The sequence below is a fragment of the Rhinichthys klamathensis genome, unplaced genomic scaffold, assembly GCF_029890125.1.
Source record: "Rhinichthys klamathensis goyatoka isolate OS25496 unplaced genomic scaffold, OSU_Roscu_1.1 h1tg000189l_1, whole genome shotgun sequence".
Lineage (NCBI taxonomy): Eukaryota > Metazoa > Chordata > Actinopteri > Cypriniformes > Leuciscidae > Rhinichthys > Rhinichthys klamathensis.
The window spans coordinates 723,863-785,000 of NW_026606716.1; the positions used below are offsets into that span (position 1 = coordinate 723,863).

The 61,138-nt window shown below is 40.5% G+C and overlaps 1 protein-coding gene across 2 annotated transcripts; it reads right to left on the reverse strand.

Annotated features, from left to right (window-relative positions):
* Window positions 1–15,555: 15,555 nt before the first annotated feature.
* usp36 (ubiquitin specific peptidase 36) lies at window positions 15,556–60,110 on the reverse strand. 2 transcript variants are annotated; one of them, XM_056261937.1, is made up of 21 exons: window positions 59,975–60,110; window positions 40,974–41,235; window positions 39,349–39,570; window positions 36,774–36,884; window positions 36,433–36,535; window positions 36,284–36,351; window positions 35,671–35,741; window positions 35,474–35,556; window positions 35,243–35,354; window positions 35,023–35,163; window positions 33,011–33,111; window positions 32,787–32,922; window positions 29,668–30,000; window positions 28,334–28,540; window positions 27,786–27,892; window positions 25,642–26,286; window positions 24,001–24,209; window positions 23,301–23,486; window positions 22,821–22,936; window positions 22,454–22,588; window positions 15,556–16,197 (listed from the first exon to the last, which is right to left on the reverse strand). In XM_056261937.1, the coding sequence occupies exons 2-20, from the start codon at window positions 41,224–41,226 to the stop codon at window positions 22,457–22,459; spliced, it is 3,336 nt and encodes a 1,111-aa protein (XP_056117912.1). In that variant the 5' UTR covers window positions 41,227–41,235; window positions 59,975–60,110; the 3' UTR covers window positions 15,556–16,197; window positions 22,454–22,456. The 2 variants fall into 2 exon arrangements, with proteins under 2 accessions (XP_056117912.1, XP_056117913.1); XM_056261938.1 differs by lacking the exons at window positions 15,556–16,197; window positions 22,454–22,588 and having other exon boundaries at window positions 22,817–22,936; window positions 23,231–23,486.
* Window positions 60,111–61,138: the final 1,028 nt, after the last annotated feature.

The following is a 61,138-nucleotide window of genomic DNA, read 5'->3' on the forward strand; positions in this document are numbered from 1 at the left end:
CCATAGACTTCCCACTGAGGTGCCTTGATACAGAACTCTGGGAACAGCCTATTTGTTCAGAAATTTCTTTCTGTCTTACCCTCTTGCTTGAGGGTGTCAATGATGGCCTTCTGGACAGCAGTCAGGTCGGCAGTCTTACCCATGATTGCGGTTTTGAGTAATGAAACAGGCTGGGAGTTTTTAAAAGCCTCAGGAATCTTTTGCAGGTGTTTAGAGTTAATTAGTTGATTCAGATGATTAGGTTAATAGCTTGTTTAGAGACCCTTTTCATGATATGCTAATTTTTTGAGACAGGAATTTGGGGTTTTCATGAGCTGTATGCCAAAATCATCAGTATTAAAACAATAAAAGACCTAAAATATTTCAGTTGGTGTGCAATGAATCTATGGAGGATGGAGCAGGCTTCACTCAATAATTACACTTAAATTTATTTTAAGAGTGCTGGCCTAATAAGTAGAGTTTATATATAGAAAAAAGAGGCCGCACTTTGCATAGACAGTTTATTTTACACAAACGCGTTTCGGCGTGTGCCTTCTTCAGTGTGCAAAGAATCATACTTTACCCAATCTTATATACCCACACCAGTTGACACCTATAATCACATCAACCAATAATTTTAAAATGATGCACATGTTACCAATGTTTCAATGAGTCCATTAATGAAAGACAAAGACACATATTTGATACAGCATAATACTCGTAATATGTTTACAGGAAACAGCTTAAAGACAGGTCCTCATTCATTCCATTGGGGATACATGTGTTTAAATTAAAAATGTACCAAGCCTCCATTTGAAGGAGGCGGTTCTCACGGTCTCCCCCTCTTGAGAGCCGACCGACACACTCCAGACCCATAAACTTGAGCATATTGGCATTATGTCCCTCAGAGTTAAAATGTCTTGCGACCGATGATTTCTCATCATTCTTTCTAATAGCACACTTATGCTCAAAAATTCGGGTCTTCAGTTGTCGCTTCGTTTTGCCCACATAAAAGAGCCCACAGGGACACATCAGTTAATAAACAATAAAGGTGGAAAGACATGTGATTCTGCCCTTAACTTTATAAGTTCTGCCTGTTTTTGGATGTGTCAACATATTGTCTGTCAGCATAAAATTACATGCCGCACAGTTCAAGCACTTAAAATTACCGTGAGGAATTTTGAAGGGGAAAGACGACTGGGGATGCGCAGGAAGGTGCGAGCGCACTAATCGATCTCTCAGGCTAGGTGCTCGTTTATAGCAAGTACGCGGTAGATCTTGGAACGTGTGTCCTATGTGAGGGTGGCTACTTAGAATGTGCCAATGACGTTGCACGATGTTCTTTAGACTCTTTGAGATATGACCATATGTCGATATAAAGGTAACTGGAGTGTTATTTGATTTTACCTGATCAGTACGTTTAGTCATCAAGTCAGCGCGCTGTAAACTGCGCGCGCGCTCTACACAGTCACGCACTAAATTGTGTGTATAACCCCTATCAATGAATCTTTGGCACGACTCCCCCGCTTGTCGCTCAAAATCCTCATCATAACTACAAATGCGGCGCACTCTAAGCAGTTGACTATAAGGTAGACTACGTTTAAGAGAGGGTGGATGGTAGTGTAAAAAAGAGTTACGATCCGTCTCTTTTCGATAAATTTCAGTGTGTATCGTGTTGTCTAACTTTTTCACTAGAACATCCAAAAAAGGCAGAGTCTTGCAATCATAGGTTAGTGTAAATTTAATCGAAGGCGATCTAGAATTTACATAATCATGGAAAACACTTAGTTCGTGTTCCGGGCCCGACCATACAAAGAATATGTCGTCTATGTATCTATACCACACTTTTAGGTACTGATTAAAAGGATTAGAGTTGTAGATAAAATCCTGTTCAAATTTGCCCATAAAGAGATTGGCATAATTAGGCGCCATGGGCGAACCCATGGCAGTGCCTTGAATTTGTAGAAAAAAATTATTTTGAAACATAAAGTAATTTTTTGTAAGAACTTCATTAGCCAATGACAACAAAAACTCAATATGTGGAACTCGATTTATCTGCAAGTAATACTCTAAGGCCGCTAACCCTGCATCATGCGGGATATTGGTATATAAGCTGGTCACATCCATAGAGCACAATAGATCAGTTGTACACATCTCCCCAATATATGACAATTTCATCAGGAAGTCAGTGGTATCTTTTAGAAAAGAAGGCCAGTCATACACTAAACCCTTTATGTGATGGTCAACAAATTTAGACAGCGGCTCAGTTACGGATTGATTCCCAGAAACAATTGGACGGCCAGGCGGATTGTCCAGCCTTTTATGAATTTTTGGCAACGTATAAAGCACTGGTCTCAATGGGTTAGTTTGTAACAGAAACCCGTATTCTTTTTCATTAATTATTGCGTTAGATACAGCCCTCTTCAATATAGTTTTTATCTCTTCACTAAACTTCATAGTGGGATCACATTGTAAGCGAGCATAAAAGTTAACGTCACTAAGTTGTCTCTCTATTTCTTGTACATAAGCAGACCTGTCCTGAACAACAATGGAGCCTCCCTTGTCTGCAGGTTTAATAATTATATCATCATCAGCCATCAATGTATGTAATGCTTCTTTCTCGGAAGACAACAAATTGTGTCTAATAAAATAATCATCAGGCTTAAAACAGGAAAACACGTCTTGCTCTACCAGCCGGCAGAATGTTTCCACTGATGAATTGTTCATGGGAGGGAGAAAAGTACTCTTAGGTTTAAACAGAGTCTTTTCAGATACAGGGGGAGAAGGTTGCTCAGGAGAAATATTCGTATTCGTATATTGTCTTACAATCCCTTTTGAATAGAAAGCCTTGAGACGAATAGACCTAACTTAAACATTTCTATTTTAGTCACAAAAGGGTAATTTCCCTTTACGGGTACAAATGAAAGACCTTTGGATAAGACAGAGAGTTGGTCTTGACTTAGCTGTTTAGTTGAGATATTGATGACACTGTCGGTTATCTCTGCCCTCTTGCGCTTCTTCCTCCCCCTCCGCGTTTTGTGGTACCGCTCTGCGTCCCTCGAAAAGAGCCTGGAGGAGGTCCGGTGTTGGAACGTAAAAAACGTCTGGTGGAAGACGAGTCGGTGTCAGTGCTCAAGTCTCCAGATGAGGTACTACTCACAGCATTGCGTTGTCTTTGTCTTTGATTTGGCCTGCCTCCCAGCCCGTAGTTTTCCCGAAGCCAAGGGTAGACATTGTTGTTGCGATAATCCATAGTGTCTCTGCGATACTTCTCCATTTTTTTATGTTGCGTCTCCGTTTTGTATGCACTTATCTGCGCGTCACATTTCTGTAGAAGTTCTTTAAGTTGCGTAGAGGAGAATTTTGTCGTCAGCTGCGCCTCTAGATCTGTAATCTCTTGTTTTGATTGTCGACTATTAACAACATCAAATCGAGAGAACACTTATTAAGGATATCGCACCATTTCTTGCAAAACTCCGGATCATCACGGCCCAGTGTTGGTTCCTTCATAATGCGTAATCCTCTGGGTATGCGTTTATTCCTCCAGTATTGGGAGAGTACGCTACCATGAAGCAGTGCTCTTGTTTCTTTCTTACGTAAATTCTCCAGTTGATTAAATTGTGTCTCCCAAGTCTCGGTCGGCATTTCAATCGTTGATATGGGAAAAAGGATTTGTTCAGAGTCTTTATCAGTGTAGGCAAACGTGCTAGCTCTCACATCAGTGAGACGCTCCACTTCTTCGTAAGACATGTTTGGAGGAGTCGAGGAGCTCCGCTCAAATAGAACAATGAATGAATGGAGGATGGAGCAGGCTTCACTCAATAATTACACTTAAATTTATTTTAAGAGTGCTGGCCTAATAAGTAGAGTTCATATATAGAAAAAAGAGGCCGCACTTTGCATAGACAGTTTATTTTACACAAACGCGTTTGTGTAAAATAAACTGTCTAAGCAAAGTGCGGCCTCTTTTTTCTATATGTGCAATGAATCTAAAATATATGAAAGTTTCATTTTTATCAATACATTATGGAAAATAATGAACTTTATCACAATATGCTAATTTTTTGAGAAGGACCTGTATATACTGGAGAAGTATTTGTTCTCCATTTGAGTGAGATGGTTTTTAGGTTGCTAATTGAGCAAAGTGCTTCCATATATTTTATTAGTATTAGTTCAAGAATAAATTAGAATAAAATAAAATAAAAATATCGGATTGATATCGGTATCGGCAAATAGCCAAAGCTGCGGCATCGGTATCGGAAGTGAAAAAGTGGTATCGGGACATCCCTAGTTCTTACAGGGCTTTCAACCGAGGAGGTCCTTCAGACAATATCAGAAGCAGGCATAGAAGTAACCGACGTCGAGATGAAAGGAGAAGAAATGGACTTTGAGGCAAATGACTCTTACTCGGATGATAATCGTTTATATGTCACAGTTAGACATTGAGTTTAAAATGAAATGTTGGAAAATGTGAATATTAAAGGGTGATTCCACAGTTTCTGTCCACAAGGGGTGTGATGAACAATATATATTGAATAATTGAATACCCAGTTGTCGTCATTTTTTATTTTTAGTTCACCATTTTGTTAAAGATAGATGTAAGAAATAATAAAGTTACTTTTATCCCACTAAGCCTTGGCATTATCGTGTAATGAGACTTTATTTTATTTCCGTCCCCAGAAATTGCGGATGTCAGGGTGGGACATTCAGTGCATCTGGATTTTTCCTAAGTCATTTCTTTCATTTCCTTTAATAAAATCCTGAATTTTGGCGCATAACATTTATTTTGGTGCGTCTTCTACAAAATACTACTACTAACACTTAAAGTATAATTCCCTTAATCCACCACGATGCAATGGAAACATTTATTAACGTTCGTTACACTTTCTGGCCAAGCAGTTACGCACGTTAAAATATGATTCTAAAGGAAGCGGAGATATACATTTTCCATGTAATTCTATCATTAGCATAACGATAAAAACATCTTGTGTGGGTTAAATTCTCATATGCGCTGCTACATGATAAACTGTTAATAAATCGGGACGAAACAGGGGCCGAGATTTTCTGTCAAAAAATCATAACGCTCGAACATTTTATTCTGACACTGAATTTCCATCTCCTAATGTTTCAACAGTTCTCCTGTCAGAAATAACATTGTCTAGGTCACGGTCGCTCTGGGTGGGAGGAAGAGTTAAAAGGATTTCACGGATTTCGACGAATGTGGGTAAGTTTGTGGATTCTGTCCAAAAGTTTACGAACGTGGTAAACTTTTGTTAAGTAAACATTAAATAGGATCATTGAGGTGAGAAAGGATAAAAGAGTGTGCAATCGGATGATTGCGAGTGGTTTCGGACCGAAAGCGTCGTTCTCCATGAAAGAGCATGCATGAATGGTGGTTTTATACATTTTGACAGATTCTGCACATCTTGTTCGTAAATTAGACGGAAATTTTCAGTCTGTCCAACTTCCAACGTTGTTTTCGGCGTATTTTTGACTCAATAAGCTGTTCATGAAATTCAACATCGTCAATGACATTTTTTTTTTTTTTTTTTTTTCAATGTTCGCAAGAATATAGCTTAGGCTGACGAAGTTAACACGTTAATAGTGCGTTAACACAATCTGTACGATCTTTAAATTTGATAGTTTGATAACAGGTTATTTTAATGTGTTATGAACTTGTTCTATTCTTTGCCAGTTTTCATGAAATGGTATTATTTTGTGTTACAGAGGCAATCTTGCAGGATTGTTTAATTTTTTCCGTCCACGTTACACACGTTATAACTTAGCACACTTGTAGGAGTTCCTTTGTCTTCTACATTTGGCAAATAAATTTGAAAAATATACCTGTGGTATTTGTTAGTCATTTTGCTGGCTTTCAGATAATGAACATACCAGACTCAAAATGCACCTTTAAGTTTATAGAACAGATAATATTAGATGGCCACCCTGCCGCAATGGATGTCCTATTAACAGTTTTGTGAACCATACACAACGCATGACTCATAACTACCAAATTAGGAACAAAGCAAAACATGAACTGGGATTCAACCAGAATTTTATTAAACTGAATTAATTAAGTACACTTTTGCTTGAACTTACACTGTTTTTCCGTCCATGTTACATACGTTAAATTTGACATCAACTCAACTTTGATCAAAGTTTACTAGTTTACCATTGCCAAATTTATCCTGCCTTTCACACAGCTGTACCCCAGGTTTTCTCAGGATGTTAACCTGAGGAGAATGGCTTTCTCCATGAAGATTGATTTAGCAGGCTGTTGTCCTTGCAGTTAGACCTAAACTGTGGAATCGCCCTAAAAGGATTTAATAATTTCTGATTTTAATTCAGCGTGTGTGTAATATATATATATATATATATATATATATATATATATATATATAAATCTCATTATAGTCAACAATTGTACCCTGTCAAAGCCAATTTTGTACCATTTTTGAAGGGTCCATTTTTGTACTGTTAAATAAAGGTACAAAATTGTCACCACAGGTACAAGACTGGTCTCTTAAGGTCCACATCACAAGGGTACAAATATGTACCCTATGCCAAGGGTACAATATTATACCCTTGAGGGTACAGCCCCAGTGACAAGCCATTGTACCCCTAAAGGTACAATTATGTACTTTATTTTCTGAGAGTATATTAACCGATGACCGTTTGACCGATGGTTGACCGTATCAACGTTAACCGATCAAAGTTGTTGGTAGTCGGTTAAAAAAAAAAGTGATCTCTAAATTAGGCTATTATAGACAGTGGACTAAACGCTACTACAGTTAGCCATCTCATTCCAAGATATTTTTGTGTGAAGTGAACAAATACCTCACACTCAATTTTTCATAACTCGCCTGTTTGTACTTAATAAACCAATAAAAACATTTGGCGTGAGGTCACAGCGTTTGGGTTCGCACGCTCACAAGGTTTGCGAAAAGTAAAGGCTACAGGCTAAAACACTCGAGGTTAGAGCCAGGGAAGACGACAGGATGAAGCGTGCAAAGAAAAGTAGTGTGTGGGACCATTTCACCAAAAAGAATGACACAGATGTAAGTTGCAACTTGTGTGATACAGTGCTTAAAGAGCATATTGCAGGTTAAAAAAAAAATCTAAATTAATATATAACCTTGTATGAAAATACCATATGAAAAGGTAATGCAGGATTTAAAATGTTTTAAAACGACATAAGGGCACAAATTTAGTAGATAAAGTGAGCGTTTCTTTGACTGCTCGTAAAAACCGTTTTTTTTTTCAACATCGCGTCATTTTACGTCACCAGAGGGAGGGAGCATCAGCAGCGCAGATAGGTTTGTATTCAGTACGAGCATGTAAATTTGCTTTTTTATACTCAGAATGACAATTTGGAATGTAAAGAACAACATATTTTACAGTTATTTGTTTTATTAGGAAAATACCATATACATAAAAAGAATTGGGCTTTTATTCACGTTTTATAAATGACTTATAGCCTATGTACATCTTTTGGAACAAACAAACTAAAAACTAAAAAGCAATGAAAACATGTAATGCTTTGAAAGCACAGGATTTTATGTAAAACTTTTTTTGTATTTTTTATTTCCTGGCAGCTAATGTTAATGTGATATTGTGAATATAAAACCTGTTCTTGTGGCATCGAATTAAAAAAAAAAGTCAGTAAGAGCGGTCGTGAATTAGTGTTTTCGGTAGTTTTTATATTTTAATTTATCATCGTCACCATGGTAAATTATTGTGTTTGTGGAGGTTGCAAAAACTCCGGCCTGTCAGGACATCGAGTCAGGTTTCCTAACAAGAAAAGGGACGGTGCTGTCTATCGTGCCTGTGTGCGGTTTGTGCAGCTGTAGAGACAGGATTACTCTTCCGCATCGGCTTCCAAAAACGCGATCGTGTGTAGCGTACACCAGATCTGAGGAACAAAAACGTGTATATCAGGAATAAAAATATCTATCTGTCTCTCGATGAGCTAAGTTATATTACGTAACGTTAGTCTGGACGGATATTAATGAGCATGACAAACGCGCCTGATCAAAGCTTATAGGCCAATAGTTTATTCTGTTATTGGTAAAATCCAATACTCCTAGATGACCAATAGCTTTGCTATTAACTGATACGATGGTAATAATCGATATACACCTCACATTTTACCAAACAGAATGAACGATGCACTATTAACTCTATTACACTATTAATTAAAACTCACAGTGAACAGCATTAAATATAAAAACACATATGCCTTACCTTTTTGTTGCAGTGCAGTTTTTATTGCAGTGGTATAATGTTTTGCCGACAGCACTACAGTCCTCATTTTTTTATTGCTGCTTCCATTCTCCTGATTGCTATTATTTAATTTCTTCTTAAAAAAACATCCAGGGAAGATTGAATAGGCCTGTTCTTTTAATGTTTACTCAGTATCTGACAGCTAGGCTAATCAAAAATACACGCGATTAAGTGATGCAATAAACTGCGGCTGCGCACACTCACTCCACACAAGATTTTTTATAATAATACTTTTACAATAATGTGTGTCTCCTCTGACCGTTGTTCTATCTAACATTAATCCTGGCCTGTCCCTGCTCTCTCGGCAGCATAGCAGGCTCATAATTGTAAGGCTGTCGTCCGTGGTCTGTCATACGAGTAAGTCCGAAATGTCATTGCGATCCATTGTTTTCCTGTTGTTTGAATGGTTTGAATCGACCGCTCTCCCGCCCGTTACGTCACGCCCGTCACGCCCGTCACGCCCATTTTCAGATGCGGAAGTAAAATTCTCTCACAAAAACGACTCCAGAAGCCAATGTAATGTATTTATAAGTATATTTTAAAGAAAATCTAATTACTACATTGTTTTTCTATACATTGACTCGTTGGGTCCTCTAACCTGCAATATGCCCTTTAAATACAGTAGTAGCACATCATCTATGATGCATCACCTGAAAACGCGACACCCGCAAGCCTCTTCGGGTGAGATAGGTAGCCAAAGCAACCTACCGTGTCATCTATGCTAGCTGGTAGGAAATGTGACAAACAGCGCTTAGAGACTATTATAGTGTGTGTGTGAGCGGGAGGCAGAGCGGCAGAGAGATGCGACAGAGTTGCGAAATTGCAGGCGCGGCTCGAAATGGCTGTTATTTCAAATAGCGTAGCATATTTTAAACTAATCGGTTAACCGGTTTCAACCGGCTAAGGCTCGGTGGTCGGTCAAGAATTTTTTTAGTTTTCGCCATCCCTAGATACAACATTCTATGTAAAGCACTTTGAGTGCCGAGAAAAGTGCTATATAAATATAATGAATTGTTATTACAGGGTATATGTAGGAATTTTGAAGTTAATTTTAATACCTTTTCAAGACTTTTTCAAGACCTTCTCAATATTTTTTAATACCTCACCGCCACTTCAAGCTTTAACCATTTACATCAGTGATACATTTAACTTAACAGTTTTAGTTTGTGATAAAGACTATAGACCACTCTGATAAAAAAAAATAAAAAAATCAAATAGGCTGGGATAGTAAATCAAAGCAAAGTTTTTTTTTAAATAAAAATGACTAAATTCACACACTTTTACAATGTTTTTGGGACTCAAACTGTTGGACAGCTAATTCAGAAAAAATACTTTCAAAATGTAAGACTTTATAAAGCCGTGATAAGACTTTAATACTTTTTAAGGGTCTTAATTTTCCCAAAATTGATTTATCACCTTTTAATACTTTTCAAGGCCCAGTGGATACCCTGTATTATTATTATTGTGACACCCCTTCAAATCATTGAATTCAGGTGTTCCAATCACTTCCATGACCACAGTTGTATAAAATCAAGCACCTAGACATGCAGACGCTTCTACAAACATCTGTGAAAGAATGGGTCGCTCCCAGGAGCTCAGTGAATCCAAGCGCCAGTCAACTGTTAGTTGTATTATAACAAAGTGGAAGCTATTGGGAACAACAGTAACTCAGCCACGAAGTGGTAGGCCATGTAAAATCACAGAGGGTCAGCGCATGCCGAGTTTCCATTACAGTTTTACAGATTTGCCAAAACTTCAGCAATGTTTTCTTTGTCGATAAAAAACTATTGCGAGAAATGAGGTTTTGGTGAACTGGAAACTGTTGACTCAATCTGGCAACACTGGCCCCTGATTGTGGCCCCTGCTTTAAAAAAATCCTAGATCTGCCGCTGCCCTAATGCAAACAAATAGTAGCCTTCATTTCACAGTGCGATTGGGTTGCTTTTCCCAGTTTTGTCAATTTATAAAACAGTTCAGGGTTTAGCTTAATAAAGCAAAAGGCAAGCATTTTGTTTTGTTCAAATGTGCTCCTTCTAGATGATTATGAATGAAAATGTGAGACTTCTGTTTAGTGCGTGATAGGCTAAAAGAAATCATAGCAGGGGAGTTACAGGAGTTGGAACAGCTAAAAAAGACTGCTTTGTTATTATTTATTTTTCTGTAACTTAAATTCTATCAAACAAACGGCACCAGTTTGGATCAATTTAGACAACAAGGGGTGATAAGTGAAGAAACGGTTCATAAAAAGTTTTCTGAACAAGGCCCTGTCCCAATATCCTAAGGATCAAGTGTGCAAGACTCTCCTTGGTCTGACTGATTAATGCCAAAGTCCTTAATGCACTCTAAAAATCCATACTGCTTGAAAAAAATAATTATGATTACTATTTTCAACCAATAAAGTTGGTTGTGAATGAAGTTACCACCTCCGTTTATCAGGAAAGCATCGATCAACTCGTGTTTGTCAAACTGTGACCGTGTAAATGTTCGAGTTCGACAAACATGTTTAGAGATAATGCTCCGTATTTATACAGCTTTGAAAAGTTTTAACGAACTTACCGTGAGCTGTGAAGACATTTATTTTTTGAATCTTCTGAAATGGCGTCGACTGTCATATAATGGCTCGCTTGATTACTGTGCTTTCGGTTTCGGTTTTCGAGTTCTGCTGAAAACAAGCTCCGCCCCAAACTCAACTGAACGTGATGACGTGCAATCTACTGCAGGGTCTGAGTGACACTTAAAAATTACATTCAGGAAATATTTTCAATTTATAAATAGAATGTAAAAATGTAAGTGAATTTTTAAAACTGGCAGATTCATGTTATTATTACCATACTCAATCACATGAGTTTATGGTACTGATGCCTGAGGAGATCTCTGTCTGTTTAATGTGTGCTCTGCTGTTTTTCCTTTTTGTTTAATGTTATAATGTCTTATTGGGATTTTTTTCAAATAAATGTCTGTGGTTTCAGCCTAAAAAAACTGTCAGGGATCTTGTCATAATCTCAGCCTCTTTTATCATCACCATCCAGAGTTTTCGTATTGTTTATTTTCTGCCACTTGTCACATTGTTAAAAAGTTCAGATTCTGATTCTTATCAGGTTATAATCATACTCAATTACTTGTTCAACTAAGAGCCACTAGGCTATTTTTGTTCCTTGGTAATATTAGTTTATAGATTGTTCAAACGTACCAGCTGAATGTTAGAAATGTGTTCATAGCATAAATGATCTTGGATAACACAGCTGGATCACAGATATGGAGGGATTATTGGGTCAGATTGAAAACTAAAAGTCTAAAACTAAAAGTCTTAAATGAAAAAAGTCTAAGTCGAAAATGAATTTGGTATTTAGGATTGGGCATTTTGTATTTAGGATTGGGCATTTAGGCCACGTTCACACCGCAAGTCCTAATGCTCAATTCTGATTTTTTGCTCAGATCCGATTTTTTGATTGGCTGTTCACATTACCTTTTAAAATGTGACCTATATCTGATTGCAGTGTGAACTGTTTGAGGTTTCAAACTAACCGGCATGCGCAAAAGAACAATAACAATGACATCAGACGCAGCACGCGGTTGCACTAAAGTTCGGGAGGTTATGGAGGAAGAAAGCATATTCGCATTTATTTCATAATGTTTGTGTAATGGAAACTTTTGCGGGTTAATGGTTGCAAATTCACTACAGAGATCTGTGTGGATGCGTAGACGAAGCCAGGAGTGGTGGGAATATGACGTGAATAGTTTCACTGAGACGCTGTTCTCCTGTGTCCCCGTTCTTCCATTTCGTGTGCAATTTTTTCAAAAACGGAGCGGTTACGGTAGGTCCTTCTAGCTTGAATTGAAGTATCTCCCCATATACTTAGATCTAACACCTCACTCTCATTGACTCGCTTCATCCCTGTTCTCCATATCTAGTCAAGTTTTTAATGTTAGGCTACTGTCTGTGTCTGTTGTGTCTAGGGCTTCGCCGGCGCATAATTGTGACAAATGTCGACGTAGATTGACGTAAAAGTCGCATCAAATCCGCCTTGATTGTTCACACTGCGGCCGCATTGAAAAAAATCAGATCTGGGTCTGATTCAGGACCACATATGTATGTGGTCTAAATCTGATTTGAAAAAATCAGATCTGGGCTAGATTTGAGTGTTCACACTACCTCTGAAGAAGTCTGACCTGGTCACTTGACCCCAAAAAAATCAGATTTGGGCCACTTTTGCCTGCAGTGTGAACGGGGCCTTAGTCATTTAGCCATTTAGGATTTTTTGAGGGATTGAGGATTGAGGAGTGTATGCAAATAAGGAGGCGTGGCCCAAATACTGGAGGCTGGGTTTGAAATGGCTGGTGCGCAGAGGCACCTTATGGACAGCAGAGGGAGCTCCAGTGCTAAGGAGCACACTGGCAGAGCGTCCTCTTCAAAGTGAAAGTTGTCGTGCTCTGCCATCCACGTTGGCTGCCACATTAACAATGGCTGCTGCTTTCTCGTCGTCAGACCGATAGCACTCCTTTCACTGGTGACTTTGTGTGTGAGGCCACATAAATGTTACAACGCTGTCATTAAGTTGAATTTATCACATTATAAAGTACAGTCCTCGCTCCAGCCCTGCTCACTCGCTCTGTTTGGTTTCATTACAGTGTGCTCCTTAGCACTGGAGCTCCCTCTGCTGTCCATAAGGTGCCTCTGCACCAGCCATTTCAAACCCAGCCTCCAGTATTTGGCCCACGCCTCCTTTTTTGCATACACTCCTCAATCCTCAAATGCCCAATCCTAAATCCTAAATGACTAAATGCCCAATCCTAAATACCAAATTCATTTTTGACTTAGACTTTTAGTTTCAGACTTTTAGTTTTCAATCTAAACCAATAATCCCTCCATACACAGAAGGCCTGAATCTCTGATGTGTGAATGATCATGAGCTCAGTGTATCAGGACTCTGATGAAGATTCAACCACTTTACTGCATTAAAGCTGCAGCCCGTAGCTTTTTTGGGTTAAAAATGATCCAAAATACATTTTTGGGAAAATACATAACCAGCCAGTGTTCAAAAACTATCCTGCTTGCCTTAGCTCGATTCAAAACGGTAAGCTTGTAATAATGTTTTTAATTCCAGTGGTACTGGTGGATTCGAGCATGTCTTTGCGTCATTACGTCACATCTGTTCACACAAAGAAGAGTCTCGGCTAGTATAAGCTATATTGTGTGTGAGGATGCTGGAGGTGGAGATTTATAGCCTTTTCTCACAGCACTTGATATACTTAAACTTATCAATTTGATGGCGGATCCAGAAAGGTTCAAACGACAATCACCAGTGACAACAGATTAACCCGCTGTAAAATGCAAAAGACTTCGTTTGGACTTCAGAGTGGCTACAGAAAAAAAGAGACTGCAACCAGACCCATGCGAAAACAAGAATAATATCGGAAGGACATTAAATGTAGTCACGCAATGCTGAAGTTGTTAACATTAACAATTTGAGAACAAAGTATAATTTGCACGGTTTTGCGTGATATGATAAGCGATTGTTAGATTTAATCAGCGCAATTTACTGCAATGTCAGAAACAGAACAAAAGTGGATGTTACTTGTTCAGATGACATTTTCCAGTGAAAATGATTATGTTGGTCATACTTCCAAAAAGAATAATCTGTGATTGTGAATGCCAGTATCCACACCGGCGCGGCGACTGACAGCTGCACACTCTCCTCAAACATTGTGTTCATCCGCGCTGTGCCGTGTCGAAGTACAACTCACCTAAAGTTGATAATTCCACAAATAACTGCAATTGCAGATTTTGAACAGAGATGGCGACAGAGGAAAAACTGCGGACTGCAGCTTTAAGATTATTTATGATAATTATTGTTCCTATGACAATGGGAGGAAAAACACTGAAAGTAAAAATCTAAATAATATAACAGAAACTGAAAAGGGAAGATGTAATTGGTGTAAGAGAGCGTGATAACGGAGCAAGGTCACCAAACTGGATTGCGTGCGTGTTCATGGTTCCCGGAGCAAATACAAGTAACTCATGTGCTCTGTTCAGACAAGCGTGTTCATTATAAAGCATTACGATAATCTTAACACATAATATATTCGTAAACCATTTCAGTGTATCAGTATCTGCAGATTGAAATGTCCAAAGGAGGACGTTAAAAAACATAATAAAAGTGCTATATGCAAATTCTGCATTATATCCGAAGTATTCTGAAGCCTTACGACAGCTTTGTAGAAAGAAAGAAACTGCATACACTGCATTACAGAAAACAACCAAAAAAGCATCTTTTCACAAAAGTCACAACTTTATTGCACCAGGTATATCTATATTTATGTATTTGCAATACTGAATGACTTCTTTTCAGAAAAGGCATTAGATACAGAACCATCAATTCAAATATGACAAAGACACTGTTCTTCAGCGTCCAACCTCTTTGAAAATAACCTCTCAAGTGAATTTCTAAGAGAATACAGACATCCTAGAGAACGCATAGGGAAGTCTTTGTCTGGCTCCTGAACAAGACTTCAGAGCAAGTCTTTCAAACACATATCTATTGTTTTAATAGAGCTTCCCACTTACAATTCCACAGACCTTAAATACATTAGGCTTCCGTTTAGCAATGTGCATTTTAACATATTTCAATAAGTATAATTCGCAATATGTTCTATTCATTTTTAAAAATTAAACCAAGGCAACTTTTCTAAAACCCAAGGACTCGTGAAAGGGATGGTGTTTAACAACAAGAACGACTGGAGGGTCACAGAGAGCACAAGGTAAGACTGTACAATGTTCTAAATAGGAAAGCGTCGACATTGGTTTACTCCTATGGCGGCTCTTCAGTGGAGAAGCATGTTCATCATGATGACCCAATGCACCGTTAACAGACGTGGAACATGACAGTGTGTTTACAGCTCACAGAGATGATGTGTGGACCAGAAGTCTTTCCCTGGACTAGAGCATCCGTGGGATTGCTGTTGTTGCATAGAGAGTAGAAAAGAGGATGGGACACGCTAAATCAAAGACAAGGGGATACTCCGATTATTAAGGAATTCACCCCACCTGGCAAAACACAGTGGTTTGTGTTAAGGCCCGTGTTTTTTTTTTTAGCTCACATGGATGAAATGTATTGCATTGTTGTATGCAGCACAGTGCATAAGACCACGTCGTCTGACTGGAAATGGAGATGTTTTGGGAAATCTGAAGAGATGCTTTATAGAGACGGCAGAAATTTCCACAAGAGACTCGTTTCACTTCAAAAATGTTATTGAATAGAGTTCTGTTTGATGAAAAAAATAACACCGCAAAAGTTGGGAAGGATGGGCTAGTATTCAAGCAGGCAAGACATGAAAATATACAATCTCAAGCAATAAATGTATTGCAATGTAAGACACCAGGGCCGTGTGCCTGTGGCGAACTAAAAAGGCAACACAGGCAAATAACTGCCTAATAGTAACCGGCTCAAATATGAAAAAGCAAAATAATCAAGTGAGCAAAAGTTCCCTAATGGGAACAATGATGTTATTTGTTGAGTCAAGACTAATGATGCTTAAGAACATTGGAGGGAGAGGCTTAATTTTCCTGTTTCTCCTCTCAACAGAAGCCCTCAGATCACGCATCATTGGCCATTACAGCCCGAATGCTCGCCAAGTCTTGCCTGGATAAAACTGGCCCTGGTGAATATTTCTTATTACAATAAGAATAATTGAGACCATCAGAGGTTAACAGGGTGCCGACTCTTCAGTGTGCCACATTTGCTATGATTCAAAGATCATAATGGCGTATATTTTGGATTTCAGACGGTGACTAAAGCCTCAGCCTCATCGCTTTATTTCACAGTACTGCTGCATTCTGGGTGAACTTCAGAGGAATCTGAGACAGATCCGACTGCTTCTGATCCAATAAGGCAACTGGTCTGGTCAGGGGAAACACATGGGATCCGCATTTCAAAACTGCAAAAACACAGTGAAATGGCTCGTTATAAACAGATAAGAACATTACTGTTATTCTCCAAGTTCACACTAATGCACTAATGGATATGATCAATTTACATATATATATATATATATATATATAAATAAAGTAATTCTGAAATTTTAAGTCAGCTTAAAGACAAAGAGTTTGCTTTAAATTGGAATGGGTTAAAATCGCAAGACTTAAAAAGACATGAAAATGATAAAGTTTAATTGCGATGACACACTGGCCTGAATGGACAATTATGTCAAAATGGCCATCGTGTGGAGTATTCAGGTCAACGCATCCTAACCCATCTCAAGTGAAAGTAAACAGTTGGGTGTAAACCGGATGTGCATCAGTATATTGGGTTCCCTTTCAGTCGAGAACCTACGACATAGACTGAAATGGGATCACGCTAGGGAGCCAATCGCCTTTGAGTATCTTAGAATGAGCCAATGCACATTGGCGTGTGAGATGTAATGCAATGTAAGAGATGTATCGCGGGTATAAATACGGAAGTAGATGCACGCACCATTTGCCTTTTGCTTCGGAGCCGAGCTTCACGTTTAGGTCTTCTGAAGAGTCTTGTTATACAACGAGCGAGTGTGTCGTGCTTCTTCTGGAAGTCTCTCCTGGTGTCGGTGTTTACAGCACGAGTGCAGCGGTGATCGCGAGCTTTCGAGCTCTCATCAGCTGTTTTCACAGCAACCAAATTTCTGTTTGTGTTTGATTGTCTGACATCCGTTTGAGGGCGGAAAAAGTGAGTGCTTTCGTGATACAGGCTGCACCATTCCTGTATCAGTGTTGCCGTGGTCATTCCCCTGTGTGCTCCGGCACTGGTGAGAGTTTTTCACTTTCTGAAAGAGCAACACAGGTGCGTCTGCGTCTTTTTCAAGATGTCATTCCGCCCGTGCGTTTCTGGATGCGGTCGTTCCCTGTCTCTCTTTGACGGTCACAATTGTTGCATCACGTTTGGGCTTACAGCACGCTGAAGCAGCTTTTGTGGACAGTTCATGTTTCCATTGCGAGAATATGTCGCGGTGTTGAGATCGAGACTCGCGTTAGTCCGCAAAGCGCAAGTCCCCATTACCACCCCCCGCCCTCAGGTGCCACGTGAGATGGGTGATAGGAGGATAGTGTTGGATTTCTCGGCCGGTAACCATTCCCCGTGGGCTCCTCACTCCTCCCTTCCATCACAGGCGTTTGAGTCCCCCGTGGAGCGTACTGGTCCATCTGTAATGGTTGGGCCAGCAGTTTCACCCGGGGCTCCCCCGGAGGACAGGACGCCGATTGCAGCATCGGAGGGTGAGCTGGCCTCTGGAAATTATGACTCGACTGGGTTGTCTTCCTCTGGGAGCATAACATTGCCCGAGCCGGAATTGTCAGCTATGCTGAAACGGTCCACGAGGCTGTTGGGCTCGAGTGGAACCCTCCACCGTGTCCTGCTCAGTCTTGGTTGGATAATTGGTACCTCGGGGCGGGCCGTGCTGGTTCTCAGCCCGCCGCCCCAGTGCCCTTCTTTCCCGAAGTGCATGGAGAGGTTACTAAGTCGTGGATGGCATCTTTTACTGCCAAAAACTACCTGAGTGGTTCTTCCCCCCTCGCTACCCTTGACGGACGGAGTGGTGAAGGGTTATGAGGCTATCCCTCCAGAGGAGCGGTCTGTTGCGACACACCTGTGTCCAACGGCCGCTGCATCTTGGACGGGGGATCCTTGTCTCCCCTCGCAGGCCTGTGAGCTTGCGCCAGACTTGACGGTCAGAGCTTACAAAGCTTACGGGCAAGCCGCTTCCTCTTTGCATGCCCTGGCGTTGTTGCAGGTCTACTAGGCCAAGACACATGGATATGCACGAGGGTAGTCTAGATCGTGTGCTCATGAGTGAGCTACGCACTGCCACTGACCCCCTCCGGGGGACGAGTGTCGCAGCGTGTACGGTCGGTCTAGTGATGTCCACTTTAGTGGTCCAGGAGCGTCATCGTTAGCTCAGCCTGGTTGAGATGGCGGGTGCAGACAAGGATCGGTTCCTGGACTCCCCAATTTCCCAGGTTGGGCTGTTCAGCTACACGGTGGAGAGATTTGGTCCCCCTGGTCCTGTTCATCGAAGCCTGGAAAGTGCTTGGCAACCCGTCCAGCTGGCTCCTCAATACCATCAGGCTCGGCTATACGATTCAGTTCCGCCGGCATCCGCTCAAGTACAGCGGCGTTCGCCACACTTTGGTGTTGCGCGAATCTGCTCTTGTCATGCGGACGGAAATCACTGTCCTGCTGGCGAAGGACGCGATAGAGCCGGTGTCAGTAGCCGACATGAAGACCAGCTTCTACACCCTGTACTTCATTGTACCAAAGAAAGGTGGTGGGTTACGGCCAATCTTGGACCTGCGTATCTTGAACCGGGCCCTTCACAAGCTCCCGTTCAGGATGCTAACGCAGAGACGCATTTTTCAATGCATCCGTGCCAAGATTGGTTTGAAGCGATCGACCTGAAGGACGTGGATTTTCATGTCTCTATTCCTGCCGCGACACTGGCCATTCCTGCGTTTCGTCTTCGAGGGTCGGGCGTATCAGTACAAAGTCCTACCTTCCGGGCTAGCCCTGTCACCCCGCGTCTTTACGAAGGTCGTGGAGGCAGCCATCGCTCCCACGAGAGAGCGTGGCGTTCGCATCCTCAACTACCTCGGTATGGAGCTGGACTCGGTCCAAAACACGGCGCGCCTCACAGAGGAACGTGTCCAGTCGGTGCTGAACTGCCTGAATTCAAATCAAAAGCAGAACAGTGGTTCCACTGAAACTTTTTCAGAGGCTCCTGGGGCATACGGCAGCCGGAGTTACACCGCTCGGCTTGCTTGATATGAGACCACTTCAGTACTGGCTTCACGACCGAGTCCCGAGGTGGACGTGGCAAAGCGGCACGATCCGTGTGACAATCACCCCGTGGTCAGACCCTTTATTTCTCCGGGCCGGAGTGCCCCTAGAACAAGTGTCCAGGCATGCTGTGGTCTCCACAGACGCCTCCAACACCGGCTGGGGGGCCACGTAAAACATGCATGCAGTAGCTGGGATTTGGACGGGGTCCCACCTGCATTGGCACATCAACTGCCTCGAGTTGTTAGCGGTACACCTTGCTTTGAGACGCCTCAAGATGACGCTGCTCGGCAAGCATGTACTGGTCCGTTCGGACAACACTGAGACCGTTGCGTACACCAACTATCAAGGTGGTCTACACGTTCCCGTCGCATGTCAACTCGCCCGCCACCTCCTCCTATGGAGTCAGAAGCATCCGAGGGCGCTTGGTGCCACTCACATCCCTGGCCTGCTCAATCGTGCCGCCGACAAGCTCTCACGACAGATTGTGGCCTCGGGAGAATGGAGACTCCATCCCCAGGTGGTCCATTTGATATGGGACCACTTCGGAGCCGCACAGATAGATCTGTTTGCCTCTCTGGACTCATCCCATTGCCAGTTGTTTTATTCGCGCACAGAGGGGACCCTCGGCACGGATGCACTGGCCCACAGCTGGCCTCAGGGCCTCCGCAAGTATGCGTTTCCCCCAGTGAGCCTCATTGCACAGCTACTGTTCAAAGTCAGGGAAGAAGAGGAGCAGGACTTGCTAAATGCCCCTTATTGGTCCAACCGGACCTGGTTCCCCGAACTAATGCTCCTCTCGACAGCTGCTTTCTTGCCCATACCTCTGAGGGAGGACCTCCTCTCTCAGGGATTGGGCACCATATGCCACCCTCGTCCAGACTTTTGGAAACTTCATGTCTGGTCCATGGACTGGGCGCGGAGGTTCTAGGTGATCTACCACAGTCAGTCGTGGACACCATCACTTCTGCGAGAGCACCCTCCAACGAGGCATGCTTACGCCCTGAAGTGGACCCTATTCGTTGAGTGGTGTTCTTCTCGCCGAGAAGACCCCCGAAGATGTTCGATCAGTTCCGTGCTTTCTTTCCTGCAAGATGAGTTGGAGTGAGGGCTGTCTTCCACCACCCTCAAAGTGCATGTTGCCTCTATTGCCGCAAACATCACGATGCAGTGGATGGAAAGTCCCTGGGAAGGCACGGTCTGATCGCCAGGTTCCTGAGGGGAGCAAGGAGATTAAATCCTCCTTACCGCCCACAATACCCTCTTGGGACTTATCTCTGGTGCTAACCGCATTGCAGAGACCTCCCTTAGAGCCACTGCAGGCAACAGTGTTAAAAATTCTGTCTCAAAAGACAGTTCTCCAGCTTGCTTTGGACTCCATCAAGAGGGTAGGGGACATGCACGCATTTTCGGTCAGCGAATCGTGCCTGGAATTCGGGCCGGCTAACTCTCATATAGTCCAGAGACCCCGGCCTGGATATGTGCCCAAGGTTCCTACCACTCCCTTTTGGGACCAGGCGGTGAACCTGCAAGCGCTGCCCCTGGAGGAGGCAGACCCAGCCCTGGCTTTTCTCGGTCCCATCCATGCTCTGCACCTGTATGTGGACAGAACGCAAACCTCAGGACCTTAGATCAGCTCTTCATCTGCTTGGAGACAGCCTTTCCCTTCTGCTGGCCTCCGTAACCACTCGTGGATGCCATCATCTTGGCGTATGAATCCCAAGGTGAACCCTGTTCCCCTGGACTGCAAGCTCACTTCACTAGGAGTGAGCCCGGTTCGAAGTGTCGACTTGCTGCGCCATTCCCCTCATATGGACTGGATACGTGCGCTTTTTCTGCTCCAGTTGAATTCCCCTTGTCCGAAACCTGTTGAGTTCTTCCACACCCCCTCGGCATTGGATGTGGCGGAGCGTCCGGTGCTAGGCCTATCACTCGTAAGCAGTGTGTAACCTGTGTTAGGCTGGTTCCATTTTGTGATCCCTACGGTGATCCCGTATATGTTCATATTCTTCCATGGTACGGGCTACCTACGGCGAGCCTGTGTCTTTCCCTTGGCAGAGTCCTTCTGCCATCACTGTTCGGTGTTGTCTCCCCCCTGTCATAGGCTGGAGCAACCACAGTGACATTCCATTTGTTGTACTGCCCGGTCATCTGCCCAGTTCATGTGTGTATTCTCCACGTTAACTCCCTTCAGGCAGGATGTGGCTTCCTCAGCCTTCCTTCCTTCCATGTACAGGGTATGCTTTCCCAGTGTTATCCAAGTCTAACTGAGTGGGTCTTGTGGAACATCAGTGACTTCCTGGCCTAAGCCCTATCCTCTTCCGCTAAAAATGTCGGGAGGATCAGGAGGCTTTTGTCTAGGCACTGGAGGGTGGCAGCTTTAGTGGGGTTTTCAATGGTTGATCCGATTTCAGTCGACGTCGACTACATGTGACGTTCTCGACTGAAAGGGAACGTCCTGGTTGCGTATGCAACCCACCATTCCCTGAAGGAGGGAACGGAGGACGTAGTCCCCTTGCCACTACCGCTGGGCCACTGCTGACTCGAGTTACGCTTGGCTCCTCAGCGAAAAGCAAATGGCGCGTGCATCTACTTCTGTATTTATACCCGCGCCAGGGGGCGTGAGATGCAGATCTCGCATGCCAATGTGCATTGGCTCGTTCTAAGATACTCAAAGATGATTGGCTCCCTAGCGTGATCCCATTTCAGTCGATGTCGAGTACGTCCTCCGTTCCCTCCTACATGGAACCGTGGGTTGCATACGCAACCAGGACGTTTGGTTGTTTGCTCTTAAAGCAGCAGGTTTATTAGGCTGCTGTCACTTTGTGTCATTAATGTGACTATGCGGTATTTTATTTTTACATTTAATTATCAAATTTCTGTACTGATTCTAACTACATATTAAAAAAACCTATTGTACCTGAAAACCTTAGGTTTAATTCATAATTATATTTTAACAATTCATATTTAATTAATACAACTCATATTTTTGGCCTATTGTTTGTAGTTGGCTACTTTTTTTCTTATTTTTAATAACAGAAATTAGATAAAAACACACAAAATAATTATATTCTGATATATATTGTTATCGTGAAATAAACTTGACCGGTTGTCTTCAATGTCATTTATGTGATTGGCCAAGTTGAGAGACCACTGTTTGAGCCATTTTTTTTTTTTCCATCAAATAGATTGAAAATGTTTAACAGAAGTAAAACGGTAATTCTTTTTTTCTTTGATACATTTTAATTGAAATTTGTCACATTTTAATGTTTGATTTGACTTAAATTTACAAGTATGAATAAAAGGATGGATAATAGTTTAATACTTTTGTAACATGGCATAGAAACAGTGTTGAATGGAGAAGAAAAACAAAAAAAATGTCCAAGCACCTTTCAGTGGCGACAGCCCAGACTGCTCCGCCTGCCTCCCGGCGTGACCGACCACATGTTACGACGCTCTTGGATCTTCTGGAAGACATTTCCATTTCTCCTCTTCTCCTTTTTGTATTTTTTCATTTTCTTCACCTAATCGAGAGGGAAATGAAATGACTCAGTTTATTGTGATATACTAGGTAATAAATAAAATACTGTGCACAGTATACATACATTTTGTTAAAAAAAACAAAAACGAAAAAGTTTAATATTCCACCGACAAGCAGTCTAAGATGCAACCAGTCATTTCCAGTCAAAATGAGTTTCCTGGTGTAAGTAATGCTCAAAAATATTGAAATATTGAAGTCAAAGTTGTAGTCCTCACTTTTCCACTGTCAAACTCCCTGTCCCACTCGTCAAGGACAGTATCATTTTTGGCATCGCGTACATCTTCTCTGGCATCTCTGCTGATGGCTGACGGATCTCCATCCCAACTGAGAACTGGATGAGGAAATATTCAAAACACGGTCAATATTTCAGGTAGTGCTAAGAATTCAAGCATAGGTTTAACTGAGGACTATGATCTTAGTTCATCCCGAAAACTGTGCTTCATAAGAAAACAAAAAGGTAAAAAATCTAAATTTAATAATTCAACTGGCTAGTATTTATTGTTTTTCCCATCTGAACAACGAAGAAAGCACACTGTCTCGTTGAAATGCATCAGAACAGAAACAGAAATTGTTCATTAGCAATTGAAACAGATAAACATGTTAAGATTCAGAAATAAATCCTAACCTCTCCAACTGTCAGGAAAGTTGAGAAGTTTTGCACACAAGGTTCGGTTGACTTCTGACCGACAACTCACCCTCAGTTCCATAGGCTTTATCTGAGGAGTTCTTGAGGAGCTCCTCGACAACATCACAGCTTTTCTTGCCGTCCCAGCCAATAGGAGCGGAGCATGAGCCTTTCCTCGACACGCCCTCGGCTTCCTGAAGGCTCTGCTGGCGCTTGTAGCCGTCCTGAACCTGGCTGTCCCAAACGAACACTGCAGCTGTAACAGAACAGCCCAGAAGGTTAACTCTGAAATATGATGTCAGATATTGGTACTTTAAGTGTTTTCTGGTGTATAGTTCATTTGCAGTCCATTACGAATCCAATTCAGCCTAAAGTAAATAGTAAAAGGTGACGGATCAAGCAGAGGAGCAAAAGCTTGTCCTGACAAAAACTTGCATTCTTTAAATCTTTTTGCAGTTCATAAGTGTCTTTTCGTCCTGTTGATTTTGTGGTAAAATACGACTTGGATGGTAGTTTTTGTTTGTGTTTTGTTTTATTTTATTATTAATAAAGCCCATATATCTGCATCATGAGTCCTCGCTTCATCCCTCACCCATATCCCTGACAATAAACCCATCAAGCAAAAACATCCTAGCTGTAAGAAATAAAGACCTAATCAAACCAAAAGCTTGATCAATAATAAAGGAAATGTTTGTTTCCACTAATCAATACCATCTAAAATACTAAAGCCCCTCATGTCTATGATCTTACAGCAGCAAGTGTATTTATACCTGTATTCGGTTTACTAGGTTTCTGCGTATCCGTATTTCCAATCTGACTAGGAGACTCGTCTCCATTGGTCTCTTGAAGTTCCTCTTCGTTTCTCGGCTTTTCCTCCTCTTCTCTGAAGTCTTTTTGTTTCCTCTTTTTCTTCTTCTTCCTGGTCTCTTCTAGGTCCTTTGTCTTTGAGTTTGTACCACCAACCTCTTTTACAACAGCACTGGATGAAAAAGAAGCCATTTACCAGGTTAAATGAAGGTAGATGTACTGTACTTAAATGATATGCACATTCAAAGAGATACGATATTAAAAAGAAATTTGGCAAACATATTAATTTTTTAAATAATGGTGTTGACTTAAACTACAAAATAAGTTATACTATAAAAGTTTAAAATGCCTTTTGGTTGGGTGCAAAGTTGCAAGTGTAAAGCCCATGTCAAGTTTTGATAAATACAGCCAATCTCTTAGCCTTTAAAATGTACTCCATAGACACAAGCAATCAAAAACATCTTTGTCCAATGTCTGTGCTACTTCACTTCAGAAGTTATAAATTAGAGTGATGAAATGTGTTTGTACTAGGGGTGTAACGATACCCTCATGTCAAGTTTCGATACATATCACGATACTATTTCGAAAATATTCATGATGCTGAAGCTGAAAACATAATTATTTTAGACGAATATGCTTTGAAATTGGTCAGTGACTAGATATATTTAAAATAATAACTTTTTACTGTTAACATAAGACATTTGGCAATCGGGATTAACAAATTATCCCCCATTGCATTATTATACATTATATATATCGTAGTTAATGTAGTACTGACACTAAAACTCTGAAAACTTCTTTTCCTCACACAGTAATTTTCATTTAGGATGAACTACACACAATACAGATTCTCACTATCCACGATACATATCGTTTCATTTTTATATTGCGATATATTGTGACACGATACATTGTTACACCCCTAGTTTGTACTGTCCAAACTGCATGCGCCAAACATGCTGATCAAGAATATATAGGGCTTAAACGGCGCGTTTAAGACCAAGCAGAGTCTCTCAGCTGATCCGGTCACTAAACTTCTGCACAGCCGGTAAACCGCAATCCTGCTATGACTTCACTGCCCTACAGCAAATCAGTTATGAACAGATCATGAGGCGAGCTGGGGTGCGCTTCCCGAAAGCATCGCTAGCCAACTATGATTGCAAGTTCTGTCATTATCAGAATAGTAAAACGAGTCTGTGTTTCCCGAAACCATCATTCTAACAAACATTCGCAAACAGCATCGCAAACTTGTGTGTTTGGTACGACAGTCTCGATCTGTGGTTAGAAGCAGAGTTTTCTTGTTTGCATGACATGTGGACTTGATAAATCCTAATCTTGAGAGAAATAAGCAAACTGACATTCAGTGCAATCTGTGTCTTATTTAGAAAACATACAAATGTCATTTACGTCTTTTAGTTTGTCAAGAGATTTAAAGCACCATTTTTGAAGAACGTGCTCTAGTACTCAAGAACGAGCCTGCGATTGAATCCGGAAATACCCCAAAATAACAACTGCGTCATTATCCAATGTGGTAGAACGACCAATTTGGACAAAACGCACCCTTGATCGGACTCAACGGCTCTAATTTTCAGTAACCAACTTACCACTTTGAGACTGTGGCTCCTCCATTCCTGAGCTCTTCCAGCTGCTCCGGGAGTTTGTGCTTCTTCTTCTTCTTCTTCGGGGCGGGGTCACCCGGAGGCACTGACTGAGGTTCCGTCTGACATTTCTCCGAAGCTTTAGACGACTTTAACTGATTTCCCTTGGCTTCTGAGGTGATGCTCCAAGTTTCTCCAAGACACCAGTCCTCATCTTGATGGGTCTCGAGATGAGACGGCACACACTCCCTCTGGACCTCAAGGCCATTTTCCTCCAGCTCCCGTTTCCTCTTCTTCTTCTTCCTCTTCTTCTGCCTGTGTTCAGTACTTGGCTTTGGTTCTTCTGGGGGTGAGGCTTTAGGGGCGTCCTGCTCTACTTCCGAATGTCGTCGTTTTAGTTTCTTTTTCTTCTTTTTTAGCGTGGGACTGGCGAGCTCCTGGGGGAGTCCTGTAGTAGAGGAGGCAGACAGGATCTTCTGGCTCTGGATTGGTTTGTGTGTACGGGGCGGCTGGGGCTGAATGCCATTGGTCTGTGTGTAGAGAGCATGAGTGGGCGGCTTCAGAGTGGAGGGGGGCTGTTTAAGGGGACTTGAATCTTTAGGGAGGCGAGTTGAAGGTGGAGACTGCAGGTTGAGCGAATGAGTTGAAAATCTGGAGCAAAGGATAGAAACACTTTAATTGTTAGACGTTGAGATGACAGATGTACTTTGTTTTTTATTTTACCATCAACGTTAATGTTGCGTAGGGCTTGGTATTGACAAATTTCACAATTTTATTAGATTTTGATTCAGTGATTAATTGGCACGTATCAGGTAACAAAACACAACTAATGCTGTAAACCAGTGGTTTTCAAACTGGGGTACACGTATCCCTGAAGTTTCCCCGTTCATTTAATTCTACCCCACCTTAAAATAACATTAAAACTGAGCATGTATTTCTAGCACGTAAAATGCCGTAAATACATGACATCCGATCAAAAATTACCTCATCTTTTGCGGTCAAAACTGACAGCATTCACACAAGCAGCGTGTATAGTTGCGTGCTGATTATGCTGCCTTGGCCAATCGCGCTATACTGCCGCTCTTGAAAATGTACCTTTGTAAAAGTGGCCATTTAGCACTTAGTATAGACACAGACACTGTAAAAAACACGACTTGAAAAAAGTTGAAATGACTGATTTTGTTGTGTTGGTTCAGCAAAAACCCACACTGTTAAAATCTCGTACAACAAAAAAAATCTTGGTACTAATTTCCCCTAGCTTTTTCCTTGACTCAACTTTTGTAAATAAGACTTATACAAACTGAAAACAAGTTGTCTGTGAAAAAAAAAAAAAAAAACGTTTAGTTGAGTCAACTTGACATTATTTGTTTTCTAGAGAGATGCAACTATTCTGTAACAAATCTTTTGTAGTTGAACCAATTCAACATTTGTCGTCTATAGGAAGTTCTTATTAAGAATAAACAGGTAATGTTTGGTCACCATGCATCACACACATGACCACCGTCGGCCAATAGAGAGCCTACGTGTGACGTACAACACAGAAGTGCTGCGCTGTTACACTACGTAAACTCACTCGAGGCCCACAGAGAAGGAAATTAATATTTGAATAAAGTCGTTATTTTTGTTTGTTTTTTGCGCAACAAAAAGTATTCTCGTTGCTTGATAAACTTAAGATTGAGCCACTGTAGTCACTCGGACTATTTTAACGATGTCTTTCATAACTTTTCTGGGCTGGCAAGTTTCAATCCCTTAGAAGCCTATGGAGGAGTGATCCAGCTCTCAGATTTAATCAAAAATATCTTAATTTGTGTTCCGAAGATGAACGAAAGACTTATGGGGTTGGAACAACATGAGAGTGAGTAATTACTGACAGAATTTTCATTTTGGGGTAAACTACTGTTTAAAATGTACGTCACTTAAAGGGTTATTGTCAGTATTTTTTGCAACAAATAGCTTCAACGAAAGTCACAGCAGAACTGCAGCACACAGCAGTGTTCAAGCGCCGTTCTACATTTGTTCGTTTGAGAAGACGATTCGATTAGATGTATACACATCACAATAGGAAAGAAAAGGCTATCGCAACTTCCGCTTCATGCCGACTTTGAACCGAATCTGCTGTAAGCTCTACATATCAGAGAGAGAGTGTGTACCTGTGGTGCGGGTGAGTTGAGGCCTGGCTAAGGAGGTCACTGGACAGATGAAGAGATGAAGGGGGCGGAGCCTCAGTGCTGCTGCTCGGGCTCTGCCGGGGACTGGCCTGCAGTTATTGACATAAATAAAAACTTTGTGGTCTAAAAAAAATATAAAATAAAAAAACATAGCCATGAAACGTGACAATGACAAAGGGACCCATATGGGGGAAGAAATCATCAGAATCAAACCAAAAAAGAAGGAAATAAAAAAACAGTAGGAAGGGGGAAGGGAAAAGAAAGTGTAGCAGAGAAGAATTAGAAATTGTTAGAAATAAAAAAAAACTAAATAAATTTTTAAAAAGGACAGCAGTGCAGACTGCGAACCGACAAAACAGACATGAGCTGAGAAGTAAACATATTATAACTACAGATTATTGGCCGTTATGAGCAAAGTCTTTCAACATCTGTTCGTCTACGAGGAATGAAGTGGACAAACATGGGAAGGCAAACAAACAAGCAGTCTCGAGCGCCACCAGCAGATGAAACGAGGCTGGACTGAGACTGACCTTCTTGGCGGACAGGGCGAGTCGTTTGGCGGGCGGGGGGGACATGGTGCTGACGGCCTCTGAGGCGACATTGGTCAGAGCCTGGGGTTTGAGCTTCAGCAGCTTCTGCTCCTCTGAGTTCACACGCTCTGTGCTCTTAGCTGGAGACGACGGGGCGTTCACACCAGACGAGCCGCCAACAGGCGCGCTCCTCGTGCCAATAGACTCCTGAGAGAGAGAGAGAGAACACACACCACAGGTGAGAGGAACTCAAACTGCGCTCATAATGTGAATATTCATGAATATGTCGTGTTGACTAAATAAGGGGAAAAATCTGCAGACTTGAAGCTGGTATGCAGTGTTCTGTTTACACAAGTATACTAGGGCTACACGATATATATAAAATAAAACCGATATCGCGATATGGCTTAGTAAAATTGCCAAACCGCTAAGGCTGTGATTTGATTGATTGATTTCAGAGTGAAACGGGGTATTTACAACCCTGATAGCATGAGCTGAATGCATGTAAATGAACACGGTGCTGAGCTTCACTCTGAAATATTTTTATTTGCCAGCAATCCGACAAAATGGGTTACTGTTTAAAAACGAATTAAGACATACATATTAATGTAGCACTTATTTATGCAAATTCTTTGTAAAATAATTTTTATTTTACAGTACTATATAGTATTATTACAACAAATTTATTTTAATTTTGCTCAATATTTTAATTTAATAATAAATCACAATAAAACCATAATTATTATTCTATAGTCATATTGATTTGGTAAAAAAGTGTAACACACCCCATTTTTCAACACTCACAAAAAAATGTGATAAAGGATTTACTTTAAAAATTCACTCAATGACAAAGAAATGGCAAATAACGCATTGCAAAAAAATGAAATTACGTTGAAATACTGAAATAATTTTTGTGAAAAATCTCCAAAAATCTTTATTTACAACTTCAAAAATCTTCTTTTTTTTTTATTAGCATGAAGCTTTTCCTAAATCGTTCAGCCCTCAAATAAGTTTGCCATTAAAAATTCTTCAGGGTAAAAAGTATTTTTTCAACTTTTTTTTTTCATTATTTTTATTTTCTATGCAGATGCAACAATCACCCCACTCACTGTAGAATGATTAATTCTTTCCAAATACAGCTGCTATTCAAGTCATCTGGTGAAACTTCCTGTATGTTTTAAATGATCACAAAAAAAAAAAAAAATCACAATGTCAGTTCTCTCCAATATCGTGCAGCCCATGTCATCACACCCAAACTCTTACAGGACTGTCAGTTCACTTTGCTGGACAAACTCCACCAGTAAACCAGCACAAACAGGTCCACGGGGACTTACTTTCGACTCTGATGTGTCTGCCGAGGAGCTGTCAGACAGGGATTTGAGTGAGGTAGATGATGGCAGGCCTCGGCCCTCGCTGTTGGGTCTGGGGAGGCCGTTGGATGGAGCAGGGGTGCTGCTGCGGGACTGAGGCTGAGGTACGGGCTTCTTCACTTTCTTAAAGGAGTCCTCGATCAGTGTGGGTCCACTGGACAGCTTGGGCAGGGCGTGAGACGTGCCTGTACCATTAGACATCTTCGGCGATTGGATCCCTGAACAGTTCCTGGCTACTGGAATACCAAGACCTCCATCCACAGACTGGATTTTTCTCAGCTGAGCGGGATCAAGCTTCTGGAGGGGGAAAAATTAGATTTTTTTTTATAAAAATGTGATGTTAGTATGTTGCTGTGCAAATGCGATGTTGTGCCAGTAACAGTGGTTCCCAACCATGGTTCTGATGGACCCCCAGTAGAGTTGTTCATTCCCTGTTGTTTATACTTCTAAATATAATTTACTCAACATCACATATTAACCTGTCATCGCTAGCTTCAATCTAAATCGTTTCTATTACAACACGCTAGTAATTCGCTAGCCTGTCAGCGTGCCATCCGTGCGCTCTTGATTTATTTATTTCGCTCTATTAAAAATTGGGTGATGGTGAGACGCTGTAATCGCAGGATAAAACACCGCTCTTCCGTTCTGACTACCATAACAAACACATTCTTCCCACTCAGTGAAACACCCGCTGAGAATCCTGTTGAATATTCCCTTGTTATTGGCAATTCTATTACACGGAACGTGAAAATAGAGACACCAGCCACCAGCCACATGTTTGACGGGAGCCAGAGCCCCTGACATAAAAGCACATTTAAAAGTGCTGGCTAATGCTAATCGTGAAATCTCTAAGACTATTATTCATGTCGGCAGTAATGATGTTAGACTTCGCCAGGCGGAGATCACTAAAATGAATGTTAAAGAGGTGTGTGAACTCGTAAGTACGATGTCAGGCACTGTAATTTGCTTTGGCCCCCTTCCTGTTCACAGGAGTGATGGGATGGTTAGTAGACTGTCCTCACTCAATGGCTGGTTGTCTAAGTGGTGTCCGCAAAATAATAAAGAATTCATAGACAATTGGAAACGTTTTTGGGGCAGACCTGACCTGTTGAAAAGAGATGGTATTCATCCCTCCTGGGCTGGTGCTGCTCTTCTCTCTAGTAATATGGCACAAAGTCTTAGAGCTCAAACATGACAATCTGGGGCTCAGGTCAGGAAGCAGACAGACTGGCTAAACCGACCGTCTGCTAGCGGCCTCACGTCACCAAGGTCAGATAATTCAGAAAAAAAAACAGATTTAATACAAATGAACAAATGATAAAGCTTGGGTTACTGAATATTCGACCCCTTACTTCAAAAGCACTATTGTTAATAATGTGACTATTGACTATAAACTAGACGTGTTGTGTTTGACATAAACCTGGCTAAAACCAAACAATTACATTACTTTAAATGAGTCAACCCCACAAGATCACGGTTATAAACACGAACCTCATCTGAAAGGCAAAGGGGGAGGTGTTGTTGTAATTTATAGAAATATTTTCACAATTACTAAGAAGTCTAGTTTCAAATATAATTCTTTTGAAGTGTTGCTGCTTAATGTAACAATTTATAGTGTAAATTATGAATCACGTTTGAGATTTGTGCTGGCTACTGTATACAGGACACCAGGGCACCATACAGATTTTATCAAAGAACTTGCTGAACTCAGAATTAGTATTGGCTGCAGATAAAGTCCTAATTGTTGGTGATTTTAATATACATGTAGATAATGAAAAAGATGCATTGGGATTGGCATTTAAAGACATTCTTAACTCTATTGGAGTTAGACAACACATGTCAGGACTGACTCATTGTCGTAATCATAATCTTGATCTAATATTATCACATGGAATAGATGTTGATGCCGTTGAAATTCTGCAGTAGAGCGATGACATCTCAAATCATTATCTAGTTTCGTGCAAACTTCATTTAGCCAAGGCACCAAAGCCGACTCTCGCTAGATGGGAGTCACAAGACCCATCACTTCTGCCACTAAAGATTGCTTTATCAATAATCTTCCTGATCAGTTTCATCATCTCAGCATCCCAGATAGCTTAGAGGAACTCGATATTGCGACAGAAACTTTTAACTCTCTCTTTTCCAGCACTTTAGACAGTTTCTCCTTTGCGCTTAAATAAGATTAAAGAAAATAGTCCAACGCCGTGGTACAACGAGCACACTCAGGCCCTTAAGAGAGCAGCCAGAAAAATGGAGCGCAACTGGAAGAAAACAAAACTAGAGGTATTTCACATTTCATGGAAGGATAGCTCGATTGCATACAGAGAGGCCTTAAAAGCTGCTAGATCTGTTTATTTTTCAACCCTATTAGAAGAAAATAAACAAAACCTGAGGTATTTATTTGAAACAGTGGCTAAACTAACGAAAAATAAAGCTTCAAGCCCAGACGTTTTGCAAGCAGCACAACAGTAATGACTTTATGAACTTCTTTACTTATAAGATCGATAATATCAGGGAGAAAATTATAACTATGCAACCGTCTACTACAGCATCGCATCAGGGAGTGTATTGTAGTCTCCCTGACAAAAAAATCGATTCATTCATTGCTATAGGAGAGGAAGAATTTCCTAAACTCGTTAAATCATCTAAATCGACAACATGTATGTTGGACCCTATACCAACTAAGCTACTGAAAGAGATGCTTCCAGAGGTCATAGATCCTCTTCTTAATATAATTAATTCATCTTTGTCAATAGGATATGTACCAAAAACTTTTAAGCTGGCAATGATTAAACCGCTTGTTAAAAAAACGCAATCTTGATCCTACAGTACAGGTCTTCTACTACTTCTTGAACATCATCTTCTCAGTTCTCGCGCATGCGTCGTGGCGCATTTCCCTCTAGCATTTTGAGCGTATTCTTAAACACCTCTGATTGGCCATTGTGTTGACATAGTAATATAAACATACTAATACATAGTATTATAAACCATCAAAAAAGTTTTTTTTTACCTTGGATGCATGTAAACCTATTGTAGGAGTAAAAATCAAAATCAAATCTCCAGATGGTGTCAGACATGCCTACCTTTGCAACCTGTGGTGAAGACAAAGGTCCATTGAATGTGCTCTTCTTCGGCTGATCCGATGTCATGTTAGTTCTCCCAGAGTGCACCATGTTTTGCTTTGCATTTGAAGCCTCTGTATTTTTCTTTTCAGGGATCCTACAACACAAAAGATGTAATTGTAATAATGAAGCATATCTACTGACTACTGAAATATGAACAGCAGATATAAGAGCATGAATATTACCTCAGGTAAAAGAGGACATAGGCCTGCTGATTAAGGACAACCTTGATGTTACTGGAATGCACCATTGAGTCATTCATCTGGTACCACTGCCCATTACTGGCCTATCAAAGGACATGAATATTAACCAAACAAATTAAAAATGACGACAACACATGATCAACTTTCCCCCCAATTGGCTAGTTATCCACGTATCAACAAGGCAACATTGTCTCTCATCCAGCTCTTTGCGGCATTCGATCAATGATTATATGTGTGTGTAACTGGGGAATTCGGATATTCTAGCCCATTGAATGATTTATATACCAGTAATAATACTTTAAAATCAATCCTAAATGTAACTGGGAGCCAGTATAAAGACCTGAGGACTGGTGTGATGTGTTCATATTTTCTGGTTCTGCTCAGAATCCTGGCAGCAGCGTTCTGTATGAGCTGCAACTGTCTTATGGTCTTTTTGGGAAGGCCAGTGAGGAGTCCATTACAATAATCCACCCTGCTGGTGATGAAAGCATGCACAAGTTTCTCTAAGTCTTGACTGGAAACAAAGCATCTAATTCTTGCAATATTTTTCAGATGATAGTATGCTGATTTAGTTATTGCTTTGACATGACTACTGAAACTAAGGTCTGTACTTGTATACTTGTTATGATGCAATCAAATCCAGATGGATACAATATAGTCTTGTCCTGCTATTTTAGGGATACATTTGCTGATTCATAAATTAAAATGAGCTTATTTTAAAGTGCCTCTAGTATGCTCTTTTGAACATTTCTGTTCATGTAGTGTGCAATCTAGATGTTTGAGAATGTTAAAGTTCAGTGCAAATGGAGTTAGTCTCCCAAAAAAACAATTCCAATAATTCCAGTCTTACAAATGTGCACAATGTCAGCATATGGTCTTTATTGATTGCCCTTGAACATGGTCTACTTTTACTATAGTTGCAGCTGAGGCTGGAAGAGTTTGGTTTTTGTTGTTGACCTTCCAAGTAGATGCTGTTTTCTTGCATTTTCCAAGCAAATACACTTTGCATCTCTTCCAAAGGCAGAGGACTCGCACTTAAATTGATAAGGTAAAACTGACCAATCAGAGCAGAGCAGACCAATCACAACAGACTGGGTCATCTAACCAATCAGAGCAGAGTAGACCAATCACAACAGACTGGACGATCTGACCAATCAGAGCAGAGTAGACCAATCACAACAGACTGGGCCATCTGACCAATCAGAGTAGACCAATCATAACAGACTGGGGCATCTGACCAATCAGAGCAGAGTAGACCAATCACAACAGACTGGGCCATCTGACCAATCAGAGTAGACCAATCATAACAGACTGGGGCATCTGACCAATCAGAGCAGAGTAGACCAATCAGAACAGACTGGGGCATCTGACCAATCAGAGCAGAGTAGACCAATCACAACAGACTGGGTCATCTGACCAATCAGAGCAGAGTAGACCAATCAGAACAGACTGGGACATCTGACCAATCAGAGCAGACCAATCACAACAGACTGGGTCATCTAACCAATCAGAGCAGACCAATCACAACAGACTGGGGCATCTAACCAATCAGAGCAGACCAATCACAACAGACTGGACGATCTGACCAATCAGAGCAGAGTAGACCAATCATAACAGACTGGGGCATCTGACCAATCAGATCAGAGTAGACCAATCACAACAGACTGGGGCATCTAACCAATCAGAGCAGACCAATCACAACAGACTGGACGATCTGACCAATCAGAGCAGAGTAGACCAATCATAACAGACTGGGGCATCTGACCAATCAGAGCAGAGTAGGCTCTCGGAAAGGAGTTTAAAAGAGATCGAAACCTTTATCAAACAATTTTTGTGAGAACAATTATTGTTTTTTGACCTTGGATGCATGTAAACCTATTGTAGGAGACTCCAAAAAATAGGAACCTTTAAAACAGCATAATAAAGGGCACTTTAAAAAACAAAATGATTAAATAAGCAGGTTTTATTTAAAAGACTTACTACAGGGCGCTCACCTTGACGTAGCAGTAGTAGTGTCCAGCATGGCAGCTGTAGCCCGAGTGCACAAGCACAGCATAGAGGCCATACATCACAGGATCTCCAGTGCTCTGGGACATGTACGGACGAATGTTCAGGAACTCTGGGTAGCCGACATCCTACCAGAAAACCATCAATCAATGGGTTGATCAAGACTAAAGGCCCGTTTGCGTGGCAGTGGCGTGTGTAGGCTGATACCTTGGTAATTTTCCCCCCACTGAAGTTGGCGAACCGTTTAAGTGACAGCGTCAGCACATTTGATGTTCTGTGAACTGTGAACCGCTTAGACGCTGGAACTTTCTTCTTACATCTAAAGCAAGAAAAGAAACAACTAAAGAGATGCAAATATGTTGTGAATGGTTGCTTACTGGGTCAAGAGCTTGATTGGCCTGCACGAATATGTTTTGTAGATATATAAATGCAACTCACTTGGCACACATGTAGGCATTCTCGCCACTCAAAACATCAGGCTTGACAAATAGTTCCAGAGCGCGAACGATGTTGGCCGCTTGCTGAAATGGAGAGTTAATGTTATTCAGAGGAGGTTTCAGCCTGGGACAAAAGACATTCATCATCCTGGCATGGCTGAACCACAGGGCTTCGAAAAACAGAAGTCAGAATCTCACCCGAATCTCCAGAGCGATGTCCAGGTACGGGTCATACGTGTCTGACACGCTTTTACAAACGGAGCACTTCACTGCAAAAACAGAGAATACAAAATAAACACACTGATTCTGACTTCATACCTCACAATTGCGAGTTTATATTGCACAGTCAGAAAAAAAAGCCAGGAATTGTGGGATGTAAACTCACAATTGCGAGAAAAAAATCTGAATTGTGAGATTAAAAGTTGCAATTGTCTTTTTTATTCCATGGCAGAATCAAGCTTCCATAGTATCCTGGGAAGAAATGTATCAGTTTCCACAAAAACACTAAGCAGCAAAATGGTTTTCGGCATTGATAAGAATCAGAAATGTTTCTTGAGAAGCAAATCAGCATATTAAAGGATCATGTGACACTGAAGACTATCTATTCACCCATCCATCGATCAATCAGAATGGGTGATCCAGCTAAAATATCTCAATTATATCCTCATGCATTCTTATTATTGTTGATTTTTCTTCTGAAATCAATAATGTTTACTCAATTTTTATCTATAACCAGCAAAATCATCACATTTTCCTTTGAAACTCAATGGATCATGGTTAGCCTCTTAAATCATGTGGTGTTTGTGCTCACCTCTTGACCTCAAATAACCCCCAAAAATCTGGTGGACCAGCGTGGTGGCCTGTGTCTGTCTGTCCAGCCTGTGAACAAAAGGGCTTGTCACTCCTCTGATCCAATAAAGCAAACTGTGGGTTTCACTCACAAACTCTTTGTGCTCTTACTTGGGATATCCGTTCAAACAAGCTTTCTGCATGGCATCAATGGTGTAACGCAGGAACTCGTGAGCATCCTCTTGGCTCCCAAATCGAAAATGACGAGCAATTTCTGAAAGATTAAAAAATATATATAATCAGGTTGTGTCAGAGGATAATTAAGGAAAGGGAGCAAGAAAAGAATCAACACTCCCAGGAGCATCTGGGGAAACGGTTTCATGACTCAACACTTAGTCACCGGCTACAACAGTAGTCATCAGCAGCCCTTCCTGTAATGTGCAAGTCATCTCTTATAAAAGCCATTTGGAAATGTTGCATGCTTGTTTGAACAAATTTGGCTAAGCTCTTACTTTTCAGATCTCGGATGAACGATACAGGTTTGATGGCATTGCCCGTGTTGGCAAAGGCTTGGATGATGTGGTTCTGCATTACGCAAATCATGCAAAATCCAGATTGGTGACCTGAAGGAGTCAAAAGAGGGGTTTTACATAAGCAATCATAGTGAATTCCAGACAGGAAACATCCTATGGGACAAACCAGCTACCTCTACAATGTTAGCATTTTTATTTCAAACTAAATATACTCTAAACCAGTGGTTCTCAACCAGGGGAACGCTTCCAAGAGGGGTGGCTTCAAAATAGACAAAACAAGCTTTAAAATAAGCTAAAAATTACAACTTTTTTATTTCAATTGGTTCTTTCAACAACTGTCTTTTTTTTAATGCAGTCAACATTTGCATAGCTAGCTATACATCTGGTTCAATGGCACAGACATGGTAACTTCATGGGATGTTCCCGAATACTGTGTCCAGAAAGGAAATTACGCGTTCCACAGAGCTCCTAAAGGGACGTGGTGATGGAAAAAAAGAGCTAAACATATTTCAATGCTTGTACATTCTCTCACAATTATATAGTAGTAATTATATTGTATATAATTTGCGGGCATCGGAGAGCTGCGATCAATATGCAGTGTATTGAAATCGCTTTTGAATGTGAACGCGTGCTATTTACTTTCACTTTCGTATTCGTGATCACGAGTGATCCGTGTATAAGGAGTGGCGGTACTACTAGGGATGGGCATGTATCAAAAATATTGGGTCTCATTCATGAAACACGAGCAGAACGAATTTTTGTGTAAATCGTGTGTAAAGTGGTTCTGGCGTAAATTTTCGGATTCATTAAAATGTTTGTATTTTCCAAATGTTAGTTGGTACGAAAGAAATCTACACCCGCTCCCAGCCACGCGTAAATAGTGAGTTTAACATCTGAACTTTTTGCTCATTAATAACTAAGGCTGCATTTTAATTCACCTTAATCGGGTACATATTTACACAGCCTTTTGAAAAAATATTATATATAGTAATTACATACGGTTTTCTTTTTACTTCTGGGACTGTTTGATTAACAGATGAAACTCCATTAACTGCATCTGTAATGCTGCCAAGCTTGCTTTTTTTAGGACCTGATACGCCACTATGTTTGCTTGAAAATAAAATGTGGTGTTTTGAATTAACTTCTAATAATAAAACTTTGATTTCTGCATCTGAGAAATTTTCTTTTTCATTCGCTTTTGAGAAGACATGTTGAAATCCTTCGTTTGGTGTCATAATATGATGCCCATATTTAGTTGTCAGTCGGATTTAATGGGCGGGATTTATGGTAATTGAGAATGAGCGTGCAAGCGCGTCCCATTTACGACTGATTGGAATTCATTAACACACACACACATTTCGCTATCACATCTGACGTTTACGAAGTATTTGTGAATCAGGAGAAGAGTTTTCAGGAAGGTCTCTTTACACGCAAACCACTCTCATATTTACTCGTATATTTACGAATGTTTCATGAATGAGACTCATTGTACTTGAATATTTGGGCTCATAAAAATCTAATATTCGTTTATTTAAATGACGTTCAACGAGAAGGACGTTATTTTTTATGTTTTTGTCACCATTTCTGAACAAGCTTACGATTAAGCAATATACACAACAAGCTTATATTATATCTTAAAGGTTTTCTTTTAGTTGAAAACATTAAACAGTGCGTAAACAAAATATTTAAAGAACAAAAGCATTTAAGCTCGAGCAGCGCGAACGCAAAAATAAAAACGCCAATAAAGTTATGGTACAGAACGTATATAAAATAAAGATGAAAAACCGCACTCTCTAGATATATCTCAGATCTTTTTAATAATTACCATGTCCACACAGACGCGTTTCAGCCTAAGCCATCATCAGTGTGTGACAGAACAAAACGTATATATACACTCGATGGTTTCCAGTGTGTTCTTTCATGTTGAGAAAAACAATAATATGCTTGAGTGAGAAAACACGCTGACAGACGTTGAAGCGCATCTCTCAAAATCATTTTGCTACGATATGCAGAACTCAGTTTCATTAATTAATTTGATTAAAAGTAATTCCATTTTGTAATATAATTTAGTATGTTCATATATTATGTGATCAAATATACAATCAACTTAACACACTCCACAGCGCCACCCAGTGCATTTAATTATAACTGAGTTAGTGCTTGGGATTTATCATGCATTTATGGCCCAATTCGAATAGTATTCAAATTATTATTTGAAAATTTGTGCACACCCGTAGGTACTATCCGCACATTTTATAAGACAAGATATTTGTCAATGACGCTCAGGATCTGTTGCGCAGCGAATAATCCTGTCAGTCATCTCTCTTAACCATCTTCACATGATAAGGGAAATCTGACGACTAAAGCAATCCTAACCATGTCCCTCTAGGCGCTCCGTAGAATGCGCCATTCATTTTCAGTGCCTTTCCGAATTCAGGCTTCGGACACATCCCTGGCAACTACCACCCTGTCGAGCACTAATGTTCGCTACAACCACAAAGCTGATGACGTGTGCATTCTAGCGTAGATTGTGCTGAGTGAAGTGCTGTCTCACAGGATCGGCTGTGCTCCTTCGAGAGGAGGTAGTTGGCCAGCGGGGGGGTGTAGGTGAGACACTGCACGGTGGAGTTGAGGAAGCAGGTGTTGCCCAGGTTGTGGAGTCCGGCTCCAACCCGATACACTCGCTCCCACTTCATGGACAGCTTGTTCCCCAGGAAGAGCATCTTCTGAGGAGCAGGGATGCCGTCGCTCTGGCCAACGCCCAGGCTCTCGGATACTGACGGAAAAGAGGAGGCCGGTTTATTAGAGTAAAAATACCTTCACTTGCATTCTAAATCAGATGAAGATCAAATAGAAAACTATGCACATTTGGTGATATGATGTGCAGTATTAAGGTCACATTTACCATTGTTTAGTGAATTTCCAGTCATTTCAACAGTAAACCATGCTATCAGGAATTTAACATGAGGGCAAAAGACTTCCCCATGCAGATTTTGCATCGGGTTTAAGTTCGCAAACGACTTCGCTACGTTGACCAACTAAAAGCTGCTTGGATTTTAAATTAGTTCTTTGTGAGCTGTGCTTCATATATCACTACACTGTTGACAGTAGGACCTTTTTTGCCCACGAAATTTCACTGAAAATTAGCTAATTTGAACTTAAACTTACGAATAATTGAGTATGTTTAAATGTGCAGTTCAAGCTACAGAGGGTTTTTTGTAGTCAAGCTACAATCTGCATCTGTAAGTCTAAGAATACATGACAATGTGTAAATCAATATTTGAAGGGTTAAAAACCTCAGATAAAGTGCACAACTTCGAGGGCAATTTTAGTCCAATTGACGTGGTGAAGAACGCAAAATTCAATTGTTTTATCTGATTCTGTCAGTCTGATTTAGGGAAATCTGGACTATAACGATTTCAGACACACAAAAGTGAGTGTTACGTGGCATTTGAGAAAGACAAAAAAAAACTTTTATCCTGATAATTGTTTGTTTTTAACACCAAGGCTATTTTTTTGAGAGAGAGAGAAAAAAAAACATACCCGTGTTAAACTACATAGAAACTAAATATACTAGATTTAAAGGGATAGTTCACCAAAAAATTATAATTTCCCCATGATTTACTCACCATCATCAAGCCATCCTAGGTGTAAATGAAGCTAGTTATTATAGCTAATAAAGGTTTAAATATGGATATATTTCTTACACAAACACATCGCTTGAGAAGGCCTTAATTAACCCCCGGAGCCGTATGGAGCACTTTATGATGGATGGATGCACTTTTTTGGGCTTCAAATTTTGGCCTCCCATTCACTCCCATTATAAAGCTGGGAAGAGCCAGGATTATTATGTTTTTTTAAATATAACTCGAATTGTATTCGCCTGAAAGAATAAGGTCATGCACACCTAGAATGGCTTGAGGATGGGTAAATTATGGGGTAATTTTCCCTTTTGGGTGAACTATCCCTTTAAGCCCCTTTTTTGTTTAAAAAGAATTACAACTACATTTGGAATAACTAGATTAAAAACCGTTTCAAAAGTATGAACAGAATAAAATGTATCTCAGAGAAGAAATATCAGAATCCAAACAAAATATTATAAGCCTGACTAAAATCGAATTTCTTAATTGTTCATTTTAACTACAAATCACTTTTGAAATAATAAACCGGAGATCTTACTTTGCCTCTTAATCTGAGCAGGTTCAGACGGTCTCTGTGCCGCTGCCCCATCATTCTTGGGGTTCAGGATCACATATTTAGTTTTGAGGTTCTCCAGCTGGTAGCTGAAGCCTTTGCTGGCCGGCTCAAACTCGATCTTCTGCAGCAGCACTTTCTTGGCGGATGAAGCCAGCAACTTGTTGAGGTCGCCTTCATCGCTGGAGTCCTTGCGGCCCGGCTTCAGGGCCTCTTTGAGCTTGTCCACTATCGGCATTGTGCGTCACTGATGAGGAAAAACAGATTAGAAAAAATTTGAAAAACTCCCACTTTCAAACATGCATTACTTGGTTAAAAAATTCAGTATAGCAATAATAAAACCAATGATTTTCCATTCTTCAAAGCAAGTATAAAGTTCATCCAGATCAACAAATCTGATTGGAAGTCATTCCAATAGATATCACAGGTTTAGGTCAACCTTATCTGGCAAACCAAGCAAGACACATTTGGAAAAACATGAGCCTGTACGTGCGATTAAACCAGTTAAGCTATCAGTAACACAACACGTCATTTAGCCACAACTCACAAGGCTGCATTACCAGAGCTTGCGCATGCTTTGACAGCTAATAACACAAGGCTACATGAAATGCAACATCCAAACATTGTGTCTGAACAAAATCCCATAGGTGAACACTGGCCAGGATGTGGCAGGTGTCTAGTTACATAACAGCAACTGCGCTGCTACTGGGCAAAAGTGCACACCCATCAGGAGCTGCCGAGACTGAACACAAGTCGGCGCAACAGAAACAGACAGGAACGATAGTTTGCACCAATACATGAAAGAAATCAGATTCAGATCGTTTTATTTAGTGCCATGTCAGCATCCAAGGCTATTTTCATATCAAAAATTAAATTACAAAAATACAAATATCATATAAATACAATAAAAACCAAACAAACAAAAACAGCAAGTCAAATTATACAGGATTTTTTTAATTAACATAGTATACAAAAAAAATCTAAAACCTTTTCAGGTATAGGCTAATCTTACTAAATAAATCCTTAAAGGGATAGTTCACTTTGAAATTAATTTTTGATATGTTTTAGCTTACCTCACGGGCATCCAAGATGTAGGTGTCTTTGTTTCCGCAGTAGTTTCAATTTTGATATTTTTAGGTCAAACCGTTCTTGTCTGTCAGTGATATAATGCAGGTCTATGGGGTCCACCTCAAAGAGCATGCACAGAGAAGTCCAAATTAAACATGATTAAACTAACAGGATTTATATCGTTTTTACCTCTTGTAACGCACAGACCGAAGCGCCCGCGCCCTCAGATCACTTGGACGTGGCTGTGGTTACAAGAGGTAAAAACGATATAAATACTGTTCGTTTTCTCACACAAAACCGTTTCGTGTCTTAGGCCATCAATGTGTACTTACATTTACGAGTCATTAAATCATGTTTAATTTGGACTTCTCTGTGCATGCTCTTTGAGGTGGTGACCATAGACCTGCATTATATGACTGACAGACAAGAACGGTTTGACCTAAAAATATCAAAATTGAAACTTCTGCGGAAACAAAGACACCTACATCTTGGATGCCCTTGAGGTAAGCTAAAACATACCAAAAGTTAATTTCAAAGTGAACTATTCCTTTAAGTGAGGTTGCAGGAAATCTCATCAATAACGCACAAAAGCAGATTGAATGAGATACAAACATTCATTTTTAAATACATTTATCTTTATAAAACTGATCATATGGTTAAATCACTAAGTACCGGAATTAACAATGAACTATGAAGCATCAATCTGTGAAAAGGCAGAACAATGACATGCATGTTCTGAAACGGTCGCTTCACATCAGGTTTGCTGCGGGGGAACGGCTCATTACAGCAGCACTGGCCTGGACTGGGGCTGCTGCCTTCAAAGAGCCCAGATGTGGGATCATTCCCAGTGCAATGAGATACTGCTCGCTTCCAGCTAATGGACAGCCCATCTACCAGTGACTAAACACTGCAACAGCACTGCGACTCCTGACCATTACACCAACAGCGACTCCTGACATCATGTGTTAAATACACATAATAGCGTGGAGTATAGCAGCTGTAACAGCTCTCACTCTTCTGGGAAGGCTTTCCACAGGATTGTGGAGTGTTTTGTGTGAGAACCCATTCATCCAGTAGAGCGTTTGTGAGGTCAGGCACTGATGATGGAAGAGAAAGCCTGGCTCACAATCTCTGTTCCAGGTCATCCCAAATGTGTGGGATGGGGTTGAGGACTGGGATCTGTGCGGGCCAGGCGAGCTCTTCCGCACCTAAAGCCTAGTTCACACTACATGATTTTAAGCCCGATTTGCAAATCGTTGAGCTCGCCGACAGGTCAGGGTGTTATCGCGTGCAAATCGCGGGGGATTAGCGGGCGATGAACGCTCGCCAATCTGTAAGAGCCAACAACGCATCAAAGACGCTCGCAGACGCGTCGCCGAGCCCAGAAAAATATCTAGCATGCTAGATATCCAGAGCTGTCGCACGACTCAAGCTCACGTGATGTCATGAGCTACAGCCAATCAGAGCAAGGCATGGCTTGAGGTCACCGGGTAAATCTTATTTTTTCTTTTTTTGCGTTTTTTTCTCAGAGCAAATCATCGCGCAAACAGTTTGCAGCACTAGTTTCTGTCTGACGTCCAATATTCGCGCGTCGTGTTCTTCTTCGCTGGGTATTGGCGCGCGTGCTGTTTCGCGGCATTTCCGGTTCGTTTTATCGCGTGATTTTTCGTGACAAAACTTGGTCTGTAGACAAGATAGAATCGTTGGGTGACAGAGTTGTCAACTCGTGTAGTGCGTTACCTCCTGTTGCGGATCAATCACGTTGTGTCGTGTGGTGTGAACAGCTCAACAACTTGAACACTCCTGATTTCACAGAGAGCAAGTCATGTAGTGTGAACCGCACAGTTCAGCCCGACGTTTTAAAATCATGTAGTGTGAACTAGGCTTAACTCATCCAAACACGTCTTTATGGACCTCACTGCTGCACGGTCATGTGGGAACAGGAAGGGGTCGTCCCTGAACTGTTCCCACAAAGTTGGGATTGTGAAATTGTCCAAAATGTCTTGGTATGCTGAAGCATTAAGAGTTAGTTTCACTGGAACTGGCACAAAACATCAGATCTTTTACTCACATCTGACACAGATCGGGATTTGTTAGGGCTGCACGATATTGAAGAAAAATGTGATATGCGATAATTCATCAAATAATGTGATAATGCTTAAAGTGTGTGACATAAACGTAATTATCTTTAAAATATCTTTACAATTATAAACTATATATGTGTTTCACATTCTTTTTGTGACAAGAAAACATCCCTACAGCTTCTGAAAGTGAACAGTGTTTTACTGTAGCACAAGTAAGTGTTATTTTAACATCAGTGTAAACCATAGGGGTTTAGGGTTTCAGGAAGGCCTACATTAGGTTTATTTAACAACAGAAACTGAATAATCAAATGTAAAAATAAAACACTGCTTAGTTTTTTACTGTATGAATTAAATATATACTAATTCTTAATAAAGCTACAAAAGGTATTCAGCCAAGAGCAGTGAGTGATTTTCTCTTTGTCTTTTGTTCATGACCCATTATTGCAAGCCGTTGCGATATGCTTATCGCGATTTAGCCTATACATTTGCGATATTTCTATATATTGTGCAGCCCTAAGATTTGTTGCACACGTGCAAACACAAAAATACGCTCGAGATCCGATATCTGGACATCCGACCTCCGTCTAAACACGCATATCTGATTCCCCTTTGAATTCAAGCCACTACAAGGCGAGGACGACAATTCACAAAGAGCTTTTTTATGTTGTATTATGAGGCAGACGTGCCTGTGTGCTAGGGGTGGGCGATATCTCGATATTTAAAATATATCGAGATATTTTTTAAACACGATATGGATTTTGACATATCGTATATATCGATATATTGTTTATATTTAATCCTGATTTCGCCACTTTGCTTGTTTGCCTTCTCTGTGCTGTGCTCGCCCCCGCCTCCTTGCTTTTGTTCCCCCTCACCTCGCGTGTTGTCTCATTCAACAATTGTCTCATCCGCACAGTGTTGCCAACTTAGCGCCTTTGTCGCTATTTTTAGCGACTTTTCAGACCCCTTTAGCGACATTTTTTCAAAAAAGATACTAGCGACAATTTTAGCGACTTTTTGGACAAACCTCAGTAACCTCAAAATGTTATCAGTACTGTCCTGCGAGCGCGAGGTCTTGCTTTCTCCCTGTCGTCACTCTCTCTAGCTGCGTCTCCCCTGTTCAGTGAATGGCTGAGAGGAGCGCACGGCCGCTGACAGACGCGAATGAGCAGTGTTTTTCCACGGACTTATCACTTATCTGCTTCTCTTTTAGTTTGACCATTTAAATTTAATTTCTTTTATTGTGCTTATTACTTGTAACACTATCACAGAGCTTAGTTCATCCGGTTCCCTAACTCTCTCAATTCAGATAATGTTCCACATAGGCCTATACAAAATGTAATCATTCACTATATTATAGCTACTCGTTCAATTGTCTGACAACAACAAAAATGGGAAATGAGAACAGCTTTATTTGACATTCGGCTATATTATATTGAATAGAGCATTAATTTTAGAGAGGAAACGCACTAGGCTGACAGAACGCAAGTACGGCGCGATGACGTCATTAATATGCTAATTGACGTATGACGTCATCTAGCGACATTTAGCGACTTTTAGGGAAGGCCTTAGCTACTTTCCTTTGAAAATAGTTGGCAACACTGCATCCGCAACCAGCCCGGAGGCTACAGAACTCCGAGTGTGTCTGCGCGCGAGCGACAGAGCACGAGAGAAACCGAGTGTGAGCATTAATTGCATTAGTAAATTGGTAGCCTACATACTACAATATATAATTACTATATAAGAGGCATGGAAGTTCGATTAATGGACTCCAGTAATCAGAAGGCTACTACAAACGTCTTGTATATTGCAGGGCTCAAATTTCGGCGCGGGTATTGCGCATAATTCTAATCATTCCCGCAGGTCTCCCATTTATAATGCGGGAAATTCCCGCAATCGTAATCCACACAGATTATAAAATCAAATCATTCTTTTAACAACTATCTGCCAGACGCAATTTCACAAACAGCGTGAGTGTTCAGCGGTGCCGCTTCTTTCTCGTCTCTCATAATGTGTTGTGCAAGGCAAGCATCAAGAGCTGCGGCGATAAAACACACTCGCGTTTAGGAGTCGGGACATGATGGATATTCACTCGCACAATCGGGCCAGCAGTGCATCGTGACTGAAGTTTACCATTTGCACGTCTTTTTAAGTCTTACCAGTTTAAACATTCAAGCGATTTTAAACTAATCTCGCGCGCTCTCTGAGAGATTATTTTCTATGCGCACATTCATAGAAAATCCGCCTTAAGAACAGCTGGCCAGTAACAAAAGTTATTTTTCGCGGATTATATTGCTTTAACACGCAAAATTGTCAATTTCGGTCGTCGTGAGTATACTCTAAACATAGTCGGTTTTGTCTTTAATAAGCATAAAACGCATGCCAGTATAATGAACACAGGATCCGTGCACTAAGTTACCTCTTAAAGTGACGGCAGCCATATGTGTCATTCATTTCGTTGTCAATACAACAAAAGATAGCTTTAAGTTAAAGGAATCAGGATTAATAACCTATGTATTTAATTTATTCAGGACTAAAATACTACTCAGTGTTATTTTCCATTTGATTAATTTATTCAGTTTCTGTATATGAATCACGTGATTAATAATGATGACAAAATTCAGGCCCTGTGTTTAATTTTTCTCATTTGGTTACATTCTGTTATGGAAAATTAATTTTCTATTGATTGTAGGCCTATATTTTGAGTTGTATTCACATCCATTTTCCTGTAAAGATATCGAGATATATATCGAATATCGAGATATAGCAAAATATATCGAGATATATTTTTTGCTCCATATCGCCCAGCCCTACTGTGTGCGCTCGCTCACAGCTTTATATTGAGGTGGGAACTTTATATTTGTCTTTGTAAAGAAAAGGAGTTGCGCAAACACCTAAACATTCAGGAGCAGGTTTTAACCTCTGCCCGTGACTTTTAGAAATAAAACAGCTTCACTACTGAAAGCTACATTATATTTCTCAGCAATTTAACATGTGTGTCCCAATACTTTTGTCCATATAGGCCTGGTTTCACAGACAGGGCTTAGATTAAACCAGGATTAGGCCTTAGTTCAGTTGGGGCATTTAAGTGGCTTTTAAAAATATGCCTTAGTAAAAAAAATGTTGATGTGCAGCTTGAGACAAAACAATGGCACTGACATTTTAAGAAATCTCAGTGCAAGTGGCTTTCAGATAAAACAGCTTAAAGTCCCTGTAAAGTAAAAATTAAGTATGTGTTCTGAGTTTGTCACACCACAGAAAAATGTGTTATTAGCCACCCAGACAAATTTGAATGATAAAAAAAGCCGGCAAGTACATAAAATAAGCTATCAAAATCTTGAAAAAATGAGCAGTATTCTCTGCTCTCAAACGCTGGGGGCGTGTCCGCTGGCTGCGCTGAAACCACGCCCCCTCGCGGGAAAGCAGCCGACGGTGATATTTGTGATACTGCTTTCGGGACGGGGAGATGAAGGCCGAGGCGGGAGATAGTCGGTTCGGCCCCATTCACCAGTAACAGCGGATTATCAGTGAATCCCAGTTGTCTCCGACGAAAGTTTATAAAACTATCCCGTGTAAAATGATTGCTACAGAGGCGGGTGTTGGCGGTGATCCTCAGCTCTCCATCAAGGTTGGCTCTTCACAAAATTAATCCACCTCTTCTTGACTTGATGTGATCGTTTTTAGGAAATTTAAATAAAGACACCGATCTGTTTTGTACATGATCGCATCCAGGTAGTAGCCTACGCATTTCCGTGTCGAAGGCATAACTAGCTAGCAAACTGTAGGCTGTAGTACTAACTAGTAATACTGACAGTAAGTCGCGATTGAGTGGCCTCAGTGCGTCATCAAGTAGGGGCGTGTCCAGGAGCTCAGGGGCTCCAGTGCGTCATCAAGTAGGGGCGTGTCCAGGAGCTCAGGGGCTCCAGTGCGTCATCAAGTAGGGGCGTGTCCAGGAGCTCAGGGGCTCCAGTGCGTCATCAAGTAGGGGCGTGTCCAGGAGCTCAGGGGCTCCAGTGCGTCATCAAGTAGGGGCGTGTCCAGGAGCTCAGGGGCTCCAGTGCGTCATCAAGTAGGGGCGTGTCCAGGAGCTCAGGGGCTCCAGTGCGTCATCAAGTAGGGGCGTGTCCAGGAGCTCAGGGGCTCCAGTGCGTCATCAAGTAGGGGCGTGTCCAGGAGCTCAGGGGCTCCAGTGCGTCATCAAGTAGGGGCGTGTCCAGGAGCTCAGGGGCTCCAGTGCGTCATCAAGTAGGGGCGTGTCCAGGAGCTCAGGGGCTCCAGTGCGTCATCAAGTAGGGGCGTGTCCAGGAGCTCAGGGGCTCCAGTGCGTCATCAAGTAGGGGCGTGTCCAGGAGCTCAGGGGCTCCAGTGCGTCATCAAGTAGGGGCGTGTCCAGGAGCTCAGGGGCTCCAGTGCGTCATCGAGCCCCGTTTTAGCCCCGCCCAAAAAATCCGGAAAATAGCAATGGTGAAAAACTGTTTAACGGTCTAACTCCACAATTCAGTAATTCACAGTTCACAGTCTTTGTAATATGTTTTAGCAATACATTTCTAACATTTATAATGGGTTTAGAATTTTTTTTTAGAATTGCCTTTACAGGGACTTTAAACATGCAGTTTAGCCTGGGACTAGCTAAAGCCTCGTCTGAGAAACCGGGAGTGCGTGTGTGTTTACGGAAACAATTTACAATGAGGTTCCAATTGTTGACAAGGAAAGTAGGCTATTTTAGTTAACATGAACAAATTAAAATTATATTCTTAAGCACTTATTAATCTCAGTAAAAGTAAATGTACCAATATGTTATTAAAAATCAAACGTTGCTAGTATTATTTAATGGAGCTAAAATGAACTAAAAATGAACAGTTGTATTTTTATAAACCCAAGTTAACGAAAACTAATAAATACTGTAACAAAAATATTGTTAGTTAATGTTAATTTATGCATTAAATAACAAAAAAATTCAGCCTTGCTGTAAAAGTTGTTACCGTTTTTACATAAAAAAAAAAATTGGATTACACAGAAAGGCATTAAAAGACAATGACGTAACGCATTTAAATGGTCAAACAGTAAGATCAGATCCCAGGCTATCTATCTATCTATCTACATATTTAATTATATATATATATACACTCACCGGCCACTTTATTAGGTACCCCATGCTAGTAACGGGTTGGACCCCCTTTTGCCTTCAGAACTGCCTCAATTCTTCGTGGCATAGATTCAACAAGGTGCTGGAAGCATTCCTCAGGGAGTTTGGTCCATATTGACATGATGGCATCACACAGTTGCCGCAGATTTGTCGGCTGCACATCCATGATGCGAATCTCCCGTTCCACCACATCCCAAAGATGCTCTATTGGGTTGAGATCTGGTGACTGTGGAGGCCATTTTAGTACAGTGAACTCATTGTCATGTTCAAGAAACCAATTTGAAATGATTAGAGCTTTGTGACATGGTGGAAGTAGCCATCAGAGGATGGGTACATGGTGGCCATAAAGGGATGGACATGGTCAGAAACAATGCTCAGGTAGGCCGTGGCATTTAAACGATGCCCAATTGGCACTAAGGGGCCTAAAGTGTGCCAGGAAAACATCCCCCACACCATTACACCACCACCACCAGCCTGCACAGTGGTAACAAGGCATGATGGTTCCATGTTCTCATTCTGTTTACGCCAAATTCTGACTCTAACATCTGAATGTCTCAACAGAAATCGAGACTCATCAGACCAGGCAACATTTTTCCAGTCTTCAACTGTTCAATTTTGGTGAGCTCTTGCAAATTGTAGCCTCTTTTTCCTATTTGTAGTGGAGATGAGTGGTACCCGGTGGAGTCTTCTGCTGTTGTAGCCCATCCGCCTCAAGGTTGTGCGTGTTGTGGCTTCACAAATGCTTTGCTGCATACCTCGGTTGTAACGAGTGGTTATTTCAGTCACTGTTGCCCTTCTATCAGCTCGAACCAGTCTGGCCATTCTCCTCTGACCTCTGGCATCAACAAGGCATTTCCGCCCACAGAACTGCCGCTCACTGGATGTTTTTTTCTTTTTCGGACCATTCTCTGTAAACCCTAGAGATGGTTGTGCGTGAAAATCCCAGTAGATTAGCAGTTTCTGAAATACTCAGACCAGCCCTTCTGGTACCAACAATCATGCCACGTTCAAAGTCACTCAAATCACCTTTCTTCCCCATACTGATGCTCGGTTTGAACTGCAGGAGATTGTCTTGACCATGTCTACATGCCTAAATGCACTGAGTTGCCGCCATGTGATTGGCTGCTTAGAAATTAAGTGTTAACGAGCAGTTGGACAGGTGTACCTAATAAAGTGGCCGGTGAGTGTATATATACACACACAGGGTTTTTACCTGCATAGAGAATTACTCTGTCAAATTTTACGCCGCCTCAGAATCATTCTTTTCAAAATTCACTATGTATATTCAAAAAATATTTTAAACAATCTCATAATCTCATTTAATACAGTTGCATCTGTTCAATGTAAATTATTTAATTTGACTGGTAACAGCCTAGTGTCTTTGATCAAATTTAAAATTAAGAATTTGAAATGAAAGATGGAGCATACATAAAATAGAATTAGGGGAAAAAAATTTCCTTTATAAAAGGTAAAAAAGAAATATTCTGATAAGAGTATTTTCGAACAGTGATGTAACAAAACATTGACAATTTAAGTTTGAAGGGAGTAAAGCCTCTGTTTAGGCTATTGAGGAAATGTAATTTTACCAAAAGAAGAACTTTATTTTAAATAAATGTTAATTTTAAATCAGCCTCCTTACCATATCATCATGCTTAACACTGAGAATTTGAATAATTGTAATGTGATGATCAGATGCAGATATCTAAATCAAAGATATCAAAGGTTCAGGCAGATGGATTATTTATTTTTAACAGTGGATTCGGGTGACTCAGTGCACCAGATTAATGAATTTATCTTTAAAATGTACAAAATTTGGGAATTTTGTGGGAAACGCAGTATATGATGGTCTACGAAAAATATAAATTGAATTGTCTTATTATTAAAATGCATTATCAGGATTTTGTATACACTCATCTAAAGGATTATTAGGAACACCTGTTCAATTTCTCATTAATGCAATTGTCTAATCAACCAATCACATGGCAGTTGCTTCAATGCATTTAGGGGTGTGGTCCTGGTCAAGACAATCTCCTGAACTCCAAACTGAATGTCAGAATGGGAAAGAAAGGTGATTTAAGCAATTTTGAGCGTGGCATGGTTGTTGGTGCCAGACGGGCCGGTCTGAGTATTTCACAATCTGCTCAGTTACTGGGATTTTCACGCACAACCATTTCTAGGGTTTACAAAGAATGGTGTGAAAAGGGAAAAACATCCAGTATGCGGCAGTCCTGTGGGCGAAAATGCCTTGTTGATGCTAGAGGTCAGAGGAGAATGGGCCGACTGATTCAAGCTGATAGAAGAGCAACTTTGACTGAAATTACCACTCGTTACAACCGAGGTATGCAGCAAAGCATTTGTGAAGCCACAACACGCACAACCTTGAGGCGGATGGGCTACAACAGCAGAAGACCCCACCGGGTACCACTCATCTCCACTACAAATAGGAAAAAGAGGCTACAATTTGCAAGAGCTCACCAAAATTGGACAGGAAGACTGGAAAGATGTTGCCTGGTCTGATGAGTCTCGATTTCTGTTGAGACATTCAGATGGTAGAGTCAGAATTTGGCGTAAACAGAATGAGAACATGGATCCATCATGCCTTGTTACCACTGTGCAGGCTGGTGGTGGTGGTGTAATGGTGTGGGGGATGTTTTCTTGGCACACTTTACACCCCTTAGTGCCAATTGGGCATCGTTTAAATGGCACGGCCTACCTGAGCATTGTTTCTGACCATGTCCATCCCTTTTTGGCCACCATGTACCCATCCTCTGATGGCTACTTCCAGCAGGATAATGCACCATTGCACAAAGCTCGAATCATTTCAAATTGGTTTCTTGAACATGACAATGAGTTCACTGTACTAAAATGGCCCCCACAGTCACCAGATCTCAACCCAATAGAGCATCTTTGGGATGTGGTGGAATGGGAGCTTCGTGCCCTGGATGTGCATCCCACAAATCTCCATCAACTGCAAGATGCTATCCTATCAATATGGGCCAACATTTCTAAAGAATGCTTTCAGCACCTTGTTGAATCAATGCCATGTAGAATTAAGGCAGTTCTGAAGGCGAAAGAGGGTCAAACACAGTATTAGTATGGTGTTCCTAATAATCCTTTAGGTGAGTGTATAGAGTTATATTACTACCCAGTACTTAAATGTATAGCTACACTGTAACAAGGACATCTTGAAATTAGGGCTGCAACGATTAGTCGACATTGTCGACAACGTCGACAATAAAAATTTGTCGACAAATATCTTTGTTGTCGAGTAGTCGTCTGATCTCACGTGACCTAATGTAAGGGCCTGCAATATCGCGATTTGACCGCTACGGCGCTGTAGCGCTAGTGTAGTGCAGCCCTTACAAATGCTATTGCGGTAGAAGAAAACACAGCGCGAATTATGACAGGGCAAACGAATCCGAACTAGCAAGGTTTGGGAAAGTTTCACAAAACTTAAAATCAAGAATGCTGTCGTGTGCAATACATGCAAGGCGGAACTTGCTTTTCACAGGAGCACAACATGCATGTGTGCAAGAGGAAACATCCCGGCACAAGAGGAGCCGGTGAGAGGAGAGTGTTCTCCAGCTGAGCTTACTAACCAGCGGTAAATCTCTTTATAAGAGAATGCAATACTACTAATAATAGTAATAATATTATCAATAGTAATATAATTACAGTAATGTGATGACTTATTTATTCTATTGCACAGAATAAAGCTTGATCGAGCTTAGGAGTCAGGGCTGTTTTTATTATTGTAACATTAGGTATTATTATAGTCTTATCACTTGCCTGTATTTTGTTCAATAATCATGAAGACTTACAAAACGAGATGTTATATCCTTCCTATGATATAGGAAGAATATCATGGCAGTTACTTTTTCATACTGTAAATTAAAAGGTGAATGAGAACGTCTCTGTCAGCTCAATTGTCATGTAAAAAAATATTGTAATTTTATACTTATAATTGTTTGCAGATTAATGTTTTACCATTCTTTGTGTCCTGAAGTAAATGTCCCTTTTTCTGTTTCAGTTCTAAGAAAAGCAGTGGGCCTATTAAACAATGCTTAGAGAGCATTTGTGTGTGATTTGAGTTGGACCGAAATCTGAAAACTTAAAGAGAATGACCTGTTTAGTTGGCTCAAAGTTCATTAAAACAACTATTTCAAAAGCTGAAGTGATTTCCTATTTTTATATTATAGTTAGAATATGTATAACTCAATGTTTTAACTAATTAGAAAAGCTGAATAATCGTTCCAAACTTACTGATTTGTCTGCGAAATAATCGACGATTAGTCGATTAATCGTTCTAATAATCGTTAGATTAATCGATTATCAAAATAATCGTTTGTTGCAGCCCTACTTGAAATACAAGTGAAACCCATATAAATCACAAAGCATCTCTTTTATCCGGCTTTCAGCAGTTATGCAGACAAAGCCTGAATAGATGCACAGAATGTGTGTATATTATATGCAGTTTTGGTGCATTCGGGACACAGATGAGCAGTAAAGGCTGAGGCATGGTCTTACTCATCAGGTCCGGTGCTGACGTGCAGAGCAGAGCCGCACATGCATCACAGCACAAGGGCAGGCTGACCTTCACGTGCACTCGTCCTGCACGAGCTGAAACACTGACGCGCCCGTGTGCATCGACACACACACACACACACGCTCTCACGCTAATGGCCGCTTCACATATTCATCAGCAGATCTCAGAGGATGAATATAGATTATATTAATATTACCCCAATTTAATCAGTTTGTGCTCATGTAATTTCTCTGTGGAATTGAGTTTCCTTATCAAGTTTTAACACTAGATTGATTTAATTATTGACAAAATAGAATATAACTCTATAAAGGAAGTCTAACATATATGTCATAAATCGGTGCTTGGGCCCTAAAAAGTGTCATATTTAGATACTATTATTAATATAACCTGTCCTTTCCAGCAGTAGAGAGTCGGCCACAATCTACACGCAATAAAGAGCTCGATCACTGACCAACAATAGGAGGCATTAGCAAGTTTAGATTCCTATGAACTGTAAATAAATACAGCCTAAAATTATTATTATTATTTTTTAGTAGGCTACATATCCACCTCATCCAGCGCTCTTTGTTTTCGGTCTCATATAGGATCCCGTTACTATTACGGTCTGAGAAACCAGCCGCTGAAACTGAACTGTGTAAATGAAACTGAAATGAAATGCTTTTTGCCCAATTACATCAAAGGAGTGATTAATTCAGCTCTGGTTCGTCACGATGGCAAACGTTCAGCTTGATTGCTGAAATACTGTCAAGAAAGACAATTCTCAGGTAGTTATAAAGTCTCCATCACCAGACAAGTATTTATCAGTAATATTTCACTAAGGGTTGAGCACCAGCTAACGACGCCCCACTTTAAACTCCTTTCATTGATTTTCTACTGGAAACAAAAACTCAATTGACCCTTCACAAAAATGGGCCCCCCCTTAGTTACTGTTGCTACGTCCGACAAGCCATGGCGCTCCCAAGCCACACATCATGTTAAAAATACACTGACGACCAGGGATGGGAATTGATAAGATTTTATCAATATCAATGCCACTAACGATTCTGCTTGTCGATCCGATTTTTTAACGATTCTCTTATCGATTCCTGACAGCACTGTGTGGGGAAAAAGTAGTCATGCTTTTTCGGGGGGGAAAAAAAACAAGTGGTTTTATGTGTTTTAAAGCTTACACTTGAGTAAGCAAACTTTACTTTTTATGTAATTTATGTAATAAATGGAACCTTATTATAAACTGCTACCGATTAGTTACCGATTAAAGGTCCCGTGAGTTCAGTGTTGGAAAGATCAGTTGTTTTAACTATTCATTAAAACGAATCGGTTCAAATGAGTCATTAGTTCGCGAATTGAACGTGTCATTAACGGACGTGTGCCGGCGCGTTGGGACATCCCACAAGGTGTCATCACAGAAAACATTTCATCACTGGATAGTTTTTTCATTTATTTAAAGTGTGGTTTATGTCAGCTGAATGTGCGGAACGCTTTTCAGAGAAGAGAAGGCAACGTATTTTAGCACAATTCACACCCAGCGGTAGCCTAATTCAGGAAAAACAAATCTCCGAATGCTCCACATGAAACTTACCATTGTGTCGTTTATTTTGATTAATATGTGCGAGGGAGAGAGAGCAAGACAGCGCTTAGTTTTGAGACGGTGAAGCCTACTTGCTCCGAAAAGAGAGAGAGTGCGCGCGAGCGACGGGGGGGGGTCTCTCTCTCTCTAGCTTTAAAATGTTAATTTCTAATAATTTCAAACAATATACAGTTTTGTGTCTCTTTAATGCGGCGTACAGATCGCTGTAGCGCTTCAGTTCAAGCGGCACGTGAACCGATGCTCGTCACTACTAGTTATAGCACGAAACAAACATGAACGAACACCTGAAGGTATGTTGTTTTATCCGTGGAAAGATGTCAAACACAATTTTTCAAGTTTAAGTCCACCATCGCTAATCTACTACCACTCTTCGGTCTGGTTTGTGTGTCGGACAAAATGGCGGATTCTGCGTTTTGATTGGTTAGATCGCCTGTCAATCACAGGTCAGTTTAGCCACCATTGTCATGAACACGATAAATTAAGAAACCACGGCTCCAACAGTAAAACGACACACAAAAGAACAAACTATAGGCTCGAGCGATTAGCATTGGACTCTCAAAGCAACATACCATTAAAGCCCCTTTCACACTGAGATTACAGAAAATACGCTGATAATTTGGGATAGTTTGATTTTGGTTTATTCACATTCAGTGATTTTCTGGAATCTGTGCGTGCGTTCACACACATCCCGTAAAGACACGTGACTTCAGGAAGTGACGTGTAGTGAACGCATAGTAATTGCGTCATTGCGACGACAACACACCCCTTACGGCACTGATCCTGCAGGGTTTTTTCTGGCAAAAAAAAACGTTCCAGGACTGATCCCGGCAATGTTACCAGGTCCCCATCAATCCCGGGATGTGTTTGCGTTCACACAGAAGGCACTCTAGCAATTATATGGCAACTTTCTGGGATCAACGCTCTGTGTGAAAGGGGCTTGAGAAAGTCTACAGTACATGGAAAGACAAAGTTATGAAATGTAAAAAAAATGCTGCGTTTTACCAACTTATATTGTATTCCTCAACATTATTGACATATACATCATTAGAGATTTATATCAAAATAAATCATTCATTTACTCCATACATCAATGGTACAGTATCTGGTTACACTATTTTAAGTTGTCCTTGTTATATATGTTACATGTACCAGGGCTCGACATAAGCAATGGCCCGATGGCCCGGGGCCAGTAAAAGAGTATGTCGGGCTAGTTGATTGGCCAGTCACTGGCCCGCGAATGGCCATCAGCAAAACAAACATCAAACATACAGTGGCGCGAAGAGTGTCAATGTTACTTCAGGTAATAACGTGTTAAAATGTCAAAGAACTACGAGGCTGATACGAGAAAGAGGACATTCCTATAGGGCTGGGCGGTAAATTGAGTTTGTACAATATATCGATTTTTTTTTAAACGATATGGAATGAGGCAATACTGTTTATATCGATACAGTAGTTTGATACGAGCACATCTGAAAAATAGCGGAGTACGCAGTGTGAGCTCCTGCAGTGAAACAACATAGTACAATTTGTCCTAAACATGACACAAGCTTATATTAAGCACTTCAAAATAACTGGTAAGATATAGTTAACAAGTTTAAAGCAGCTTGCCCTGTCAGATGCTCTGACAGATACTGTTGCTGACTGACAGATAAATACTTGCGCTGTTTAATGCGTTTGAGATGTGGTGCTTTCCTCAGTGCTTAACTTACATTTTTAGAGGTATATTCTCCATCTATAAATGTTAGAAAGTCAAACAAATATGTCCATTTCACTGTCAGGAGAGGACGAGCTTCTGCAAGTGAATCTCCGCTAATATTCAAGCTTCCGTGAATGAGCGCCGCCGCGAGCACGCGCGCCAAACAGACGAGCACAATAGAAGAGTAGCGCAATAATTCTGACTAAAAGATACATATTGCTAAAATATTTGTTGTTGGAGACAATAAATGTGCCATATGTGGAATTTTAAACCATACAAGTAGGCCTATGTTTTTATGAAAGTGAGCATTATAACGGGGTAATCAAATGCAGGCTAATATAATTAGTTGTGCTTTTGTTTTTATTTTATTTTTAGTTTAGCCTTAGTCATTTTAAAAACAAAAGCATTATTTTTGTTTTTAGATTGTAATGTTAGAATGTAATGTGATTTTAACCACCTTTTTGCACGTAATATATTGCATAGCCTACATTACATTCACTATATTTGTTTCCATATCCTTCAATATCAACATGGTTTGGATATCATTAAGCAGGATGTGAAATATTTTTTTTTAAATAAATACAGATTTTCTTTATCCAAATAGAAAAACGTAGAAAGTACAGAGATATATATTGTATATCGCCATTTAACCAAAAAATACCGAGATATGATTTTTTGGCCATATCGCCCAGTCCTAATTCCTAGTGTCATGGAAAACGCAGTACACCTGGGTGGAGAAAGGCGATGAGGGCATGTACTGTTTTGTTTGCCGGAAATTTACAATAAAAGCCGACCAAAATGCAAAATGCATAACCGGCCTGCCGAGTGCCGACGGGCTATCTAAAAATAGTGTAATCAAATTCCCCCCTAAACTTCTGCCTAGCCCCCCTAAAAATGTGTGATTAAGTGTAAGCTACACAAATTTGTGTTCGCTTCAGTCTTGTTATAATCAGATTCAGCGTGTTCTTCATTTTTTCTTCATTGACAGTTTTTTAGGTCATAAATGTTAAACGTATGACAAAAATAATCAGGCAAACTAATATACTTTTGTCTAATTTCGCCATTTTGAAGTGAAAATATAGCCTATGTAACTCATCACTCATGTCATGTAATAATTAGTTTACTGTCATTGTGAGGGGCCAAGAAAAATTAATCCTAATGTATACAATAAATACAGTTTAATGGAAAAGTGCTTTTCATTCTATTTCTTTCAGGGCCAGTAAAAATATAGAAGGGGCCAGTAAAACTCTGATCTACTGGCCCTGGGGGCCAGTGGGGATTTTTTTTTTATGTTGAGCCCTGCATGTACTTACCATAGTTATAACAGTAAATTATGCATAATTATATGCAACTAACCCTCAACCAAACCCTAATCCTATACATGAAGATTATTATTATAACTCAGTATTTAAATATATAATTACACTGTAACAATCACACCTTAATAAAGTAAAACCCACTATTTTAAGGTGTCGTTGTTGCAGTGTAACTGAACATTAAAGTTCTGTATTAGTAATATTAATAAACATCATACTTACTATAGGGTTAGTATGGAAGCTTGTTACTTACCGCCAGAATAAAACATTTAAAAAAATAATGGAGACTTTGTATCTCACAATTCTGACTACTTTTCTCGATATAAAGATAAAGATATAGTCGCAATTGCAAGTTATAAAGTGCAATCCTGAGGAAAACAAGACTGACTTTTTTTTAAGTTTATAACTCGCAATTGTGAATTTATAATCACGCAATTCTGACTGTTTTATTGTAATTGCGAGTTTATATATGGTTTATATCAGATAATTCTGAGGGGGAAAAAAGGCAGAATGGTGAGACAAAAAGTCACTGTACCGTTTTGATTTTGTATTCAAGCTTCCATATGTTAGTTACACATAAGTATGCATAATTTAGTGCAGTAAGTACATGTAACAAGAACGCATAAAGCCTTGCCCAGTATCTCGCTGAGGTAAAGTCTAAAGTGTAGCCTATATCCGGCTAAAAGCACGTGTCCAATGAGGACTCATGTGGCCTTTAACTAGTACATACTAATCCCTACTAGTCTTTCTAAACCACTCCATGTGTCTAACTGTAATGTTTTAATCTTCTTTCAGACAGTTAGTTTATTAAAATACACTTAATATTTCTCTATTCGGTTTATGAACTCGTGAAACGCGTAATGCTGCGTCTCAATGCGTGGCTAGACAGCAGTTTTGGCCATTACAACACGTGCAGCTGAGCTCTAGTAGACAGCAGATACATGTTTTGTGACACAGCCTAGAAATGTATCATCTAACGTTATCATTTCGCCGCACACGTTCGTGACAGTGTTTCATGTCGCTGACGTTTATTAGCGATTATTATGATGCAGTCAATAGGGATTCGGTCCACAGAAACATGTGATGATCAAGGACACCGTGATGACGGGCTTATGAACCAACTCTACTTACCAGCTCGGGTTGTTTACCACAAGACTACGCTATTAATGTCAACGTGGAGAATGTGTTTAGCGCGGGTCGCGTCAAACACGCGCCGCAGTCGCTATTACTTAAAGCTGCTAGTCACAGAAGCTAGCGAGCTAGTTTAGCATCTGCTTTAGCGTAAACAGTGCGGTTTTCTTCGACGTTTCGGCACATTTGTGTGTTTAACGCTGGGAAAATGTAGCGACAACAATCGCGGGCGGTTTACTGCCGATATAAACCGCTTTACTTCCTGACCCGAACCGCCTCACAAAGCGAACGTGGCGTTCAAACTGCTGCAATGTGCTGCTTCTAACCCTCACATAGGCGTTTTCTCAGGAACCAACAGTCATTGGTATATCATTCGTCACCAAACGCATGCGAATAACATCAGATACGTACCCATCCGTGAACGATCGCGAATCGTCTGATCTGTTTTGATGTTTAGACTGTATTCCGCTACGAAGCCTTCATTTTGTTAGGTTCTCTCCCCCATGCTGCATTATGAAAGGGCGTGTGCAGGCGTGATTGACGTGAGGGAGAGGCCAATCGGGTTTGAGAACGACCGTGACGACACTCTTCATTCATCGCGACAGTGTCCAATCAGAGCGCGTAAATCGATTGCTGTCTAACTTTTAACATGGATCCTTTCAATTCAGGAATTGCTCTCCTCGGACGGACGGAAGGTTGCCTTCTGTCACTGTGTGTTGCCAGGGATTTTTAAACTGGAGTCTACATAGCGGGCGCTAAAAAAAAAGAAAAGAAAGAAAGAAAGAGAGCTAAGGCTGACCATGTTATTATAAATTAAATTAATTATAATAAATTAAATTACATTTTTTATATTAAATTAAATATTAATATTAAATTCATTCATTCAACATAAAAGTTTGTGTTTATATAATATATGTGCTTGTATGTGTGTGTGTGTGTGTGTGTGTGTATATATATATATATATATATATATACCGGTATATATATATATATATATATATATATATATAATGAATTTAATAATAATATTTAATATAATGAATTTATATATTGTAATGTAATATCATGGATTTATATATTATATATTAATTTTGTATATATATAATTACCATTTAAATATCTATTTAATACAAGCCACAAATTGAATAAGATTAAAATATTATTACATTTAAAAAAATCTGGACGTTTTACTTAGTACGTTGTATATTGTACATCTAATTTGTAATTTTTTCTACTGACTATGGTATGTAGATGTATAAATCCGAAAAGAAACATTTTATTCTAAATTTGTGCCCTTTTTTATAATATATTTAGGCTATATATGTATAATATGTATTTTAAAAATTCTTTATAATTAGAAGTTGCCTTTATAGTTTCATCGTTTATAATTTAAATTCATACTCGTATATAAATGTTTTTAATGCATGAAAATGTATAGTTGCATTTATATATTTAATAGTGTCATTCACAAGTGAACCTATTTAGGGGTTTTCGCTAGCAATTAAAAAAAAGTATTCTTAATAAATCCGTAAATATGATGGCACAGAACTGGTGAACGAAATAAACTGATTAACA

What these genes read in the sequence shown, in the direction of transcription:
- usp36 (XM_056261937.1), bottom strand. Translation starts at nt 41,226, where the DNA reads ATGCCGATAGTGGACAAGCTCAAAGAGGCCCTGAAGCCGGGCCGCAAG. An exon ending in AATGCCTACATGTGTGCCAA is followed by an intron (nt 35,355 to 35,473) that starts GTGAGTTGCATT and finishes TTCTTGCTTTAG; the next exon opens with ATGTAAGAAGAAAGTTCCAG. An exon ending in CAGACACATCAGAGTCGAAA is followed by an intron (nt 28,541 to 29,667) that starts GTAAGTCCCCGT and finishes TCTCTCTCTCAG; the next exon opens with GAGTCTATTGGCACGAGGAG.